General features: G+C 40.4%; 1 protein-coding gene across 1 annotated transcript; it reads right to left on the reverse strand.

Moving 5' to 3' along the window:
• Positions 1-4,294: 4,294 nt before the first annotated feature.
• On the reverse strand, positions 4,295-39,288 carry VSIG1 (V-set and immunoglobulin domain containing 1). Its single transcript, XM_051968351.1, has 7 exons — positions 39,168-39,288; positions 35,587-35,750; positions 21,158-21,356; positions 11,889-12,044; positions 9,386-9,505; positions 8,071-8,203; positions 4,295-4,903 (listed from the first exon to the last, which is right to left on the reverse strand). Exons 1-7 carry the CDS (start codon positions 39,214-39,216, stop codon positions 4,762-4,764), a joined length of 963 nt encoding a protein of 320 aa, XP_051824311.1. The 5' UTR covers positions 39,217-39,288; the 3' UTR covers positions 4,295-4,761.
• Positions 39,289-62,929: the final 23,641 nt, after the last annotated feature.

Below are 62,929 nucleotides of genomic sequence, written 5' to 3' on the forward strand. Positions count from 1 at the left end.
AAGTATAATATGGGGTTAAGAAGATGGCAGGAAATACAGAATTAGTAGTTTTAACTATAAATGTGAATGGGGTGAACTCTCCCATAAAACATAAGCAGATAGCAGACTGGATTAAAAGCCAGAATCTTACAATATGTTGTTTACAAGAAACATATTTAAAGCAGAGTGATACATACAGAGTAAAGGTAAAAGGCTGGAGCAGAATCTATTATGCTTCAGGTGAAGTAAAAAAAAAAAGCAGGGGTAGCCATCCTGATCTCAGATCAAGCAAAAGTAAAAATTGATCTAATCAAAAGACATAAGGAAGGAAATCATATCTTACTAAAGGGTAGCATAGATAATGAAGCAATATCAAAAGTAAATGTATTTGCACCAAGTGGTGTAGCATCTAAATTCCTAAAGGAGAAGTTAAGAGAGTTGCAAGAAGAAATAGACAGTAAAACTATAATAGTGGGAGCTCTCAACCTTGCTCTCTCAGAACTTGATAAATCAAACCACAAAACAAATAAGAAAAAAGTTAAAGAGGTAAATAGATTACTAGAAAAACTAGATATGACAGGTCTTTGGAGAAAATTGAATGGAGACAGAAAGGAGTACACTTTCTTCTCAGCAGTTCATGGAATCCATACAAAAACTGACCACATATTAGGAAATAAAGACCTCAAAATCAAATGCAGAAAGGCAAAAATAGTAAATGCATTTTTTCAGATCATGATGCAATAAAAGTTACATCCAATAAAGGGCCAGGGGAAAATAGATCAAAAAGAAATTGGAAACTAAATAATCTCATCCTAAAGAATGAATGGGTAAAACAGAAATCATAGATACAATTAATAATTTCACCTAAAAGAATGACAATAATGAAACGATATACCAAAATGTGTGGGATGCAGCCAAAATGGTAATAAGGGGAAATTTTATATCTCTAGATGCTTACTTGCATAAAATAGAGAAAAAGAAGATTGATAAATTGGGCTTGCAACTAAAAAAGCTAGAAAAAGAACAAATTTTAAAAAACCAATCAAATACCAAACTTGAAATTCTAAAAATAAAAGCGATTAATAAAATTGAAACTAATTGAACTGATAAATGAAACTAAGAGTTGGTTTATGAAAAAACCAACAAAATAGATAAACCTTTAGTTAATTTGATTATAAAAATGAAAGAGGAAAATCAAATTGTTAGTCTCAAAAATGAAAAGGGAGAACTATCCACCAATGAAGAGAAAACTAGAGCAATTCATACATCACAAACAAAATCCAACAGCAAGAGATACAATGAGAAATTCCATTTAAAATAACTGTTGATAATATAAAATATTTGGGAATTTATCTTCCAAGGGAAAGTCAGGAACTATATAAGCAAAACTACAAAACACTTTGTGTTAGAATTCTTACAAGCTGTTAAGTCATTAGAATTGATAGAGACAATAATTATCTAATTTAGTATGATTGATCTGATCTTACAAGGAGATGTTGTGGGCCAGAACTTGAAACAAGGTACTAAGTGGAATTGATAGAAACAATGCTTGTGTTCACACCTTTAGAGAGCTCATATAAGCAAGAAGCTCTTAGGACCAAAGAGCACTCTGGAAGATACAGAAGCCCACAAGCCCACTCTCGGAGGCGAAGTCAAATTCATTCCATCTTCGACCTTTGTGCTGGCTGGAGGCTGAAGAAAACAGAGGCAAAGGACAAGCTGCAAGAGCCCTTGGAACCAAGCAGAGAGATAGGCCTCTAAGAAAGCTAACCAGGCCCAAGGAAAGAGATAAGAAATAAACGTTTGGATTTTATCAGCTGGCTGTATTTGGAGTGATTATTACTCTGAACTGAAACTAATGCTGCCTCCAGGAAACCTCCCCAAGAAACTTGCTCCCAGAGAGAACCATTGTATTTTAAAGAAAAGAATACCACAACTTTCCACCCAAATAAAGTCAGATCTAAGCAACTGGAAAAATATCAAGTGCTTGTGGATAAGTCGAGAGAATATAATAAAGATGACAATACTCCCTAAACTAATCTATATATTTAGTGCTATACCAATCAAACTCCCAAGAAACTATTTTACTGAACCAGAAAAAATAACAAAATTCATCTGGAAGAACAAAAGGTTAAGAATTTCCAAGAAATTAATGAAGAGAAAAGCTGTACCAGATCTAAAACTATATTATAAAGCAGCGGTCACCAAAACCATTTGGCACTGGCTAAGAAATAGAGAAGCTGATCAGTAGACTAGGTTAGGTTCACAGAACAAAATAACCAATGACTATAACAATTTAGTATTTGACAAACCAAAGGCTCCAGCTTTGGGGATAAGAATTCACTATTTGACAAAAACTGCTGGGAAAATTGGAAACTATTATGGCAGAAACAAGGCATTGACCCACACTTAACACCATACACAAAGATAAGATTGAAATGGGTTCATGATCTGGACATAAAGAATGATGTAATGAACAAATTAGAAGAACACAGGATAGTTTACCTTTCAGATTTGTGGAGGAGGAAGGAATTTGTGACCAAAGACGAACTAGAGGTCATTATTGATTATAAAATAATTTTGATTATATTAAGTTAAAAAGATTTTGTACAAATAAAATCAATGCAGACAAGATTAGAAGGGAAGCAATAAATTGGGGGAAAAATTACATCCAAGGGATCTGATAAAGGCCTCATTTCTAAAATATATAGAGAATTGAGTGAAACTTATTATAGTTCAAGCCATTCTCCAATTGACAAATGGTCAAAGGATATGAACAGACAATTTTCAGATGAAGAAATTGAAACTATTTCTAGCCACATGAAAAGGTGCTCCAAATGCAAATTAAGACAACTCTGAGATACCACTACACACCTCTCAGATTGGCTAGGATGACAGGGAAAGATAATGATGAATGTTGGAGGGGATGTGGGAAAACTAGGACATTGATACGTTGTTAGTGGAACTGTGAATGGATCCCACCTTTCTGGAGAGCAATTTGGAACTATGCTCAAAAAGTTATCAAACTGTGCATACCCTTGATCCAACAGTGTTACTACTGGGCTTATATCCCAAAGAGATCTTAAAGGAGGAAAGGGACCCACATGTGCAAAAATGTTTGTGGAAGCCCATTTTGTAGTGGTAAGAAACTGGAAAGTGAGTGGATGCCCATCAATTGGAGAATGGCTGAATAAATAATGGTATATGAATGCTATGGAATATTATTGTTCTATAAGAAATGACCAGCAGGATGAAGAGAGAGAGGCTTGGAGAGACCTATGTGAACTGATGCTAAGTGAAATGAATAGAACCAGGAGATCATTATACCCGGTGACAACAAGACTATATGATGATCAATTCTGATGAACGTGGCTCTCTGCAAAAATGAGATGACTCAAACTAGTTCCACTTGTGCAGTGATGAAGAGAGCCATCTACACCCAGAGAGAGAACCATGGGAACAGAGAGTGGAACACAACATAGCATTTTCACTCTTTCTGCTGTTATTTGCTTGCAGTTTTTCTCAGTTTTTCTTTTTCTAATCCTTCTTGATTTGGTTTTTCTTGTGCAACAAGATAACTGTATAAATATGTATGCATATATTGAATGTAACATGTATTTCAATATTTTTAACATGTATTGGACTACCTGCCAGCTAGGGGAGGGGATAGGTGGAAGAAGGGGAAAATTTGGAACAAAAGGTCATGCAGGGGGTCAATGGTAGAAAAATTACCCATGCATGTGCTTTGTAAATAAAAAGCTTTAATAATTTAAAAAAATGTAATACTTGCCTCACAGGCTATAGTTTGCCAACCCTTGTTCTAGGGAACTCCCAGTGAAGAAACTTCCTCCACCAATGTAGATGTGCTTTTGCTCTGTCACTGACAGTTTTCGAGACTTGCTTGGGATACTCAGAAGTGAGCAAACTGGCTAAAGCCAGTATGTGTTGAGATGTGTCAGTATTTAACCCAAGTTTTTCTGACTTCCTGATGAATCAGAACATTCTGTTCACTTTGAGACACTACCCAGATCTGTTTGGAGAGTTTAGACAGTAGAGGAGCCAGTATGAGCTTTAGAAATCCTTAATGCTTTCCCCCTAGTTCTGTAAGAGATCTGTCCTAAATTAGTTATCTTTAGAAGAAATACTCATTCTGATCGGCTATTGATGATAAAGCTGTAAACTCTTCTTAGTTGTCAATAACATCAAGAGTATGGTGGCAGAATTGAGCCTTACCAATGCTATTTCATCCTAGTTTCACGTAGAATATAAGAGAGAAATGAAATTATTCAGTCCAAGTCACAAATGCCACCAAATATTGTTTTTTAAACTAGAAATCATCAATCATTTATTGTGGACATCATAATGTGACAGAGTTTATCAGAGCCCTTAAAAACCATTTGGTCCACTCCCACCCCTCATGTTACAGATGGGGAAACTGAGGCTTAAAGAAGAGAAGGGATTTTCTCAGTCACACATGGAGATAATGGAAGAAACTTAATCTCCGGACTCCCAGGTCCAAGGATCTCTCCATCCACCAAATTGCTTGTACACATTTTAGAAATATAGTTAAGCAAAATAACACACTGCCAACATATTGTGCAGGAGCCCTTGTATTTCTTGGGTAGCTAAAATGAGCCTCTTGCCTGAGATTCAGAGTAGGAAATATGTGGATGTCTAGGCTATAATCACAGGCAGGCTTTGTTATGGGGGGTTTCCATGGCAACTCAGCTCCAAACACTACCGGTGGGTTGGCTGTAGTGCAGCTGTGTCTTTAGTCACAGCCTATTTCTCCTCTCCTTCAGCCTCTTCATGGTTGGGGGCCAATAATTCAGGCTCTTTGGTTGATGGAGGCACTTCTGGGGAGGTAGTTTCCTGGGCTGGCACTGACTCATACTCCGAACTTTGAATTGTCTTCGTTATAGGCCTATAGAAGAGGACACAGGAAAGAGCATTAATGAGATCAAGATTAAAGGAGTGAGGGATGTGGAAACTGAGGCACATTTTCTATGCTGAGAAATAGTCAAGCCCCACAACTGAATAAGCAAAGTGAGAAAGACATCACATCTAAAGATAGAAGGAAACTAGAATAAGCATTTATTAAGTGTTGGTTATATAGTAGGCACTGTGCTAGGTACAAGGGATATCTGAGAAGAAAAGGCTGGGAGAGGAAGAATTCAAGGGCAATCTTCAATTCAAATTAAGAAGCATCCTTTCTCTATAGCTAGGATCCTAGCTCTATAGCTAAAAGAAGCCATCCAGCCCAACTCTCTCATTTTTGCAGAGTTGGAAACTGAGGATAAGGATCTTTCATTTCAAGTGACTTGCCAAAAATCACACTGTTTGAACCTCGGTCCTTTGACTCCAGAGCCAGGGCTCTTTCCACTGTACTACACAGCACAAGGTGGCCAGGATATCTATCCAGTATAAAGTAGATTCAGTAACTCTAATAACTTCAAGATATGGACAGAGAATGCCATTGATTATTTGACCAGTATGAGCGGTCACCTGGTTCTTGCTTTAAGACTCTACTTTACCACATAGCCAATCCTACTAAATGTTGCTGGTTTAGAATATGACATGATATTTTTAATGTATTTTTTATTTTTCCAGTTACACGGAAAACATTTTTACATTGTTTTTAGAACTTTGAGTTCCAGATTCTCTCCCTTCCTTCCTCCTTACCCTCCCCCCCATTAAGAAGGCACATGTGAAATTATGCAAAACATTTCTATAAAAGTCATGTGAAAGAAAACATAGATCTGCCCCCCCAAAAAAAAAAATCCTTAAGAAAAATAAAGTTGAAAAGACAGTATACTTCAATCTGTATTCAGATACAATCAGTTCTTTCTCTGAGTATGGAGGGCATTTTTCATCCTTCACAATAGTCTTGGATCATTGTATTGCTGAGAAGAGCAAACTATATGCTATGATAGTAACAAAAACTATCCCTTGTATCTTACGCTAAAAATGGCCACATTACAGAACAATGCATTTGATGTGTAGTTAAGAAATATGCATGTGTGCAGCTAGGTGGTGCAATGGATAGAGCACCAAGCCCTGAAGTCAGGAGGACCTGAGTTCAAATCTGCCCTCATACACTTAACACTTTCTAGCTGTGTGACCCCAGGTACCTCATTTAATCCCAATTGCCTCAAAAAAAAATCTATGTCAAAAAGGTCGAGAATATCAAAGTAAATGGCAAAAAGTATTACTTGCTATTTGTGGCCTTTTGCGGGATGATCCTCACATCTGGAATTCCCCCCCTCCCAATCTCTGGACTCCAGAATCTCTGGCTTCCTTGAAGATTCAACACAAATGCCACCTTCCCAGAGAGTCTATCCTGCTCTTATCATCTCCTAATGTCTTCCTCTCCAAAGCTACCTTCCCTCTATGCTGTCTTTATCTTATACGCTCTGGTTTCTATATTATCTCCTTCATTAAAATAAAAATTCCACAAGGACAGGGGCTGTTTTCACTTTTTCTTTGATTCCCCAGCACTTAACACATGCCTGACGCTTATCAAAGCTTTTTGATTGAATTTGTTCATTTCCAATTATATCGTAAAGCAGTAATCATTAAAACTATTTAGGCTGTTTTAAAAATAGGCTAGATAAGCAAAGCCCAGAAGCAATAAAACATAGAACCTAGTGCTAGATAAACTAACTAGCATCAATTACTAGGGGAAGGGTTTTTTCCTTTGAGAAGAACTGCTGGGAAATCTTAGTGCTTAGAACAGTACCTGGCACACAGTAAACATTAATAAATGTTTATTAAATTGAATCCAATTGAACCAGAAAATAGTTTGGCAGAAACTCAGTTTGGACCATCATCTTACACAAAATACCAAAATAAGCTCCAACTAGATAAACAACCTTAACATAAAAGGTCACATAATGAAAAGAAAATTCGAGGGAAATGGAAGGAGGAATATTTTTTAACGATGGCTTATTTTTAATGAAACAGGAGATAGAAATGGGCATAACAGACAAAACAAATATGTAATTACATAAAACTAAAAGGCTTTTGGATAAAGAAAATCAACGCTACCAGAGTCGGAAGAGAAACTATAGATTGTAGAAAAAGCATTGCATCAAATATTTCTGATATATGATATTCAAGATACTTAGAAATTAACACAAAAAATAAGACCAAGAGTTATTCCCCCCTCCAAATAAATGATAAGATATAAGCAGGTTTCAAAAGAAGAAACACAAACTGTCAATATGTGGAAAATTGTCCCAAATTACCAAAAATGAAAAATTAAAATTAAAACAGTTCTAAGGTTTTACCTCACACCTATCGAGTTAGCGAGTTTGGTCAAGGTAGAATAAATAGTCAGTGTTGGAGAGGCTATGGGAAGACTGACACACAGTAGTTGCTTAATAAAATGCTTGTTGATTTAACACACTGTTGAGAGAGCGGTGAGCTGGTTTGATCCTTCTGGAAAACAGTTTGAAATTATGTGAGAAAAGTCACCAAACTGTTTATATCCTTTGGCCAGTTGATGTTACGATTAGAAGCTTACTCTTTAAAAAACCAAAGGTGGAAGAAAATGCTGCATTTCGTGACAAAATATTTCTAGAATTTCTGTGGCAGGATAAAAAATGGGGAGGGGGGAGAGTAAGTTCCCATCGGTCATGGATTTGCTGGCAAATTGCAGTATATGAACCTAATGGGATGTGCTGAATGAAATGTCAAATGGGAAGAATTCAGAGACATATATATGAATCAAAACAGAGGGAAGTTAGCAGAGCCAAGAAAACAGCGTCTACAAGGGCCACAAAACATAAGGCCAAAGCACACAGTATGTTAGAGAACTCAGTGCAATTCAACACAATTTTGACTCTGATGAGGGAGTCCACCTCCCAGCCCAAGGTAAAGCAGTGATGAAATACAGGTGTGAAATCAGGCGTGTGTTATCAAACACTAGCAACATGTCAAAAGACTCGTTTAGCAGTAGGACCCTGTTTTACAAAGACTGGTGGGGCAAGTTATTGGGAAATAACAATGATGTAACAAAAATAAAGATCAAAGTCATTTTCAAGACCAGAAGTAACTATCAGAGTCAGATAACAACAGAAAGATTCTCACTGCATCTCCTTTGTAATCTCTTTTCTTTTCTTGGACTTGGACTTGGTCATGAAAAACCAAACAATCAAGCAGATGATGATTGCTGCCAGGATTGCTCCGATCAGTGCCCCGGTGATGATGCCCGCTTCTGAATCTAGGAGGGAAAAAAGTCTTCTTGTCAATAGTGTGGCTCACATCCTGAGTCTTCAAACGAAGGAGGGATCATCAGCATTGGGAGTCCTGGAGGGACTTGTGAACTCTAAAGATTCCTGAATACCAAACAGAAAAGAGAATCTCCCTCTTCTGCTGCTTTGTCCTGGGTCCCTACATGATGAACCTGGTTCCTCCAGCACTCGTGATGGGTACAGGATCATTTGGTTCTTTAGTATCATCTGGAGCTTCTCAATTTAGGGTATACTCTGAGGTCATCTAAGGTAAGGATCTCGCTCTTGCTTTTCTTACTGTTCCCACAAGGATTCTATATCTGGGGATAATGAGGAAAGAGCCCCGAAGATAGATCATAGAATCCTAACTCTAGAGCTGGAAGGGACCTCAGAGGCTGAGGCCAGCTGATCCAAATCTTTTATTTTTATAGAGAGGGAAACTGAGGCCCAGAGGGGTCACACAGGCATTAGGTGACAGAGACAGGATTTGAATCCAAGTCCTCTGATTCCAAATTCAGGTGTCTTTCCACCATTCCATATTACCTCTCCCCTTTCTAGACTGCCTCAGTTTCCTCCTCTGTATAAAAGGGTTGGGCCAGAGAGATGGCCTTTGAGGGCCCTTCTTTTCCAGCCTGGCATTAGGAAGTATAAAGCTAGAGTTAGCCAAAAAGGGTATTTGGAGAGATCTGGGTGGCTTCACTCAGGTAGTTGCCATCTCCTAAAATGCTGAGAGAAACCAAAAGAGAAACCAAGTCAAAGATGATGCAGGGGATTTTTGCTTTATGTACCTGGGCCTAACGATGAGTGGAGAGGCAGCAAGGCCCAGTGGATTGCAGGGACATCGTAGGGTTGTTGGGAAAATAGCCTCTAATTCATACTGGATACCCAAGCCTGGGCCAGCCACTGAGCTCTCAGGGCCCCAGGTGACTCTCAAGGACTTTAAATTGCATTTGAATTGCAGATTTATGGCAGGGTCTCTACTCAGTCCTCTACCTCTGGAGCTCTCACTGATGAAATCAAAGGTCTGAATCCTGGACACGAAGGAAGGAGGGAAATAAAGCAAGAGAACCCCATTTGGGGTTCTGTAAGAATCCATTTGGTTGAGATAATCCTAGGCCTGTCACACATTAAAGGGCAAAAGCAAGATCTGGCTTATTATACTATCAACTCACGTCCAGTGGTGAGATCAAGCTCGCAGGAGCTGTTCCCGAGATTGTTGCTAGCGACACACCGGTAGTGGCCTTTTTCAAAGTTGGTCAGATTGCTGATAACCAAGAGCCCGGTCGTTGGATCTGTCAAAAACAGGAAAGGTACTTTTGAAATTACAAATCTGGGGCAACTGGGAGGTACAGTGAATAGAGCACTGGCTCAGGTCCTCCTGAACTAAAATTTGGCCTCAGACACTTAACACTGCCGAGCTATGTGACCCTGGGCAAGTCACTTAAAATGCCTCACCAAAAAAACCTACATATATGAGCAAATAGCAATGCATCAATATGATTCAATCCCACAGGCTTTTATTATGTGCCTACTGAATGCCAAGCAAAGACAAGAAATAGTCTCTACTCTTCACAAGTTTATAGTCAATTGGTTGTGGCTGGAGATGCCTTATTTATGGACTTATTTTTATTTAAGATGGACTTTATTTATGAATGTGGGATGAGTTGTGATAAGGCTCTCCCTATCACCCCATGTCCTGTTCATCCCTGAAGCCCTAGCTCCAATGCCACTTCTTCTAGGCCACTGAGACTCAACTCCACAAGCATTTATTAAGTGCCTACTGTGTGCCAGGCACAGTGCCAGGTGTTAGAAATACAAAGACTAAACCAAAACTGTCCCTGACCTCAAGACCTTATCTTCTGGGAGGAAAAAATACATACTCAAGAGAATCCATACAAAATAGATGGTGTCCCCAAAGTCTTAGCGAAACTTAAAACTGGGTCAGTTGCACCAAATGGATTTGTAAGCAACCTCCAAATGGCCGCCCTATTCCTCTTTGGGATCTCTTGCTTTATTTATTTGTTTAAAGGAAATAAAGTTTAAGTCAATTAAAGCTTCAAATTGCACCAAGACTTTTGGGACCCCCTAAATATAAAGTAAATGCAAAGCAATTGGGGTAGGAGGAGAGCATTAACAACTAGGGCTATCTGGAAAGGTCACCTGTAGGAGACGGCACTTGAACTGAGCCTTAAAGGAAACAGGGAGTATCAAAATGTACAGTTGAGGAGGTAGGAAATGGCCTGCTATGTAAAGGAAATAAGAAGTAGACCAGCTTGGCTATAACATTGAGTATGAAAAGAAGAATAAGTGTATAAAGATAGGTTGGAGCCAGATTGGGAAGGGCTATAAAAGCCAATGAGGGTTTTACATTTTAGGGAACTATTGAGACTTCTTGAACAGAGTAGTAAAATGATTAGACCCATCCTTTAGGAATAGCAAAGGTGGGGAGGAGGGGGAGGATGGATTGGTGCTAAGCACTAGTAATAGAAATTCAAAAGCTAAGAAGTCCCTACTTAAAGGGAGGACAACACGTAGGAGAGTGGTGGCCGAGGAAACTTTCCTTTATCATGTTTCAGAGACCGTCAATGGAACCACTAGAAAATAGATTGATATCCAGTCCAGGAACATTGGCAGAGTTGATTTGCTCATGGTTCCAGAATTGTAGAGTGGTGGGGCTGGAGAGGGGGAGGGTATGGGCATTTGTCGGGATTGGTCCTTGGCAAGTCCGGGTGGCTGGATGGTGAGAGACCTGGTGCCCAAACCCCCGTGGCTTTAGAAGGCTGAAGCATCATTAATATGTTCACTATCCCTTGTCACTAAAAATAAAGAGATCTCAAGTCCCAGCTTAAATGCTGAAAGCTTCCCTTGGAACTCTTTGTTAGCGTGTCTTTTATGGCACTTTCCCATTCTGCCTCATAATTGGAGCAATCTCTTTGGCTATCACGTCATGGGTTTCTGGGAGAACTTGTCCAGTTTAAGTATAGCACGGGAGAGGGAAAGTAAGCCCAAGGTTGATCTTCAAATTCATTCTAACAGGGTTTCAGTAGCTATTGCTAGGGGTTAAAATTTATACCAGGGCATTTGCTATAGAGTTAGGCTTTGTGGTTAATTCTTCAGAGTTTAGGGCTTGGGCGAGAGCTAAATTGTGATTAAGTCTATGCATTACAGTGAGCCAGGCTTATGATTTTAATTTATGCTCATATTCAAGTTAGTACTAGAGCTTAAGTGACTATTAGAACTAGTGTTATAGTTAAAGGGTAAAACAGTCCCCACAGTGGGCTAGATATTTGGGATAGCATTGGAGTTATAGCTTTAGCCTTTGTTAGAATTATTTCATTGGAGTTCCAGAGTCTAATAATACTCATTGTCCCGGAGACCATAACTTGGTCTCCCGGATTGGGAATGTCCCAAGTCCAGATGTGCCTTTCAGTGATACTATAACTGGACCGGGACCTAGCCTCAAAGCATCCTACCCCCAAACTGCACTAGAAACAAGTGGACCTCCAGGGATGGGGTAGAGGTGGGGGAAGAGGAGGCAGGCCACATTAGACTAGTTGTCAACATCCTCCAAACAGCAGGAGACTGAGTTCCAATGAGATGTTACTCAAGACTGGAGAGTGATCACATTGAGTTCTATTGAGCACCTATTAAGTTCTAGGTTCAGACAATACTCACTGTAGTGCTCTTTCACAGGTTTGATGGTATCTTCCTCCAGTTTAAACCACTGGTACACAGGCGATGGCATCCCTTCGCTAGAGTAGCAGGAAAGGGAGATGGTATGCTCTGCTTCCGGGGTCCCTCGGATGCTACAATGAGGCGTTGAAGGTTTCACTGGAAGACAATAATAAAGAGAAAGCTTTCCAGGAAGGAGACTTTGGGACAATTGTCCTCTGTTAGCCATTCCCCAAAGTGTACTTCATTGATGCTTCCAAAACATCCCTTCGCTATTTCTGTAAGGGCCCACCCATAGGATGCTTCAGTTAAGAAAGGTCTTTCTTGAGGTTCAGGTGCTATCTCTCTATTCAAGCTCACAGATTTATAACCAAGAACTTCTACATTATACATCATTAATGAAATAGGTAAAATTAAGGAAATAGAACACTTCAGGGAAAATTATTTCAAAGAAAATCAGAATCATGGGATTTGATGGCCAGCACTGAATGAACAAAAAAGCACATATTAAGTGCTTGCTGTGTACTTGACGCCAAGCTAATCATTGAGTCAATCATGCTAGTAAACATTATCTCAACTGGTTTGAGATCCAGGTTGTGTCAGCCTGTCAGAGGGCTCTAAGGTAGATAGAATCAATACCCATACAGCAGGATTTGCGGGGTACCAGAAGATGCCTCCATTTCAAAAGCTCGCTCTCTCCTAGGCCTACCATGATTCCTGACTCGTCCTTACTAGAGATTCATTCTCTGACTCTTAGAATGTCAGAGAACGAGGGAAATATAAAACACCAAAGGTCACAGAAGGGCATCTGGGACCCCGCACATCTGAGATAAATGAGGCCCTGAGATGAGAGGCATTTGAACATAGTTCACTGTTAGATCCTATTGTTATTGTAATTCAGTCATTTCTGACTCTTCGTGACTCTTCATTTGGGGTTTTCTTGGCAAAGATACTCGAACAGCTCACCATTTCCTTCTCCAGCACATTTTACAGATGAGAAAATTGAGACAAATAGGGTGAAATGACTTGCCCAGGTTCACATGGCTAGTCAGATTTGAGCTCAGGAAGATTCCAGGCCTTGTGCTTTATCCACTGAGCCATTTAGCTGCCTACAGATAAGCCCAGAGTCTCTGGGAATCCTCTATTAAAAAACAAAATCCTTACCCCTGCTTCAAGAGGAGGATTTGGGATCTTGAATTTATTCTGTGACTTTGACTGTGAAGTGAACTCCCAGTGAGGAAATACTATCTACCAAAACAAATTAGCACTTCTTATGCAAGGCTTTGGAGCAGAGGTTTTTAACTCATGACCTGAGAATGTCTTGTATTTCAATATCATTGTTTTCCCTGTGCATTTTATCTTTTTATATTATTTATGTATACCTATTTTTATTTATATTTATATATAAAATATATGATTATATATAACCTATTTATTTTATCTTATGCATTTAAAAATCTTTTCTGAGAAGAGGTCCATAGGCACCAGACTGCCAAGGGATGTATGGCATAGAAAGGCTAAAAACTCTTAGAGAGCTACTTTGTGTTGGAATCAGGTTTTGAACCCAGGTCTTTGTGACTGGAAGAGACTTCCTGTCCATCACTAGTGGTGTGAAGCTTAAATCACAGATCCCTGAAGGCTGCAAATTTACTTAGAAAAATACAAATCAACATTATCTATGTTGTATTGTATTTTTATTTATTTTGTTAATCATTTACCAATGAGATTTGAATCTGGATGGGCTCCATTAGAGTTCAAGTTTGAAATCTCTGTGTCACATCATGTTGCCTCATTCTGAGAGGCTCACAGGTCAAAAATTATTCCCATTTCCTTTTATGTATTGGCTTCTCCATTATAATATAAGTTTCTTGAGGGTAGAAATCGCTTTCTTTTTGCTTATATTTGTATTCCCAGAGTTTAGCAGAGTGTCTGTTACATAGTAAGACAGGTGGGTGGTACTGCAATAGATAGAGCACTGGGTTCAAATCTAGCCTCAGACACTTACTAGCCATGAGACCTTGGGCAAGTCATTTCACCTTATTTGCCTCAGTTCCCTCATCTGTCAAATGAGTTGGAGAAGGAAATGGGGTCATGACGTATTATACGTGGCTGAAAAACAACTGAACAACTGGCATATAGTAAGCCCTTAAATGCTTGTTTTCTGACCGACTATAAGGCTTTAACAATTGCAAAACATCTTCCACAATAAAACCTCACATGTCAGATCCTATCAATATTATCACCCCATCTTCCAAATGAAATTCTGAGAGTTGAAGTCACTTGATGTGAGGTGAGATTTGAACTCACGTCCCCTGCTCCAAAGTGACTATATGATCTATTAAACTACATTTGCCTTTCCTATACCCTGATCAGCAGGACCACCAGTAGTGGCTGCCAACTCTCCCTTCCCTTCTCCCCAGGCTCCCTCTTGTGTTCTAGATAGAGGTTGAGCCAAGCCTCAGGATAATTTGTAAGATCTGGTACTAATATGGTGGATGTGTGTGGGTTGGAGTCCAGAGGGAGCGAGAAGAATTGGAAAGACCAGTGGAAAAGACTAAGGGTGGGTTTTCCCAGCCTCCAAATAAAACAGTAGAAGGGGTGACCTGAGCCAGAGAAGGAATGAATAGAAGCAAGTTACCCCAAAGAGGTTAAAAGTGAAATGAGAAAAGACTTTTAGCTGAGAGGGAAAAGTCAGAAAGTCTCGACAACAATGCAGGATGATAGCCTGGACTGAACTAGAAATGATTAACCCAAAGACATGGTAGCCCAGGTCTTTCTATCTTCTTACAAATAATAAACTTGTTACATTTACATATGTTCTTTGTTGTTATTGTTCAGTTATGTCTGATTCTTTGTGACCTCACTTGGGGTTTTCTTTCTAGCAATTAGTAATTAGCAATTACTACTTTCTAGCAATTAATAATTTCCTTTTCCAGTTTATTTGACAGATAAGGAAACTGAGGCAAACAGGGTGAAGTAACTTGCCCAGGGTCAGTTCAGTGTCTGAAGCTAGATTTGAATTCTAAGTCCGGCACTCTATCCACTGTGCCACCAGACTACAAATTTCTAACTTAACTTTTGCAGTAGAGCTAAGGATGCCTTGATGGAAGCTATAAAGTATCAGGTTCTGTTATTCCCAGAATGGGAAGGGAAGGAGATGAGCATTTATTATGTGCTAGACACTGTGCTAAGTGCTTTCAAAGATTCTTGGTGAGGAGAGACACAAACCACAAAATTCAAAAAATATCATTCATTATTAATAAACCTTTTAAGATTAAATCCAGCCAGATCCATGCCATTTTCAAGCTTCAGTTTCTGAGAGATGGATTCCACCAGTACTGTAAATATCTAATTTTGCTCTTGAGGGCAAGAATATCAAATTGTGCCCTCCCCTTACCTGATGGCATGGTGTGAGGCAGAAAAAAATAGTGTCTCATCAGCCTCTCCCTTGAAACAGCTCTAGTTTACCCAGAGCAGGAGGTACCTTGAACCCTAAGGGAAAAGGAAGATAGCTACAAAGGAAAGTCAAGGGACATTAAAAATTCTGCTTGTGTGACCATGATCAAGTCACTTTGCCTTTCTTGTTCTCAGTTTCTTAATCTTCTAATTCTAGAGTCTTTTGATTTTAAAGAGAATATGGACCCAAGTCCATGGATGACTTTGAACTAGAACCCCCATCTCATGAATCTCAGACCAAGGATCTTTCTATCTGGAGGATTTTTCAGTCTTCTCTGGGTGGGCCAATGCAATGGTGAAGGTTTCATCAAGGTTCCTCAGATGCTCTCTTTCTGCCTCTTTCTTGATGATCTCATTAGTTCCCATGGGTTCAATGATCATGTCTGTGCAGATGATTCCATTCCTAATCTCCTTCCAGTTCTCCTGGTATGCAGCACCAACTACTTGCTGTACATCTCCACCCGGGGGTCCCATTGGCATCTCTGCTTTAATATGTCCTGAACAGGACTCACTTTTCCCAAATCTTTATCTTGCTCTTCCTCCACACTTGGCTGTTCATATTGAAGGCACTATCATTCTTCCAGTCACATAGGTGCGTAAGCTCAGGGTCACCCATAACTTTTCTTTCTCTTAGCAGAGTGCTTGGTACGTAGTAAACACAATATATATACATATTCCCATTCTGCTCCCTTCTGTCAGTCCTTACACACAATCACTTGCCAAGCCATCTCTAGCCTCAGTATGGTCATTACCCTGACTTAGAGTCTCATCAACTTGCTTCTGATCTATTGCAGTAGGGCAGATCCTACTTAGATCCTAATTAGACAGCAAGTCAGTCACCAAGTGCTTGTTAAGCCATTAGCTGCTATGCTTGATTCCATCTGCTTTCCCAGGATACGCTGATCACCTGAAATCTCATCATTACAGGTTTCGATATTGTATACTTTCTCAACTCACTCTCAGTTGTGTCTCCCCTTTGATTGGAGGGCCAAAGGATAGAGCATTAATTTCCACTCCCCGCCTTCCTATCTAGAGGGCTCACATACAACCTTTCTGGTTGATGGCCATGTCTAGTCATCCTGATTTATATCTTGCCACTGTACCCAGGTGAATCTAGAGGATAATGTGACTTTGGTGACTTTGCACGGCCCTCCCTCACTTAAACATAATTTATTGGATTTCATAAAATGAAATGATTCATTGGCTCATTCATAAAATGAGGTTGCAACAATTATGGGAAATAAGCGCTATTATTATCCTTATTTTACAGATGAAGAAACTGAGACAGACAGAAGTGAAGTGACTTGCCCACAAAGAGTCAGACATGACTGAATGACTGAACAATAAAAACTATCATCATTATTAACCAGGAGAAATGGGTATAAACTGCAAGAAGGCCACTGGAAAAACTTCCTCACAATAACAGTCATCCAAAAGTGTAGAAATGGAGGTGGTGGGTGCCCCCTAATTGAAGGTCTTCAAGCAAAGGCTAGGGAGCACTTGCTGAAGTAGGTTGTAGAGGATGTGTTTTTGTGTATGAATTGGGCTAGAAAGACTTCAGAGGTCCCTGCCAACTCTGAGATTCTGTGACTCTCAATAGAGTGAGGAGGGAAGTACTTAAGAGAGAGAAAGACTTTGGACTTAACACACTACTTATGATAAAAGACTAGGGCACCATCCTGAGAGGATATGGCAGGGCAGTGGAGAACTTCCTTGCGGGACAGTCAATTTATGGGAGAGCAAGGCCCACAATCTGGTAGCAGCTGAACTGAAGAGATTATGCTTGCCAAGGAGGTGCTAAGCACAGGTTGTTTTTTAATATTCTTTTTTAATTTAAAATTTTAATGATTTAATATTTTGTTTTCCTTTCAGTTCCATGTAGAAATAATTTTAACATTCTTTAAAAAAAAATTTGAGTTCCAATTTTTTTTCCCTCCTTTCCTCTCCGGACTCCTTCATTAAGAAGACAAGCAATTTGATATAGATTATACATGTGCAGTCAGGAAAAACATATTTCAAAGTTAGTCATGTTGTGAAGAAAACACAAACAAAAAAAAATTCCCAAGAAAAATAAAATAAAGAGTATTCTTCAATTTGTATTCAGACTCCATCAGTTCTTTCTTTGGTGATACATAGCATTTTTCATCATAAGTCCTTTGGAATTGTCTAGAATCATTGGTTTGCTGAGAATAGCTAAGTTGTCCACAGTTGATCATTGTACAATCTTGCTGTTACTGTGTACAGTGTTCTCCTGATTCTGTTCATTTCACTTTGCATCAGTTCATGTAAGTCTCTCCAGGTTTTACCGAGAACATACTGCTTGTCTTTTCTTATAGCATAACAGTATTCCATCACAATCATATACAACAATTTGTTCGGCCTTCATTCAATTAATGGACATCCCTCAATTTCCACCATTAAAAGAGCTGCTATAATTATTTTTGTACACATGGGTCCTTTTCCTTTTTCTTTTTTTTTTTAATCTCTTTGGGATACAGACCTAGAAGTAATATTGCTTTGTCAAAGGGTACGAATGGTTGTATAGCTTTTTGTACATAGTTCCAAACTCTTCTCCAGAATGATTGAATCCATATGCAGTTTCACCAACAGCAAGTCTCAGTTTTCAACATTATGTCTCAATTTTCCCACATCCCCTCCAATATTTGTTATTTTCTTTCTCTGTCTTATTAGTCAATTTGATAAGTATGGGATAGTATCTCAGAGTTATTTTAACCTGCATTTCTTTTTAATCAATAATGATTTAGAGAATTTTTTTCATATGATTATAGATAACTTTGATTATTTTGTCTGAAAACTCCCTGTCCTTTGGCCATTTATCAATTGAGAAATAGCTCTTTTTTATAAAGTTGATTCAGTTTTCTATATATTTAAGAAATTAGGTCTTTGTGAGAGAAACTTCCTATAAAGATTTTTCGCAGTTATGATTATTGCGTATTTCCCTCCATTCTATCCCCCCCATTTATCCTACTCTATTTCTTTTTTCACCCTGTCAATCTTCAAAAGTATGTTGCTTCTTTTACTCACCCCAATCCACTTTCTCTTCTGTCAACTCCCTTTCTCTTATCCTTTTCCCCTCCTACTTTCCTGTAGGATAGGATAGATTTCTACACCCAATTGAGTATATATGTTATTATTTCTTTGAATCAATTTCAGTGCAAGTAAGGTTCCCTCATTCCCTCCACCTCACCTGTCTCCCTCTTCACTGTAAAAGTTCTTTCATGTCTTTTTTACATGAGATAATTTATCCCATTCTACCACTCTCTTTCCTCTTCTCCCAGTGCATTCCTCTTTCTCATTCTTTAATTTTTTAGATTACCAACAATCACAACTCACACTTCTGCTTTCTCTCTGTGTATGCTCCTTATAACTGCCCAAGTAATGGGAAAGTTTTTACTAATATCATGTTCCCAAATAGCAATGTAACCAGTTTAACCTTATTGAAATCCTTACGATTTCTCTTTCCCATTTCCCTTTTTATGCTTCTGTTGAATCTTGTATTTGAAAGTCAAAATTTCTATTCAGCTCTGGTTTTTTTCATCAAGAATACTTGGAAGTCTTCTACTTCACTGAATATCCATTTTTTGCCTCTGAAAGATCATACTCAATTTTACTGGGTAGGTGATTCTTGGTTGTAACCGTAGCTTTCTTTGTCCTCTAGAATATCATATTCCAATTCCTTTGATCCTTTAATGTAGAAACTGCTAAATGGTGTGTTATCCTGAGTGTGGTTCCAAAATGTTTGAATTGCTTCTTTTTGACCCCTTGCAATATTTTCTCCCTGACCAGGCAGCTCTGGAATTTGGCTATAATATTCCTGAGAATTTTCAGTATGGGATTTTTTTAGGAGGTGATTGGTAGATTCTTTCAATTTATTTTTTACTCTCTGGTCCTACATTATTAGGGCAGTTTTCCATGATAATTTCTTGAAAGATGAGGTCTGGGATATTTTTTTATTATGGCTTTCAGATAGTCCAATAATTTTAAAATTATCTCTCCTGGATCTATTTTCCAAGTCAGTTGTTTTTCCAATGAGATATTTCACATTTACTTCTATTTTTTCATTCTTTTGATTTTGTTTATTGTTTCTTGATATCTCATTAAGTCATTAACTTCCACTAGCTCAATTCTAATTTTTAAGGAGTTATTTTCTTCATTGGCATTTTGTTCCTCTTTTTCCATTTGGTTAATTCTGTTTTTCAAAGCATTCTTCTCCTCATTGGATTTTTGTACCTCTTTTTAACATTTGGCCTATTCTGTTTTTTAAGATGCTATTTTCTTCAGGTGTGTGTGTGTGTGTGTGTGTGTGTGTGTGTGTGTGTGTGTGTGCCTCCTTTACCAAGCTGTTGACTCGGTTTTCATGATTTTCTTGTATATTCTTATTTCTCTTCCCAACTTTTCCTCTATTTAAAAATCCTTTTTGAGTTCTTCCATGGCCTAAGACCAATTCATATTTTATTTTGAAGCTTTGGATATAATGGTTTTGATTTTGTTGTCTTCTAAGTGTGTGTTTTGATCTTCCTTGTCACCACAGTAACTTTTTATTGTCAGAATTTTTTCTGTTGTTTGCTCATTTTCTTTTTCTTTCTTTCTTTCTTTTTTTTATGTTTGCTCATTTTTATCCTATTTCTTGACTTTTAACTCCATGCTAATGTGGGACTCTGCTTCCAATGTGGAGACATACATGCCCAAGCTTCAGGATTTTTGTGTAGCTTTTTTCAGAGCTAGTTCTGGGAGCCTGTAAGCTTTTAGTTCTTCCAAGGTGTTATGATCTAGAGACAGATATATTTACTACTCTCCTGGTCTGTGTTCTGGTCTGTGTATGACCACAAGAACTTTTTTTTCTGCCTTGGAACTGTGACCAGTATCCCTGTTTCCCTGTGGCCACAGGCTCTGGTGTATTAGTGCTCTTCTTTGCCTTGGAATTGCCACCCAGAGCTGTGCCCTGGATCCAAGTAGGCACAATGCAATGGAGTCCTGCCTCCAGTGTCAGCAAAGGGACCCCTGTAATCTCCTTCTGACCAGTTGGCCAATCCCCTTACTATCTATGGGATAAGAGCTCTAGGAGCAACTGTTGCTGCTACTGATTTACTCACCCCAAAGCTTGCTTCTGTTTTGGTGGGTCCTGCTCTGAGCTGGAGCAGCCTAAGCTGGATTGTGTTTCACTCTTATCTCGGCATGACAGACCTTTCCCGCTAACTTTCTAAATTGTCTTGTGCTGGAAAATTATTTTATCCCATTCTTTGGTGGGTTTTACTGCTGCAGAATTTGTTTTGAGGTATTATTTAAAGATATTTTGAGGGAAATTTAGGAGAGCTCATGAGAGTCTCTGCCTTTTATCTGCCATCTTGGCTCACTAGGTTCACTTTTGACTCTATCAAAGATCACATGGTATATTCGAGGTCTCTTGTCTTCTAGGACAGGGTACTTCCCCAAAGCCAACTTATATTATGAACTCCTTGAAACCATTTCCTTTTTATCTTTATATATCTTGATTGTGACATCATTGTCTCCCTCAATTAAATCCAAACTTTGTGAGGGCAGGGATTGATATTGCCCTACTTTGTATCCTTAGTACTTAATACAGAGCCTGGTACACAGTAGGTGCCTAACATGCTTGTTGAGTTGACTCCCTGGGGGCTATGTTGGTAGTGTTTCCTTATGTCACAGAGGAGAAAATAGGTAGAAGGAAACATTTGTTAGTATTCAAGTTTATAGCCCTTAGCTACATACTCCTCCCTCACAATGTCCCTCCAACCCAAAATTGCACCAAAAATAAAGAGAAAATCTTGTGATACCTAACACGTTGACCACAATAAATCCTTGGTTAGTTCCATAAAAGTCAGATGGGTTGATGACATCGCAGATATAAACGCCACTGTCTGAAGGTTGCATGTTGGAGATAGTGATGGAGGCATTTCCTGGGGTTGAGGCCCCTGTAATCCGGTCCTTATATTTTCCAATGTCAGATGGTTGTCCATTCACAGAATAATATATCTGAGACAACAGAGAAATAACAGACATGTGCATAAAAAGAAACTTTGGGTATTCTAAATCACAATATATCAACTGGGGGATCCACACGTATTAGAACATACATTTCTGCATTACTGTTAGCGTAATAAGACTGGACTGGGCCAGAGCATGCACAGATATTCTCTGTGTGGTTCCAGTTCAAATTGCCATGGATTGAACCTACTTTCAGCCATTATGATTCAAGGGTTTGTAATGGGAGATGACTGAGAGTTCCTACATTAGCTTCTGATGACTCAGGGGCTGGTGAACCAGATCAGAGTGTATATAAAAAAGGGAAATGTGTCCCTTGGTCACATTAATCCCTAGCACACCTACATAGTAAGTGCTTAATAAATATTCATTTGACTAACTGATAGCTCCTTCTTTTCTTTCCCCTTGAGGTGACAGGACTAATTTGAACTGCTTTTGAGAGCTGAGAGAAGGGCAGTTACCCTGTCTCCTACCTGACCCATGTGGCTTTACATATGTGGTTCTCTCTGTCTCTTTGTATTTGTTCCTTCCTGATCCTAGGAAAATAAGTATTCAGAGATGGAAGTGTCCAGGCAACCTTATGAATCTGGGAAATCCAGAGGTTCCATTGGAAAGTCCATTGATAGTTGGAGCCAAATGGTAGTGGTAGCTGCAGTGCCTACAGGGCCGCTGCCCTTCTCCTCTCCTGCCCTTTTTCTCTGGGGCAGCTCAAAGTAATCGAGAAAGAGAAAATTACTAAAATGCAAATATTCCTTTTACAAATCTATTGAGTTCTGGTCCAGAATTCCCTGAGTCATCAGATTTTCCAACTTCAGTAGTCATTTAGAGCACTCTGGGTCATCTACCATTGCAAACTCTAAAGTCAACAAGGTCAAAAGTAGGCTCACCTCCAAGCTCTATGTGGTCACATGGACTACAGCCAAGCAGGGAATACATGTGTATGTTCCAAACACTGACCCCAGAGGCTAGTCCACTCTCACTACAGCTTCTGTTTAAAGCTTTCTAATGAGAGTAGGCATCTTTCCTCCTGGGCATCCCATTCTACTTTTGGACAGATCAAATTATTAGGAACTTTTCCTTCCCTTGTTTGTCATTTTCTCCCATTGCTCCTAATTCTAACCCCTGGAATCAAGGAGAACAAAGCAAATCCCTCTTTCACAAGAGGTCCCTTTACATACTTGAGCACAGCCATTGTAGTCCTCAAATTTTCTCTTTTCCAGATAACACATAGCAGGCACTGTATAAATTTGAGTCATTGTTAACTCATATTGAGTTTGTGGATCATTTCTTTAAGACAGCCTGCTCTCTAGCTATCCCTCTCACACCTTATACACGTGAAACTTATTTTTAAGCCTAAGGGCAAAACAATTTACCTTAATAATAACAACAATGCATATTTGTGCTTTTTAAGGTTTACAAAGTGCCCTATATTTTATTTCTTTGACCCTCACAACAACATTATTATTATTATTATTATTATTATTATTCCCATTTTACCAGAGGAAGCTGAGGCAGCCAAAGGTTAAGTGATTTGACTAGGGTCAAACGACTATGTAAGCATCTGAGGCTAAATTTGAAATCAGGTCTTCTTGACTCCAGATCAAATATCCTATCCATGTATCATCTAGTTGCTTCTTGAGATCCAATCCCAAAGTTTAGCACAAGATCTCTTTTGGTCCTGACTTTATCATTTACTATTTTGACATTAAGTACCCATTCTTCTCCCTCCCCACATACTCTTTTGTTTAAGCTTCCTTGAAAACACATGGAAATTCTGATAAAGTTGTAAATCTTGATAGAGCAAAAATCCCATTCACTTTGTAATGAGCATCTTAAATGTGAAAGGCAACCTCGAAATCTTTGTCTTCCAAAACACCCCAGCAGAGGGCACCAGTCTAAGAATGCTAGGAACTTTGCATACTGCACAGACAGCATCTATAGAAAAAAGCTCATTTTCCACTTAGATACAGATGGGTGCTCTTTCTAGTCCCCAAGCCATGAGAAAAAGCACTGATGTGCTCCCCCTTGACCGACACCTAGCACATGGTAGTCTCTCAACAAAGATAGACATATTGAAAGCTTCCTATGGCCCAAATCTGGGAGGTTTGTGCAATTGACAGATTGTACTATAAAATGGTAATTAACAAAATATCTTGTATTAGAATTAAAAAAAAACAGGAAAATATATCAGTGGAACAGGATGAGAATGAAAGGGAAACAATATTGTTTGTTAAATCCAAAATTACAAAACAGTGGGAAAGGCATTATACAATAAAGCCTGCTACAGAGAACAATAAATTCCAAGTGGTTCAATGATATAAATATATTTTTAAACACTCCATAAGAACATAAAGTTCAATTGTGGAGAGAAAGAAAATTCTTCTTTATTAAACAAATGGAAAAGATTTCAAGGAGACAAACTAAATGGATTTGAATATAAAAATGAAAGGATTTTGACAACAACAAATTAATGTCCCCAACATAAAAAGGAAAGAAATAGACTAGAAGCAAATCTCCAAAGTCATTGTTTCTGATAGAAATCCAGCATCCAAACCGTGTAAAGAATGTACAGAAATATTTCAGTAATGACCCTTCCTCATTTCTAAACAAAAGACATGAACAAGAAGTTTGTGAAGAAAAACAATTTGTCAACGACCCCCAAAACTCAATAATAATCAGAGAAATGAAAAATAAAAACAGGTTTGAGATAAGGTTAGTAAAATCAGGAAAAAAAATCAATAAGCTGTGATGGTGGCCGGACTGTGGGGAAACAAACACACTGTTACATTTTTGGTGGACCTGTTTAGTTGGGTAATCTTTTTGGAAAGCATTCTGGCATGAAACAAGAGCTGTTCGATTGTTTGCACACTTTGACCCCGCTATTAGGACAATATATTCTACCGTAGTGTCACAGCTACCATATTAGGTTTCCTAGAATCCTTTTATTCAGAACCACTGTTCACCAGCTCTTGTTTGCTTCTAAATCTCCAGCTGTGCAGACTTTAGCAGATGGTATTGTAATAAGGGAAAAGGACATTTACTTAGAATAAAAGGCAAGGGTAATGAAGCAGGGGGCATTCCTGGCAGTCACTCTCCTCCCCAAATGGTTGCCTCCCACAAATCTCCAGAGAAAGATAATCAACTCCTAGTTAAAAGCTCAATCTCCTCAGCCCAGGGGGAGGGGGCACATCCGTTTCAACTCCCTCTCTCTGGTCCCTTAAAAAGGTTATTGTCTTGTTAATGGCTCCTTCCTTTTGGTCTGGGCCCTGCTGGATAGTGGGTGCTATTCACACAACTCCTATCCATCCCTCCATCTCCCCAGGGACTTCTCCTGCAGTTTTTCCCCCAACTCTCATTTCTTGTCAGCAGTGTTAGATGGCCATTCACAAAACTGGTTTGGGGAGTCCCTGCCCTCTCACTCTTGGCACTGCAGGATCAGAAATGTTGAAGCCTCAGCTGCTTGGATCGTGCTGCTGAGAAAGTACAGCCAAGACCTTGTTACTTCCACTCTCGAGAGAGAGGAGGAGTTGGAGGAGGAAACGCCTCCGGGAAGTAGAGGCAAGCTTGAGAGCCAGGCCAAGGAAAGCCTCCTGCTTCCATTTTCCTCTCCTTCCCTCGAATTTCTTGCCAACTCTCATCTCTGGCCCCAGCTCCCAGGCTTCCCAGCTGCAGTTTCCTCTCAAGATTTCCAGCCTGCTTCCATTCAGAACCTCTGGGCACTGGAGAGCCCATTCCCCAACCACCTGCCAGGGATCTGGAGAGGCCCCTTACACTGCGGATGTTATTGGCAAGAAAAAAAGGCCCATCTGTGCGCAAATATTCCCAGTGGCTTTGTCCTTAAAGCAAAAAACAAAATGGAAACAGTCCTTCGGTCCAAAGACTGAATAAGTCAAGAGTATGTGAACATACTGGAATATTGTTGCATTACAAGAAACGCCCCGCAAGATGCTTACAAAGCAATGGGGCAAATTCAGTTGAAACGCTTCGCAGAGAAGAAAGTAGATCATTCCTTCCCCCAAACCAATCTGCGTACTGCCCGGACGCCTATGAAGTAACAGATCAGCAAAATCCGATGGAGTCCAGAGGAAGACAAAGACACCAAAAAATGCAACGTAGGTGATGGTTATTATTTTGTAAAAGTGAACATAAATGCTCCTTTTGGAATAAGTTCAAATCCTTTGGCGCACACTTTGATGGCTTCCCTTTTGCTTGTTCAAATGTTTGATGTGTTGATGGTTACCAAATTTATATTATACAGTTACATGGTTTCCTTTAATATTTTCTTGATAATTTTGGTCTTTATTTTAAAAGGCACTCAAATGTATTCATTTTGTATATGAATCCTGGACATATTTAACTGTGTGCATAGAATCCAGTCTTGGATACTAACTGTGTGACATATCACTTACCTAACTCTTTCTGCTTCAGTTTCCTCATCTGTGAAATGGACATAATAATGGCACTTACTTCCCAGAGTTGTTGTAAGGATAAAATGAGGCAATATTTGTCAAATACTTCATAGGCCATAAATATTAGCCATTATTTATCATTGCCATCATCATGATGTTGTCTCTCCCATTAGGATGCAAGCTTCTTGTGGGAAGAAATAGCTTTTTTGTATTTGTTCCACTACTAGTACCTAACAAATGCTTGTCAGTTGACTGATTGAAATAGATTCCTCCCCACTCCCTTTTCCCGAGAGGTATATCATGTGAAAAAGAATAAAAAAGGAGGGGGAAGCATTTCAGTAAAACTAGTAAATATATGGACCTAATCTGATACCATATGTACTATTCCCCACTCATAGGTCCACTTGGGGCAGCAGGGTAGTGTTGCAGTGGACGGATCACTGGGCCTGAAATTAGGAAGACATAAGTTCCAATCTGGCCTTAGACACTTACTAGCTGGGTGACCCTAGGCAGGTCATTTCACTCTGTTTGTCTCAGTTTCCTCACATGTCAAATGAGCTGGAGAAAGAAATGGCAGATCACTCCAGTATCTCTGCCAAAGAAACCCCAAATGGGATCACAAAGACTCAGACATGACTGAAATGACTGAACAAAATGTCCCCTTTCTTGGAAAAAGTGGCAGCAATAGGATGTGTAATGGAGAAAACCACTGTGATTCTCTGCAGCTTCCAAGAATGAGGGACTGCTGGTCCTTTAGTATTCTGGAGCACTGTGGTCCATTGTGGGTACCATATCTCAAGAAGGACATTGGTAAGCTAGAGTAAGTCTAGAAGAAGGTAACTAGGATGGGAAAGGGCCTTGAATCTGTGCTATGTGACAATGAGTTGTAGGAACTGGTCGTGTTTAGCCTAGGAAAGAAAAGGCCAATGATGGTGGCACTCAAGGGCTGCCAGGAGGAGAGATTAGCCTTGTTCTTTTGGGCCTTGCGGGGGAAAAGGCAAGGAGTAAAAGTTGCAAAGAGGTCAATTTAAGCTTGAAGTCACAAAAAACCTTCCCCCCCTTGGGGGTTAGGGGCACTTGCGATCTGGAAAATCACCGAAACATTTTTTTGACCTTCCCTTTGTACTAGAGAAGAAATTTGAATTATTATGGTATTAAAAATAAAATATGTTGATATTATACAATTCTATCCATATATTTTATGTATTTCTGAGTTTCTAATTTTTTTGTGTTGCCTGCGGCTTCCTCGAAACTCCCCCAAATTCCCCTTTAATTTCTTATGCTAACGTGAGATCTATCAAAAACTGTATGGGGAAAGTTGCAATGTAGAAAGGATGACTGTAATTAGATCTGTTTCAGAGCATAATGGGCAGCTTGGAAGACCGCAAGCAGAGGCTGGATGACCCCATATTGAGTTATAATGAGGATTCCCAGGGAATGCTTAAATTCTGGTTTCAAAGAGATGGGAAGTCTAGATGCCCCCAATTAGATCTAGGCCCAAATGAAGAAAGGGAGATTTCCTGGGGAAGAACAGAACGGATTTGTTGTTTGCTTTTCTCTCTCCCCATATCCTTCTGTTCGGTCACGCCTAATCATCTGACAGGTATATTGGGCACAGATGGATAAGAACATTACAATCCATTTACTGGCGGGGTCAGATTGCCAACAATATCAGCTGGGACGGAGGACTGCGAACCTGGAGATAGTTGAAGAAAAGCTCTGAACCAAAGCAGCTGTCAGAACCCAGTCATATTCCTTTACAGAGAAGCCCTCAGGGCCTATTGACCTTATTTTGCACACTGTTATAACAGAGCTGGTTATCCATTTTCCAAACACATGATCGAACAATTCAATTTAATATAGATCGGATGCATAATGTGTGCTAGGTCCTGGCAATACAAAAAGCACAAATTCTCCAAGCTCTCTCAAAGAGCTTCTATTCTCCCATTACAACAGATCAGAATGAGGGAAAACAAAGAGACTACTAGAGGCAAATATATTAACAGTGATGAGACATGATAGCTGGTAGCAAAGGAGGAGCTGACAGAACTATTAAGCTGCCACAAGAAAAATCGAAGTACGATAGTCTGGGTCCATTATGGTAGAAGCAAACAATCCTCCGTGCCTCACAGAATCATGAAGTCTCAAGAATTAAAAAGAGCTTCAGAGGTCATTTATTACAACCCCTTTTCCCATTCCTCGTTTCCCTCTACGATGCTCTCGAAATAAGTGGTCATCTAACCTTTGAATATATACAATCTGGGGCAGCTAGGTAGTGTAGGCCCTGAGTTTAAACAAACAAACAAACAAACAAATAAATAAATAAATAAATGAAAGGCCTCAGACATTTACTAGCTAGCTCTGTGACCCTGGACAAGTCACTTAACCCCAACGACCTCAAAAAAGAGGAATATTTACAATTAGAGGGAATATTTACAATATTTACAATAATTACAATTATGACAATGCCTTCTCTCACAGGGCAGATACAACAATCAACATTAGAAAATTCTACTTTATCAATATAAGGTCTGATATCCCTGACCTTGTAACATATACTTACTACCCCTGATTGGATACATTTTAAGCCTCCACCACTGGGGCCAAGCAGAATAAATGAAATTCTCCCTCTATGGAACAATCTTTCATACGTGTGAAGGCCTTTGTCCCATTCTTCTTTGTTCTCCCTCCCTCTCTTCCCCTTCTCTTCTATAGCCTAAACACCCCTGGTTTCTTCACAGAACTTGGGGAGAGGAAGACCTGAGTTTCACTCTCGACCCAGGCACTTATTAGCGGTGTGACCCAGAACACATTTCTTAACTTCTTCTAGCCTCAGTTCCTTCATCTATAAAATGGGGATAATAATATCTATCTCAACAAAAATGAGATGAGATTGTAAAGCATTTTAAAATTTTAAATCTCTCTATATAAATGCTAACTATCATCATCATCATCATCATCATCATCATCATCATCATCATCATCTCCCCCTCCTACTTTGTAGAGGGGAAATAGTTGGTTGAATGGCAGGTGTTGTCTCCTGGAACAGGCTGCTTAAATCTGCCCTTCAAGGCTCAGAAGAGGAGATATTATACAGGATTGTGGAAACACAGAGATCAGGACCCTGAGCAGGGACAGGTCACAAGGGAAGTAAGTCTAGCTAGGAAACTACAGGAGTGGTCCCTGGGTCACTAGGGGTTGACACGAAGTCCCGGGGCACTCTGTAGACTGGGGAGCTGGAAAAAAGGAAGGAAAATGCAGGAGGGCAAAAGGTGGGGACTAATGAGAGATACTTTAGTCCAGCCAGAGACCGACCCTGCCTGGGGACAGGTATACAGGATTCATCTCCTCCCTTCCCAAATGATGAAGTGAGGGATTTTGGGGTGCAGGCGATTATTTCGTCTTACCTGAGAAGTCCAGCTACATCTTCCCCGAACATCTCTCGTATGCACCACTTTTAGACACTGACTGATTGCCTTTTCCTCCATACTCTGAATACTGAGGCATGGGTAGTGCTGCATTTGGGCAGAAATGGGCCAGTCGGAGAGTTGAATGCTCAACAGATATTGCCACAAAACCCAGAAGCCCCTTCATGCAGCCGCTTCAAAATGGCACCTTCCATGGCACTCCCACTGTTTATAGGGATGCCATTTTCACTTTCTACTCCCAAACCCACACCTATATACACTGCTCTGGGAATTGCCATTTGAAAAGGGTTAACTCCATTTCTTATGATCAATTTTTTTTAGCATGAGCTAATCTTTAAACGTCTTAAGAGTTTCGCTTCCAGTATTCTTTCCACTCTGCCCTACGCTCCTGCGTCCCAGAGAAGTTATAATCCAATGGGACCCGAGCCACAAATCTCCTCTGTAACAACTGGAACAAGAAGATCTCCAATAAGGTGGCGTTGGTCAGATCCCAAGTAGCCCATTCTCCTTTTGGACACAAATCTAAATGACTCCCAGGAACTTCTGCCCACTGCTTCTGGGATCAAACAGAAGAAGCCCAATCCCTCTACTTGACAACAGCCTTTCAAATACCTGTACAGAGATCTCTTGTCCTCTCTGAATTTTCTCTTCTCCAGACTAACCATTTCCAATTCATTCAATAGATTCTTTTTTTGCTGAAACAATTGCGGTTAAGTGACTTGCCCAGGCTCGCACAGCTAGTAAGCGTTAAGAGTCTGAGACCAGATTTGAACTCAGCTCCTCCTGACTTCAGGGTTGGTGCTCTATCCACTGCACCACCTAGCTGTCCTATTCAATAGATCTTTCTATGTTTTGTTCCTACAATACAGCTTTATTCTCCCTTTTACCTTCAGCACAGATTGTTCCAAGCAAGAAATAAATTTGTTATCTGTTAAATCCCCTTTTGACTAATGCCGATTACCTAATAACAACAACACGGATATTTCTTGCACTGGTAGTCCTTCCGCGTGGTGAGCTCATGAGTTCACTCATCACCTACTTGGCCATTATCTCTCATGACCCACAGGGTTTTGGGAGTTGGCTGAACAAGGAAGAAAGAAGAGTACTAGACTTGGATATAAGAAGATCTGAGTTCAAATACACTCCAGACATTTACAAGCTGTGTGATTCTGAGCAAAACACTCAACCTCTCTCAATCTCAGTTTCTTCATCTGTAACGTGAAGGGGTCAAACTCAATAGCCTTTAAGTGTCCTTCTAGCTGTAAATCTAAGATTCCATAACCCTAGCAGTTGAGTTCACAGTGGAGCTAGAAGGGAAAGGATCCCTAGTCTGAAAACCTCCTGAGCCTAGAGAAAAATACAGTGGAGTCTTGAATTGGTAATAAAATCACCCCGAAAGCATTCTGCTTCAGGGCTGAATTGTTTTGCTTATTGAATGAAATCAAAGACAGCAAAGCGCTTTGAAAACCTTAGCATAAATGCCAGGTCATTTTGCTTGATTCATCTTCAATGAGATAGCTCATTGAGCTTAAACAAACCCGACTCTCGCTAACCAAGGTGTCACAGCCATGCTTTTTCATCTTAGAAGAGATGGCCACCAGTTCCTTCCCAATCAAACCATGGACTAGTCATCTCAAATTCAGACCACAGGTTGGTTTTTCATTTCGAGTACCGATGTTACAGTTGAAGATCGATTTCTCTTCCTAAAGACTGGCAAGCCCCATTCCATCTTGCTCTGAACCAAGGGATAAAGGTCTGCGCACTCTACATTTAGGGGCTGGTGGAAGGGGGAAGAGAAGATCCTTGCCCTAAGGGATGGCAGCTGGGAGGGGGATTCTTTTCCCTAGGGAAAAGACCTCTTCCTCTCCCCAAAATGCCCAAGGTGTGCCGTTAGTGGGGTGGGATTGCCCAGTATTCAGCTCTCTTCTCTCATGAAGGGGTCACGGTGACATATTCTGTGAATGTTTTGTATCTCTGACCTTCTAAGAAGGGAAGACTGCATCAAGGCAGTCAATGACTGATTTTTAAATATTCAAACGGCACTCCCAGGGAAAGTTCATAGAAATGCCCAACTTTCTTCCCAGCTTTCAACAGTATTTTCAACACCCCGACTGCCTTCCCCTTTTCTCATTTACTGTTCTATTCTAGTTCCCTTGCTGTACCAATTACATATAATATTTTCTCCTTGCATCATGGGATCATAATTTCAGAGCTGGAGGCCTTCTAGTCCAGAACCCTAATTCTACAGATGAGGCAACTGAGGCTCAGAGAAGCAAGTGACTCTCCAAGGCCAAGCTAGTAACAGCACAACTGGGATCTGACTTCAAATCCAGTATGCTTTCCCCTCTGCCCTATTCTCTCTCTGTGTGAACTAAAGGACCTTCCCTATCTTTGTCGGGTTCAGTGGTGGGTAGCATGGCAGCCTTGAGGAGAACCAGGGTCAAAGTTCAGAAGGTCAGCAGCCATGCAGGGCTCAAGGCAACATGCCGCAGGGAGGGGGTTCGAAGGCAGCCACATCCAAATACAGCTTTTTCTAAATGCCCACATTGTCAATCCAGAATAGACCACACTGAGCTCACTTAGGAAATAACATTATGTTTTAGAGATAAAATTGGACATTTTGAGGAGAGGGAGGGAAGAAGGGGTAGGATTTCAGAAACATCTCATCCCTCTCGTATTCTGGGAAATTCTATTGTCTTCTTATTATCGTAAGATTGTAAAATCACTAATCTCTGTAGGGAATATGGGGCAACACTAGGTTAGCAGGGAGCCTGATTAACTGGCTAGAGATAGTTACTGGACAGGGGATTTCACGGATAGAAGATAGAGGAAACTCCCTTTACCAATGCAAGTTGCCACCTGCTCTGTAGCTGACAGTCTTAGAAAGTTGCCTGGGGCACTGAGAGGTTAAGTGACCTACCCAGGGTCACATATGTAACTAGTACATCGGACTCCCTCTCCTCCATGAACTGGATAGTTGCAAAATAGAAAAACTGGATAAAACCACATTTCTACATCAGAGAAATGATTCATGAGCCCTTCAACCCTGGCTTTAGCAGCAAGGGGGTTCTATTTATAAGAGAACTTGCTTTTTCCACTCCAGGAAATGCTGTTTAGAGTCAAACACTTCCTGGAAGAATAGCCATCTTTGTTCTAATGGGTGGTTCTTTGGGAGGGGAGGGAGGAAAGACACATGTGGGAAGTGCTGGCTGTACAAAAACAAAAGGTAACAATAAAAACGTGGCCAAAAATCTTTCTCACAGTAGAGGGTTCTTTTTTTTGGAAATGAATAAACTGCCAACTCAGAAAGTTTTTCAAAATTAAAAAAAAGACAAAAGTGTGAGATGGGAAGTTCCCACGTTCACTTTCACACTTAGCTGAGCAGTCCTTCGGTCACAATGAACATCTGGAACCCAATGTAAACAAAGACTAAGTCTGTAAAATGTTACATAAGGTGTCCCAAAAGTTTTTGTACAAAACTGCACTGACTTTGGTGCCATCCTGTATGTATGGAAAATCCAGCAGACCATTTATAGAAATGTCTCAGCCCCTGGGGACTGTATCATGGCATTTACAATGTTTAACACACTGATCAATTATCAAATCCTAGTGCGAGATCGTTCGCTCTTCTCAGGGATGTGGGAAAGGAGAAAGAACTACAACGACCTCCGGTCTCAGGAGGCTGGGGAAGCTGGGGAAATAAGAAAATGAACAGTCATAAAAATACAAGTGGTGTAAAGCAGGGCGGGCAGGCAGGCAGGCAGGCCAAGGAGCAGGCTAGGTTGGCGAGGACACAGACAGGATGGACAAAGCCCGGCCTTAGGTGACAGAAGGGCCTGGCTACTCAGTGAAAGCTTCCCAGGGCTCTGAGGAGGAGCATTCCAGAGGCTGACGCAAGGGAGAGTTGGTCAGTTAAGCAATCTGGGCACACGGGGACAGCAGTAGGGGGTACTGCAGGATGGGCAAGATGGCCAGAGAGTTCTTGGGCCAGAATTCTGAGGTAAAGGGTGAACGAGAAGTGTTTAGGGATAGAACTGGGTGGCTTGAGAGCAGGGTTGGTCGGGTTGCTTGCATCAGATTGCACAGGGCCCTGAATACTGGAGGAAAAAGTCAGACTTTATCTTGTCCGTGATTTTTGATGAGAGGGCTAGAGGATGGGGGTAGGATTTGAGTCTGTGCTTCCATTGATATAGGGAACTTCTCATCTGAAGTACCTCCCTAAGGGCAGCTAGGTGGCGCTGCAGTGGATAGAGCATTGGCCCTGGAGTCAGGAAGACTTGAGTTCAAAAACTGCCTCAAATATTTAATACTTCCTGCCTGTGTTTCTCTGGGCAAGTCATTTAACCCCACTTGCCTTCTTAAAAAGAGAGAGAGAGAGAGAGAGAGAGAGAGAGAGAGAGAGAGAGAGAGAGAGAGAAAGGAGAATCTCCTTCTATCACTAAGCTCAGCATCTTATTTTTGTAACTTAAAGATTGGACTGGAGGATCCTGAGAAGACACTTGCTCAGGTCATGTGACCAACATGTGTTGAAGATGGGCCTTTATGGTTTTGAGATCATCCTGCTATCCATTACACCATCTTGCCTCTTTATGCTTCGAAATTATCGGGGTTGGGGAGGGGGGCTGTTTGTTAGCAACTATGTGGTGTGGATCTATCAGGTAATGATGCCTCAAGAAGTACAGACAGATCCCAATCAACAATATGGGGAATCTTGCAAGGGGCAATAGGGAGCCACAGAAGACATTTGAGCAAGGTAGTGACATGGTTAGACCTGAGGCAAAAGAATCTTATTGTGGTATCCATGTGGAGGATGGATTGGAAAGAGGCCAGGAAGATCAGTTAAGAGGCTAGTGACTGAGAGAGACAATGAGGGCAATCGAGGGTGGTTGTAGTGGAAGTGAAAAAAAGGTAAGTGTAAGATAATGAAGTATCATCAACTAGCTTCTTTTCCTCTTTATTGAATTGCTCTCTAATCATTTCCTGCATATAAAACTTTTTTTCCAGCCTCTTACACCAATGCTGGTTGCAATTTATAGTCTTATATGTCTGGGGTCTGAGAGGTTACATGACTTGCCCAGGGTCATACAACCAAGATACATCAGAAACTGGACTTGAACCTAGTTAACCCTGACTTTGAAGGCAGCTCCCCACCCACTATTACATGCAAGTTTTGTCTTTCTCAGTTCTAAACTCCCAGTGACCAGGACCTATGTTGTTTCTTTAACTCCCTGATCCTGAGCGCAGCGCTAGGCCCAGAGAAAGTACTCAACAAATACTTGTTGATAGATGGCATGCAAATCTTAAAGGGGAAATTGCTAGCTGATCTGGTTTCTCAGCCTTCAGTGTGGCTAGGAGGGGCCTTTCCTCAGATCTCCATCTTGGCAGTAGCCATGACTTTGGACACCCTTACCCCCAGACTGTGGGGAGGGAATGGGCTCTGATGCTCCTATTTGGGACATTGCCTCTACTGTCCTGAGAATCCCTGAGGCCGGGGTCTGCCTCTTGCCTCAACTTTGTATCTCCCTAGAGACAGGGTCCAGTAAAGAAATGTTTGTCAAAAAGAAATGTTTGTCAAATGACTGTGGGACTCTTTGCCATAGGAGGAAGACCAAAAATTAAAGGAGATTTTAGTAAGCCAAAGATGTATTTCCTAAACCAGGAGTCTCCAAAGTTGGGGAAGACATGCCATGATGGCAGGGGGACTATGGGATGATCTCAAGAAGTGTGGGATCAGTTAGTGGGAGGGTGGGAAAATGGATCCTATCCCACATTCTCTACAGTTCTTAACCAAGGGGCTAGTCTTCAACACAACCACATCTATCCCTCACCCATGGGGATCCAGCTTTCCTCTCCCTCTACCATCAGTCCCTCCAGATTGTTATAGATTAATCATCTGGCACCAAGAACAGCAACTGCGCTGGTACTGTTAGGAAAATCCCACCCCCAGCCCAGCATCCCCAACCCCTGCCCCTTTCACTTCAAGGCCAGGGCAGTGACTGCTGAATAAGAGCAGTCATTTGTCCTCCTTTTTTGTTTTAGCCGACATATACTGGATCGCACAATAATACCTGAATTTACTTGATCAATGTATATTTCTTGCCAGTGCGCACTCCAAAAACGTTTTACCGATGGGCTACACAACCAAGCAACTGCCTCATCTACTTGTGGGTATGATAAGCCCGCCTAGTTACCCAGATCCTAATAAAGGTGAAACCATTTGCAAGTGAAGATATGTGCTGACACAATGCTCTTAAACTAAACAGTCCACACAGTTGTTTCTCTAATTCAGCCTTTGGCTCCTGCTCTCAGAGAAACCAAGCCCACTAAGCACAAACTCTAAGCCAAACCTACTGAACTGTACCAGTCTTGGAATATAGTCCTTACCGAGATTATATTGAATTTCTTGATGTGGTAGAAGGACCACTGGATGGTAAACTGGCTCGTAGAGGGGGCGGTACTGGTGTATGTGCAGAGCAGAGTGGCGTCCATCCCAGCCGTCACGTTCACCATCTTCACTGGGATGGTCACCTCCACAGAGGTGACAGAGCCTGAAAGGGTAATGACACCAGTTATGACACCTTGCTTCCAGTCTATGGAGTACAATCACTTACATTCTCTTATTTAATGAAGCCAAGGAGATAAGGGGAAGTTAGAGTTCAACTCATTGCTGGTAAGTCATTTTTCAGTCATGTCAGTCTCTTCATGATCCCGTTTGGGGTTTTCTTGGCAAAGATATTGGAGTGGTTGGCCATTTCCTTTTTTTGCTTATTTTACAGATGAGGAAACTGAGCCAAACAGGGTGAAGTGACTTTCCCTGGGTCACACAGCTAGTAAGTATCTAGGGCCACATTTGAACTCGGGACAATGAGTCTTTCTGACTCAAGGTCTAGCACTCTATCCACTGCATCGCCCTCTAGCTACCCCCCAGAGTTCAATTCAGTCAAGGTTTATATTGGATTCTAGATGAAAAGCTAGAAAAGACATCACAGTCCATCTAATCCAGTGGTATTAAACTTAAATAAAAATGGGGACCCCTAAACTGTATATAAGAATCTCGGTGGAACCCATATTGACTTAGTTTTGTATTTTTGTTTATATTGTTAAATATTTCCCAATAACATTTTAACGTAGCTACACCTGGAAGTGTTGGGGGCCACTTGAAGGTTTCAACATATTTGGTCAAATCCAGCCTTCTCATTGTTGAGAGGAATAAGATGGAGCTAATAGAGGGGAAGTGGCAGAACTGGGATCCAAAAGTAGACCCTCTGACGAGATTCATCACTCTTTACATGATGCCAGTGATTTTCAAGTGAGAAAGACTAAAGGATTTTCTTGGTTTTAGAGGGCATGAGGATCCATGGTGCACAATCATTAGTTTACTTGGAAATACCATCTGGCTGTGACTACTTGTCTCTTAGAATTCCCCTTTATAACTTATTATGTGTTGGATACTGAAATAGTGACTTAGGGAATAATCAGAGAGCTCAAGTCCAGTAGCTTACTTTTTGTGGGATAAGGATAAAGGAAAAGACTATTCTTACACTTGGACTCTTAGCTGCCAAATCCAAAGGCCTTTTCTCAATCCTCATTTTCCTGGATGTCTCGGTGGTCCTTGACATATTATCATCCCTTTCTCTTTAATGCTCTCTTCCTTCTACACTTCTGCAATATTTCTCTGTCTCTATATCTGTCTCTGTTTCTATATCTGTCCCTCTCTTTTTCTCCTAGTTTTCCTCTTATTTATCTGATACTCCTTCTCGTCTAACCTTCTCTGTGTCCTCTTCTCTTTTCCCTCTATACCACTTCACTTGGTGATCACATCAGCTCCCATGGATTTAATTCCCATCTCTGTTGATGATTCTGAAATTTATCAACCATATCCCAAACTCTCTGCTGACCTCTAATCTTACATCTCCAACAGCCTTTCAGATACCTCGAATTCACTCTCCAATCTTAAACTCAATGTGTCCAAAACAGAACTCACCATCTTTCCTCCTGAGCCCTAAACCCCATTTCCTGTTATTGTAGAGGGAACCGCCATCCTCCCAGTTTTTCAGGCTCACAACCCAAGAGTCATTCTAGTCTCTCCCCTCTCCAGTCCATTCTCCATTCAAATCATTGAAAGTGATTTTCTCCTGGTCATCTTCAGCAATGAGATGAACCAAATCAGTTCCAATGGAGCAGTAATGAACTGAACCAGCTACGCCCAGTGAAAGAACTCTGGGAGACGACTAAGAACCATTACATTGAATTCCCAATCCCTATATTTTTGCCGCCTGCATTTTGGATTTCTTTCACAGGCTAATTATAGAATATTTCAGAGTCCGATTCTTTTTGTACGGCAAAATAACGGTTTGGTCATATATACTTATTATGTATCTAATTTATATTTTAATATATTTAACATCTACTGGTCATCCTGCCATGTAGGGGAGGGGGTGGGGGAAGGAGGGGAAAAATTGGAACAAAATGTTTTGCAATTGTCAATGCTGTAAAATTACCCATATATATAACTTGTAAATAAAAAGCTATTAAAAAAAAAAAAAAGAAAGTGATTTTCCTAAAGTGTAAGTCTAATCATGTCACCCCTACTACTCAATAAACTCCATCGGCTCCCTATTGTCTTCAGAAGCAAATACAAAATGCTCTGTTTGGCATTCAAGGTCTTTTATTGCCCACTCCCTCCTGTTTTTCCAGTCTTATTACACCTTCCTCCCCCACACATACTTTTCAATCCAGTACCAGCCACTTCTTAGCTATTCCACAAATGAGACCCCTCCGTTTCTCTCGCTCTGGCCATTCTCTCTAACTGTCCCCCATTCCTGGAGCTCTCTCCCTTTTCTGCTCCAACCATTGACTTTCCTGCTTGCCTTTGAGTCCCAACTGAAAACCCACCTTGTAGGAAGCCTTCTCTCTTATATTTATATATAATATAATATTTATATATATATATATACATATATATATATATATATGGTGATATGGGATATGGTGGATAAATTTCAGAATCATCAACAGAGATGGGAATTAAATCCATGGGAGCTGATGTGATCACTAAGTGAAGTGGTATAGAGGGAAAAGAGAAGAGGACACAGAGAAGGTTAGATGAGAAGGAGTGTCAGATAGATAAGAGGAAAACTAGGAGAAAAAGAGAGGGACAGATACAGAAACAGAGACAGATATAGAGACAGAGAAATATTGCAGAAGTGTAGAAGGAAGAGAGCATTACAGAGAAAGGGATGATAATATGTCAATTATATATATATATATTATAATATAATAATTTCATATTATATATATATAATGAACTATATTACATATAAATATATTAAATACATGTCAATTAATGTACACATCTATGGATATAAGTGAAATCCCATTATTTTATGAATTTCAAAACTCCCTTCTGAGAAGGGGTCACTAGCTTTGGAACATCACCAAATGGGTCCATATAGCACAATTGTTAAGAATTCTGTCCTACAAAAGCAGCTACACCCAAAGAAAGAACACTGGGAAACGAATGTGAACTATCTGCATTTTTGTTTTTCTTCCCGGGTTATTTATACCTTCTGAATCCAATTCTCCCTATGCAACAAGAGAACTGTTCGGTTCTGCAAACATATATTGTATCTAGGATATACTGCAACTTATCCAACATATAAAGGACTGCTTGCCATCTAGGGGAGGGGGTGGAGGGAGGGAGGGAAAAAAAATTGGAACAGAAACGAGTGTCAATATAAAGTAATTATTAAATAAAAATTAAAAAAAAAAAAAAAAGAATTCTGTCCTAGAGGATTGCCTGGGGACCACTGAAAGGGACCTGAGACAGGATTGGAGTCCTGTGTCTTCTTGCCTCCTAGGCCTGTTGGGAAGTCTTTAGGGCCATGCTGCCTTTTAGCCCAATCCCTTTTCTAATCAGCTTCAGAGTATTGTGGCTTGGGAGTAGAGCAGTTTCTTGGACTCACCTAGAAGGCCCACCATGAAGAGAATCATCCTTGAAACCACGAAAATCATCTTGGTAGAGGGGAGTCTGGCAATCGGGGCTGCCTGCTGCCTGCCGCCTACTCTGGACTGAACCTCAACTTGACTTTTCTTTTTCCTCACTGAGTCTTTGTTGTTCTTATCTCATGACCATCACCAAGTCAATACGCCTCTAAGCACTCATTTTTCTTCTTTATCGGTTCAGACCTTTCCCAGAGTAGGTCTAGGTTCTCCGAAACCTTTGTCATGGGGTATGTGTATACTTGGTACGTTTGTTAGTGTGTTAATGATAAACCCTTGTGGGACCGGAAAACCTTAAAGTGTTGTTAAGAGTTTCTCAGGAGTTTCTGCATATATGTTGTTGTAGCTTTAATCCCAAAAGCTCTTCTTGGAAAGAGGCTAAAAGCTGGGGGAAAGTTGGCAGGCCAAATGTGGCAGCTTTGAATATTTAGATCAAAGTCTGAAGTTTATTCTCTGGGGTGGTTGAATGGGAATCCAAATTTCTGCATGGAACAGAGGAAAGAGAACTCAGAACCGGCTTCAAAACCCACCTCCCACTAATTGTGTGACTTTGGGCAAGTCAGTCACCTGATCTCTATGAACTTTAGTTCCCTCCTTTGTAAAATAATGATGTAGGGAACCATATGAAGCTATCCATAACCAAAATGACATGAAAAATAAGTTCAATCCTTCTGTAGTCTTCTTTTAATCCTTCAAGGGATCAGCCCAGTATTAAACACAGCATCTGGGCATAGCAGATGCTCAATAAATGCTGATTGATTAGGCACCTCAGCACCTGGCAGGAGATCCAGGAAAGCCCAGACCTTCAGTTCAGGTGCTACTGGTCAAGTTGAGCTTAGGGAGTGGGCCAGTTTAACTGCTATAGAAAATGAACAAAGAGGAATGGTGTGAAGCTTATCTGGATAGGTGGCAACGTGTGGAGGCCCTCAGATCCCAGGCTAAAAGCCAAAGGGCCCACGGGAGCCACTGAAGTGATATGGGCAGTGTCGGGCTTTAGGAAAAACCTCCCAGATAGCTCTGTGGAGGATGGATTGGAAAGACGAAAGATTGGAGTCAGGAAGAACAACTAGGAAGTTATTGTAAGAGTCCAGGTGAGACATAATGAGACCTTGAACTAGAGTAGGGGCTCCATGAGTGGGAAGAAGGGGAGAGGTGAGAGTGATATTGCAAAGGTAGAAATGACACCTTGTAACGACTGAATGTGTCTCTCACTGGGGTGAAAAAGTGAAGAGTCAGGGACAACACTGAGGTTTTAAAAACCATTTCAATGGAACCAGTTGTTTTCCGAGTCAGGAAGTACACAGGAGATTCACTGACATGTGTGTATTTTCTTTAAAATTGATATGGAAGATGGCAGCAAAGGAGTGTAACAGAGGATGACCAGTGAGTGTGGACAAACCCAGAAGCAGACTCAGGGGAACAAAAGCTCTGAATGGGCTGAGCTGGAGAGAACTAAAGACAGCAAGGAGGGTGGGGAGTGGGGGCAAGAGGAAGATCAAAGCAGATCTAGGACTCCCACTTTGGGTATATGAGATAATGATATTAGCTTTAGCTTTGAAAACAACATGTACAAGATGTTAGAAAGGACAGCACACAGTAGGTAAACCCCAAAGTATGGTCACTTGTAAGAGTTGTGGAAGGAATACTGAGGCTCCCAATGAGCTGAGCTACAGATGAAGGCTAAGGACACAAAGAGGATTTAAAAAAAAACATTCTTTGGGGGAGCTTGAATCCAAAGAAGAGATACAGTTGGAGACTCCACTCTTCTTTGCAAAGATAAGGGACCATAGATACGGAAAACTGTCGATTGTGTCCAATTTTTTGATATATTGGCTTCAGAACTTGGCACTGGGCTTTGATTATAGTAAGCATGTAATAAATACTTGTTGATGGATTAATTTTCCTGAACTATTTAAAAAAACAATTCTTTGTTCTAAGGGAGGGAAAAGGGAATAACATTTACTCTTTTTTGTTTATTTGGTTTAGTTTTATTTTAAAATCTATTTATTTTTAACATTCTTCTCTTAAAATTTTGAGTTCCAAATTCTCTCCCTCCTTCCCTTCCTTTCCCCTACCCATTGAGAAGGCAAGCAATATGATATCAATTATACATCTGAAATCATGCAAAATATATTTCCATATTAGCCATGGTTCAAAAAAAGGAAGAAAAAGAAAGGAAGTGAGAAAATTGTATTTCCGTTTGTACTCAGGGCTCAAAAGATCTCTCTCTGGAGAATTGTGGGAATTGAATGTAGATCACAACACAGCATTTTCACTCTTTTTGTTGTTGTTTGCCCGCATTTTGTTTTCTTTCTCATTTTTTCCCTTTTTGATCTGATTTTTCTTGTTTAGCAAGATAATTGTATAAATATGTATACATATATTGGATTTAACATAGACATTTTAACACGTTTAACATATATTGGATTACTTGCCATCTAGGGGAGGAGATGAGGGAAAGGGGGACAAATTTTGGAACACAAGGTTTTGCAAGGGTCAACATTGAAAAATTATCCATGCATATGTTTTTTGTTTGTTTGTTTTTGCTGTGGCAATTGGTTAAGTGACTTGCCCACGGTCACACAGCTAGGCAGTGTTAAGTGTCTGAGCCCACATTTGAACTCAGGTCCTCCTGATTTCAGGGTTGGTGCTCCATCCACTGCACCACCTAGCTATCCCCATCCATGCATATGTTTTGAAAATAAAAAGCTTTAATTTAAAAAAAGGGGAAAAAAAAAGATCTCTCTCTGGAGGTGGAGAGCACTTTTTCAATATGAGTCCTTTGAATTGTCTCAGATCACTGTCTTGATCAGAGAAGCCAAATCTTTCACAATTGATTGTCATTATAACATTGCTGTTATTGTACATAATGTTCTTTGGTTCTTCTCACCTCATTCTACCATGCTTTTCTGAAGTGATCCCTCTTGTCATTCCTTATAATACAATAGTACTCCATCACAATCATATGTTGTAACTTGTTCAACCATTCCACAATTGATGAACATCCCCTTAATTTCCAGTTCTTTGCCACCACAAAAAGAACTGCCATGAATATTTTTGTACATAAAGGTTCTTTTCCTTTTTCCTTGGTAGTAATGCTAGGTCAAGGAGTGCAGCGTTAGAGCTCTTTGGACCCAGTTCCAAATGGTTCTCCAGAATGGTTGACCCAGTTCACTACTCTACCAACTATTCATTAATATACCTCTTCCTCTCACCTTCTCTAGCATTTGTCATTTTTGATAGGTGTGAGATGATACCTCAGAGTTGTTTTAATTTGCCTTGCTCTAATAAATAGTGATTTACAACATTTTTAATATGACTCTAGATGGCTTTGATTTTTTGATTTCTTTGATTTTCTGAAAACTGCCTGTTTATGTCCTTTGACCATTTATCAACTGAGGAATGACTCTTCTTTTTATAAATTTGACTCAGTTCTATACTTAGTATATATTTGATAAATGAAACTTTATTAGAGAAACATGCTATAAAATTGTTTTGATGTTACTTCATTGCCTGTGGTACCTTTTAGCAAAATATAGTTTCCCTGACTATCTCTGTTAATTAGCTCTATAGTTGCTTTTGCTTTGTGTGAGATCATAATTGCTACCTCTACCTTTTTTACTTCAGCTGAAGCATATTGGATCCTGCTCCAGCCCTTTATTTTAACTCTGTGTGTATCTTTCTGTTTCAAATGTGTCTCTTGAAGATAGTAATCCATTCTGCTATCTGCTTCCATTTTAGGTGTAAGATCATCCCATTCACATTCAAAGTTATGATTCCAAATCATGTTTTTCTCTTCATCTCACTTTCTTGTGTTTTTTTCTTGTCCCTCTCTTTTTATTTGAACCAATTCCAATGAATGAGGTTCAAGCATTGCCCTCTGCCCATTTTCTCCTTCACTGTAAAAGCTTTTCCTTTCATGCTTCTTTTATGGGAGAAAATTTTCCCCATTCTGCCTCTCCCTTCATCCTTCTCAGGAACATCCTTCCTTCTCATTTCTTCAGGTTTTTTTTGGAGATCGTTCTAACATAATCAACTCACAAATGCGGTCTCTATATACATAGGAGAGGAATGAATGAGGAATCAGACCACTTGAGGTGAATGAGAAGATTCTGGCAGACAACATTAGGAAGGCTGAACTGAGCAAATCAGTTAAGCCCTGGGGTCTTTCATCAAGAGCTGGAAGGGGTCTTAAACACCATCTTGTCCTTCATCTGTCCACAGATGAAGAAAGTGAGGCCCAGAGAGGTGAGGTATCCAAGGGCATACAAATAGTAATCAAATGGAGTGAAATTTGAACCAGGGATTTGGGGGCCTTTCTATGGGTCTCTGTGACCTTGGCAAGTAAAACAAGGGAGTCTATTGCTAAGGTCCCTCTAAGTTGCAAATCTAGGGTCTTACAGATGGAATGGTCCTAAAGAAGTTTCCATTCTATAACCTTTCCAAGGTACGATCAATTTGAAATCTGATACCTGTTTCTGGTTCTTGCATTGCCAAGCCATTGTCATCTTTGAGATACCTCTGGGTCCACCCCTTTTCCAAGAATCCCCGGACCTGGTCATTATAGCTGAGAATGATGGGAAATATTCACTTTTATGAAAAGAATAAATTCACAAATAATATAGAGGTACCCAAAGTTAAGGTAACAGAATGTTAAAAGGGGAACTTTCTGGCCTGAAGAATTTGTGCAGTATTTGATTTTTAATCGATGCCACAAATATTGAGTTTAATAGAGACAGGATTGTACAATAGCTGTATCATTGGCTCTACAGTTAGATGTTATGGGTATACGTTGTTCCTCCAATGGTTGCTACTTGCATCACTTATCTTTAGCCAAATCACTTCTCTCTCAGCTCAGTTTCCTCTTCTGTAAAATGAGGGATTTGACCAGGTGGCCTCCAGCTCCAGATGCTTGTGTGTGATCTTGGCAAGTCACTGTCCCTCCCAGGGCCTCAGTTTCCTCTATGGCACTCTTATCATGAAGCTTTTCCAAGTATTTCCCAGTATCCCAAGTATCACCCCAACTTGCCTAAACTAGCCATCAGACAACTTTTGAGGGTTGGGGTTGGGGGCTGGAAGGGGGAAGATAAGGGAGTCTGGGAAGGAGACAATGATGGTATTTAGCATCATGGAAGGGAATATATGGGGAAAGAGAAAGTTAACTCTTATTCCTTCACATTGGGGAATTCCTACTTTCTGACTTGGAGAACAGAATCCAGTGGGAAATTCCTTTTCAGGCAGAATGTCTTTAAGCAAGAAGCATGAGTCAGTTTGTGCTAAGGGGCCTGGGATTGCTTACCTAATGATAGCGGAGAAGATGGAAAGGGTTAGTACCAGGAACTATATGTTAACTGATAGTATGACTCAACACCACTGTGTGCCTTGAAGTGTTTGGGTACGCCCACTCCTTCATGTTTGTGTCATATACAAATGTTTGTCATGGAAGACCCTGCGTTGGAAACACACACACACACACACACACACACACACACACACACACAGGCACACATACACAGACACAGACACACACACACACCTCTAACCCAAAGAGGCCTAGGACCTAACAATCAATTCTTTCCACTCCCCAGAGGCAAGGTTTGATTTTTTTTTTAAATAAGAAAATTAAGCCAAACACCTATTGGCATAACGCCAAGATGAGGTCGGTTCCTTAGTTTCATTATGTAGGACTTGTTAAAGGCTTTATGAATAATAATCTTGAAACCACAAAATCTCTGAGCAGGAAAGTACTTTAAGTACCATCTAGCTAAGCCTGTACCAGAACAGAAAGTTGTTTTACAAGTATACTAAAAGCTGGTCATCCATTTGCTTTTGAAAACAACTAGTGATGGGAAATCCAGTACCCTAGAGGCAGTCCATTTGTGTAGGCAAAAAAAAAGGTACTTCTTCCCAGTACTCAATACCCTGTCACTGAGCTTAATTCCCAGAAAACTGAGGAGTAGAGTGCTGTGAGCAGACTGAGATCTCAGATGGCACTTCCATTGTAGCTTGCTTCATGGAAATAGTAATGGAGATATTTCCTGGGATAGAGACCCCCCATGATTCATTCTTTACATTTGCCCATGTCAGGTGACTTGAAATAATAAATCTAAGATGCAAATCGATGACAGATGGTAGCATTGAAAGGGAAGTTGCGAGATAAATCCTAGAATCTCAGAATTGGAAGAGACTTCAAAGGCTACACAGCCCAACCAGTACTAGAATAAGATTCCATTCTTTTTTTTTTATCTGCTCTTTTTTATGATTTGTTTTTTTATTATAGCTTTTTTATTGACAGAACATGTGCATGAGTAATTTTTCAACATTGTGCCTTGCACTCACTTCTATTCTGACTTTTCCTTTCCCTCCCTCCACCCCCTCCCCTAGATGGCTGGCAGTCTCATACATTTAAACAAGTCAAAGTATAATAAGATTCCATTCTACAGAATTACCACGAATGGTCATCTAACTTTTGCTTGAAGACTTCTAATGAGGGGCAAACCGCCATCTCCCAAGAAGAACAAATCCAACCCTTCTTTTTACGAGAAACCCTTCAAATGCTTGCAAACTATTCTCACATCACCCTTGAGTCTTCTCTGGGCTAGACTTCCCCAGTTCCTTCAGCCAGTCTTTATATGGCTTCAACTCAAATTCCCTCACCATCCTGGTCATGCTCCTTAGTTCTGGATATTCTACATTTTTCCATGTAGCTTGAGAGCAACCATAGAACATTGGTAATAATGCTAATGATGCTAAATGCTATTTCTATAGCCCCTCAAGGTTTCTAAAGCACTTTATGTACATTACTTCACTGGGTCTTCATAGCAACCCTTTGAATTATGTATCACACGTATCGTTACTTACATTTTATAGTTGGGAAAACTGAGGCTCTTGGAGGTTAATAGACACAAAGCTGGGAAATGTCCATGATAGTATTCAAACCCATATATTTCCAGACTCCAAGGTCAATCCTCTTTCAAAATACCACAACTGTCTCTAGATGTTGACTCACACTGAACCTGCAGTTCACTAAGACTCACAGATCTTTTTCATTGAAACCACTGGCTACTTGTAGCTCTCACATATTGTATTTTTGAAGTTGATCTTTTGGTGCCCCACGTATAAGAGATCAATGGTGCAGTGGAAAGAATGTTGGATTTGGCATCAGAATACCTGACTTTGAATCTCAACTCTGTTATTTACCACCTGAATGATCTTGGTGAAGTCCCTTCCCCTTCTTGGACCTCAGTTTCTTCTGTGGAATGAGTGAGATGAATCAGATGAATTATAGGATTCCTTTCAACTCTCCTTCTTGGATCCTGTGTGTGATCTTGGTCGAGACACTACCTCACCTCTATGTTTCCTGCTCCGTAAAATAAGAGGGGCTAGACGCGATAGCCTCTGAGGTTTCTTCCAGCTCTGATGTGGGAATTTATTCTCTCTATTCTGTCATGTTAAATCTGGGCCATAGAAACTTTTACCTGAGTCATACATATAAATGATGACTAATAAAGGGTCCAAAGATATACCTCTTGGAGTATTCCACTAGAGATCTCCCTCAAAGATGAACTTGAGGCATTAGCAATTTGAGCTGGTCATTTGTCTCTTCTGAATTCATATAACTGTACTATTGTCCAGATCCCATCTGTGCATCTTGTCCACAGAGATAAGATGGGAAACTTTGTCAAATGGGTTGCTGAAATCTAAGTATACTACATTTAACAGCATCTTTCAAATCTAAGAAAAGAAGTTAGTCTGGTATGACCTATTCTCTCTCAGCTAGAATTTTCTCTGTCTGTCTCTCTCATACCATTTTATTCTCCTTTTATATCATTCTAAGTTGCATAATATTTATCTCTGAGTTTTTCCTATATTAGACTATAAGCACTTTTAGGGCTGAATCGCTGCTATTTTTCATCCTTGTAGCTCTCCCAGGTCCTGGAAGAGACAGCATGGTGCACTTGAGAGAACAGTACACTGTCAGGTAGGACAGCTATATCTGTGACCTGGTTCCACCATTTACTAGCCGGGAAACCTTAGAAAAGTCAATTTGCCAATTTGAGCTTTAGTTTCTTCATGCATAAAATGGAAGTATTTATAGCACCTAGCTCGTAGAATTGTTGTGAGGTTTGCTCCCATAAAACACCTCATCCATCCTCAATCCAACATTTACTAAATGCTCACAATCTATTTTTAATAGTATGTCCTAGAATTTTGCCAGGAATCAGACTGAAGGCCCACAGACCTCCGGTTTGTATATTCTATCCTTTTCCTAAAAAATGGGGACATTTCTCTATCTCCAGTCCTTTTTCAATTATCACCAAGAGTCATTCATTAGTTGGACCTAGCAGTTGTTATTTCAGTGCTGAAAGATGGATAGTTCATGTGGGTCTAATGGCTTGAATTCATTAAGAACAGCTAGGTTTTCTCTGCCTAGTAGTTTGCATATTGTAGGTTTCAATTCCCTGCTAACCATTTTTTGTTCCATCCTTCCCATTCCAAAGATATATCTCCTTGGCAGTGAAAAGAGATGCAAAATGGGAGTTGAGTAGTTTTGTCTTTTCGCCATCATCCATTATCATTAGCCCTTCTTTGATGTCCCTTCTTCTCCAAACATAGCTTTTGAAAAAGTCCATTTTGTAATTCATAGTCAGTGGCAGCCTGTTCTGAGCTTTAACACTTATGACATTGTTCTTAGAAGACCATTCTACGAGTTGAGGGACATTGAAGCTCTGTGTCTGTTGGCAGACATAAATTCCCCAGTGTCTGTCTACTCGGTCCCCTGGGGGCTGGGACTGTTTGTGAAAGGTCAGTCTCCCTGCCTCTCATCAGAAAGGACTAGCAGAGCTGAAACCTGGCAAGGGGCAAGAAGTGAGCAAACATGTAGGGGAAGGGCAGGAAAAGTTAGCCCTGAGGAGCATGGGTCTGTGTGACTCAGGCTGAGTAAAAGACAAGAGTGACTGCAGTGGCCATGGAAACAGAACCTGGTGAATTATGCAGCCTCATCCTCTGTTTCTTCCCCCACTCGGATATTCTCTGAGGAGAGATGAATCTACTGTATCAATCCTTGTTCATTAAGAACCTCTTTGCTTTCTGCTTTGCCATTTACTTTAAAAGAAATTGGTTTCTCTCAGACTGTGGTCATTATTACTGTATTAATTTTTGTGTGCCCTTGTCAGGTAAGGTACCCCAGGAGAGAGATGGATAGATTTTCATAACTGTTGGGAACATTCACAGTATGAAGTCTCAGGGCTAGATTGGAAAAAAAGAGATTTTATTGATTCATATTTTATAACTTCTCATACAGAGAGGAAGATTAAGTAAATTCCGACCAAAAGAAACCCAGGCCCAACTGAGCAGTCCCTCTGTGGGAAGAACTGGAGTTGGCTTTGCTGAGTCCAATTGTTTCAGCCATCTTTCATCCCTTTATCCTTCTAGTATAGGCTAAAGAACCTGGTTTCCCCTCTCTCCAGGGGCAGAGGTGAGAGCTCTGACTAGAGAGAAAGTCGCCCGAGGAAGGAGTTGGGAACTTAGAGTCCTGCTCATAAGAAGAGAGGGGAGAATAAAAAGAGAGGAACTAATTTTCCCATTCACCAACACTTTCACTTTTCCCCCTCTGCTCCCATACTGCTGAAAGAATATAATTTACCATTAGGTACTCCTTTGTTATCATCTTTTGGCTTTTGTCCTTGATTCTGTAACAGCCCCATGGCTTAGTAGGGGGTGAGTTCACCCTCTCCCACTGAGGGATCCTAGTTTTAGCTTCATGCAGATAAGATTCATTTCTTAGTGAATCCTGAAAATAGAGGATCAGGTTTCCCCCCCCACACACACACATTGTCTTGGGCTGACTGCCACGGAGTGGAACTCTGGAGATAATTTCTTAAACAAAGCTTAGGTTCTGGCTTGTGTTGAGCATCTCCCCAAAAAAGCTTTCTAGGGTCCTTTCCAGAAGGGTACTTAATGGATATAGATGTAAATATGTTAAAAGTAGATCAGTGCACTTGTCTACACTGTTGTCTACATTTGAATCCCTTGCCCCTTTATTTTCTCATGATTGTACTTTGCCAAGCTCTGACTTTAGATTCCTCCTATCATCTAATGACTCAGCTCCTACTCACATGCTGCCGAACCAATGTAGAGAAAGTTACAAAACCATGACCCCCATTGACTTATAAATTTGGGGTACACTCTCAATTAAGCTCACATTGAAGCAAGACTATTTTTCATATCATCCTAATTAGTTAACTCTCCCAATCACTACAATGGGCATTCCAAATCTTTTTATCCCTCCTCAAAAGTTCCATGGTATTCCCTCCCCACCATCCTCTCAGCTGAAAAACTCGGGTCATAGATTACCAAAAAGAAATGCAGGCCATTTTCTTTCTCCCTTCCTCTTCATCTCTTATCACCCAGATGTCTTCCCTCCCTTTCTCCTCTTTTGCCCCTGTATCACAAGAAGAGGGAACCCTTCTTTCTCCTTGCCAAGACAAACCGCTCTATGTGAAAACCTGATTCCATCTCCTCCCATCTTCTCCAGCAGATCTCCCCTTCTTTTGTCCCTACTCTCTCACTAAACTTCAACCTCCCTCTATCAATAAGGAAGTTTCCTTGTTGTTTCCCACAAACATGGCCTTACCTCCCCTGATCCTCAAAAAACCCTTATGGGGGCATACCATCCCTGTTAGCTCTTATCCTGGATCTCTCCTCCTTTTCAAAGTCAAACTGCTGGAGAATGTTCTTTCTATACAGCTCCCCTTCCACATCACAGGGATTAGGGGCATGGCATCCCCCCCCCATCTGAAAAATCCACATAAAAATTTCTCCTTGTACCAGAGATGAAGTCGCAATTATTATATTATTAATATAGCGATAGCATACAATACTAAACTATATTTGATACATTTCTGACTTTCTAAACTTTTTCTGTATTGTCTGTTGACCTTCTCATGTCATCTGTAGCTTCCATTAAACTACTCCAAAATTCCTATATAATTTCTTAGGCCAACCCATGACACATAGAAACTGTAATAGAGAAAGCTGCAATGTAGAAGGAATAACCATAATATCTGCTTCCTTTCATATCACTGCAATCTGGGATCTGACCCCATCATTCTCCCCAAATCACCAAATCCGATGGCCTTTCCTCGACCTTCATCCTTCTTCCTTCTGAATTCTCTCCCTCCTTACCTCTACCTCCTGGCTTCCCTCAAGGCTAAGTTCAATTTGCATCTACCGTGGGAGGTGTTTACTGGCTCCCCACCTGCACCTCCTATGGAAGGAGTTGGGAAAGGTTCCTTCCAGGAACTTGGGGCAGTTAGGTATCAGCGGATAGAGTGCTGGGCCCGGAGTCAGGAAAACTCCTCTCTAGCTGACTTCAAATCTGACCTCCTCTACTTACTTGACTGGGTGATCCCAGGCAAGTCACTTCACCCTGTTTGTTTCAATCCCTCATCTGTCAAATGAGCGGGAAAAGGCAAATCACTCCAGTATTTTTGCTGAGGAAATCCCAAATGGGGTCACATGAGTAAAACAAGCATAGTTTATTTGCATGTTATCTCCCTCTTTAAAATGTCAGCTCCTTGAGGGCAGAGACCATGTTTTTGGACTTTCCTTGCATCCCCAGTACTTAGCATGGTGCCTGGAACATAGTAAGCACTGAATAAATTCTTGTTGACTAGATCACATTTAGGACAACGATTTAATTTCCTGTCACAAAAATGCTTAAAACCCCAAAGACTTGTAAACACACTTTGACAAATACTTCAAACATTATAGACCGATCCGTCATCATTCGACTTTCCCAGGAGGAGGACGCTTACAACATTAAAATGTGAACCACCTTGTTGAACAAGCATATCAATTTCATCTTGACTCTTCCTGTTCCAAACAACTTCCTCAAGGCCTATATATATTCCAGGGAGCCAAGACTTGTTGGCTAATCTTCATGTCGGTGGTCATTCTCTCCTCCAAAATTCAGTGCCATAGCTACAGGAGGCACTCCCGCTGCGCAACTAGCACTCAGACTGATGAGCAAATCGCAATATTGCCAGCAATGCTAGAGATATCCGTCTCAGGATCCCTGTTTGATCACCTGAGTTCGGGAAGCCAAATAAAATGCAGAAGAGGCAAGTAGAGACTTGAGGTCCAATTCCCAGCTCTTCGAAGCTAGCAAGTGTGCTTTCTGTCACATTAGGCAGTCCCCTCCCTCCCTCCCAAAAGAATTCCAAGGGAGAACTTTTAGACTCTTAAACCATGCATTCGATAAAGGACAGTGAGTGGAAATCATCTTTTTCTTTAAGGACTGTTGCTATTCATTGGTTAATGTTTCTTGCTGCAACAGCATGGGGTGGGTGTGAAGGAGCACACGTGGGTACAAGCTAGAAGCCTCTGATTGTGCACGACTTTTTATGCTAAAGCATATGTCTACCGGGAAACATATGATGGGCCAGGCCCCTAGTAGAACTAGGGAGCTCCACACTCCCACAGTACCATCCCACACTAGCGTAACTCAAACCTGTACAGCAACCCTATGGCGGTCTGAGTTAACTTTGCTTCCGGGGGGGATTTACGTGGGACCCAGATGTGGGTCATTTGGGCAAGGGAGGTATCAAAACAGTTGCAGGATTATCTTGGAGTAATCCTAAAATCCCAGGGAACTCCCTGTGAGTGCTTTTCTTCTCTTCCTTGGTGACTTTGATCTGATTTTACTTTCTGGGACTGCTTTTTTTCTTAACCACTTTGGGGACTGCTTTCATCAAGAGAATGTTAGATGTGCTTTTATTAAAGGGATTCTTTATCCGAACCCTCAGGCTCTGTGTGATTCCAGGTGTGGAATCACAATGAAGACCCAAGTGGACAAGTTATGGGCACATCCATGGGATGCTGCCCCTACCAGGACACGTTCTGGAAATGGCCAAGGTATAGGACCCTCCCCAAGCACGTGCCATGGGAGAGCCGCCTTTACAATTCCATCTTCTGAGCATTCATTTTAAAAGTCAATGAATCCATCATGTATCCAACAATACCAAAAACTTCCATTGCTACATCTCCATCTCCATGTTACTTCAATAACTCCTTCTTGTCAGCTTCTGAAAATCATGGGATTTTGTCCAGATGAAATGTTTTAACAAAGGCTCTAAAGTTTGCTCTAAGTAATTGCCTGGAGGCAATTGGGATATTTGCTGAAGTGACCACTATGTTCTTTTTCTCCGGCTCAATACTCTTGTCCTTTTCTTGGCTACCCGAGAGACACAACCATCGAAAATGAGCAGGCAGACTTTTCCTGGTTCCATCCAAATTTCCTGAAGTGATCTATTTTTAGGAAACCTTAATTTTACTATCTATCTCATCTATATTTCAGGATATATCTCTTCTCCTTGCCTCCCCAGCAAACAATTCCTTGTAATAATGAAGAGAACAAAAATTCATTTCAACAAAGCACATCAACCATATCTGCCAATAAGTACAATAGTCCACAACTAGAGCCCCCTGCCTTTGCCAAGAAGGACCAGAGTTCCATTTTCTAAACTCTTTTTCTGGAGCCACGCTTGGTCGTAATAATTACACAGCATTTAATTTCAGTTTGGTTTTTTTTCCAGTTACATCATCATATTGTATATATTCTTTTATGCTTATTTCACTTCTCACTGGTTTATGATCTTCCCATATGTCTTGGATTTTTTTATATTTGCTATTTCTTACTGTGCAATTATATTTTGTGACATTCACATGCCACAATTTATTCAGTTATTCCCCAACGCATGGGCATCTATTTGTTTCTAGTCCTCTGCTAACACAAAAACCGTACTAAGAATGTTTTGGCAAATGTGGAACCATTCTTTCTGGTTCTGACTGTCTTGGTACCCCCAAGGGATTTGTGTGTCAGAGAGTATGAACCTCTTAGTCATTTTAAAGGCATAATTCCATATTGTTTTCTAAATGAGCTAAACTGAATTGGTCTATTTTTATCAGGACAATTCTTAGAAATCCAATCAGCAGTGATGAGCTCAGAAACATGACTGATTTCTTTTTCTTTAACATAGATTAGTCAAACCTACCCTGAAAAAGTGTTCTCACTACTCATTCCATCATGAACTTTGGAACAGCTGCCTATTTGCCCAATTCTCGTGTGTCCCCTAGAACACCATAGTCTAAGAGGAATTTAGGCCCTTTCCATTGGGACCAAATATATTTTCCATCAGAGTCAACAAAATATTTCTGTTGAGGTGTTTATTAGAAGCACACTTTTTTTTTAAAGGAGCCATTTTGCTTCTAGAAAATGCATGTTGATATTCATAAGCATTCCCTGTGATTCAACTGATAGCAGGACCTAAGAACCTACAATCTCAGAACTAGAAAAGAATCAGATTATTGGGGTTCAACAGGTTGGAATTATCCAAAGAGGAAATTATTTATTTTCTTCTTGAAAATGTCCACAGCATCTATCCATTGCTCATTCAAATGTTTGACCCGCATATGATCACGGAAAATTCCTCTTCCACCTGAAATTTCCCTGCCTCAGAGTGTTGACAACTCAGTGGTTGCTGTCCCGGTTGGATACTATTGGAGAGAAAGTTGGGAAGGATACTTTAGGAGATTGTAAGATCCTTGACGGTAGAACTGTCAGTTTTCGTGTTAGTTCCTTGAATGTAGTAAGCACTTAAAAAACATTTGTTTTTTATTGTGAAATTGATGAAAAGGGGAAATAATCCACCAAATCCATAGGATTTTGAGCTAGAAGGAATGTTACAGGCCATATGGTCATGGGATCATAGTTCTAAAGCTGAGAAAAATAAACAAACTGGAAGGTTTTCTCGTCGTGGAAGCATACATCTAGAGCAGGAAGGAAACACATAGGCCATCTAGTCCAAACTCATTTTACAGAGAATCAAACTGAGGTCCAGGGTGATGAAGTGACTTTCTTAGGAATATACATCTAGAGCTGGAAGAGACACTCTGGGATATCTAGAGCAACCTGCTCTAATTATAGAAGAGGAAACTGAGACCCAGAGAGATGATGTGAGTTGTCCAAGGTCATTGAGGTAAATAGGCTGAGATTTAAACTTTGGATAGAGTGCTGGGCCTGGAGTTAGGAAGACCCGAGTTCAAATCTTGCCTCAGACACCCAATAGCTGTGTGACCCTAGACAAGTTATTTAACCCTATGTGCCTCAGTTTCTTCATCTGTAAAATGAACTGGAGAAGAAAAGATCTCTGCCAAGAAAACCCCAAATACGGTCAAGAAGAGTCATATCTGACTGGAAATGGCTGAAAAACAACAATGATCCCATGACTTAAAATCGAGTTCCCTTCCCTCTATACCATATTGCTTCTCTTTAATAAATATTTGTTGAATTGATCAATTTGTGAAGTGCTGTGAGATAGGTGGGGCAAGGATGATTATTATATCCATGTACTGAGGGCTACTTTCTTGTTACATGCTTAGAGCTGGGATCTGAACAACTATATGGATGTCATGGGTGTGGTAGAAGGGCTACTTCTAGCCACGTGTGACTCAGAGACTTGCACTGTGAGATGAGGAAGGTTCTCACTACTGGCCATGGAGCCAGAAGAGTCGATGACTTGGAATATATGGAGGGAAGCCTGTCCCCTCAGTTCTCTCTTCCTTTCCAACCATAAGTCTGCAGGACTGCTTCGAGCCATTTCTCAAGAGCTGGGCAAGGGAGAAGTTGCTGACTTCATTCCCTGACCCCCGTCACCATGCGTGTCAGCTAACATATATTTCCAGACTAGGTGAGCAATTGAGCTGTTCCTTCCATGTTTGCTCTTTTTGATTTCTGGTGTCTATTTCAACACGGACATGTCTGAGAGTAGAGGCAACCTTGAATGTTCAGGAGGTGGCGTTCTGGATTAGAGCTTAATAGAGACAGGGAAGGAGCTGGAAATTGTTCCAGGCTCTTAGAGAAGATGGCCACGGGCCAGAAGATTGGCTCAAGCTTAGCTATTTCCCCAGCAGATAGGTAAGGGGAATTGTTCGAACAACCTATTGTTGATCTGAGATGAAATGTAAACTGACAAACTAGTAGTCCTATAAACCCTTTAATGTTCTACTAGATGGGGATATTTTGCCTTTCTTTTCACCTTTCTTTGTATCCCCAATACTTAATACAGTACTTGGCACTTAGAATGTGCTTAATTACTGATAGCTTAATTACTTAATTAATTACTGATAGATTTACTCTATCAGTCTCCAAGATTCTAACAGGAGTTATAAGTTAAGATGCTGAATCCTGTTTTATTGGGGTCAAATGGGTTCTTGTAAGTGTTATGTTTAGTGTTTCTTTTGTAACCTCGACTGTCATCTTGGAGGTAAACGTATAATAGGGCCCAATTTTTATCATACTTTTGTTCTTCCAATGGTTGTTATAAAACGGCTTGATATTATGTCCCCAGTTAGAGAGCAAAACTCTACCAGTGGGATGGGGGAATGAACTCCCAACCCTGTTCTTGGAAAGATGCCCCTCTCCTGTTGGTTTCCATTGTGTCCTCATACCACAAACAGACACACCTGGCAATAGATGGACGGCCCCAACCACAAGTATTTCTAAAAAATAATGTTAAATTTGGCGAACCTGCTCTTTAACACGATACATTTAAAAAACACAGAAGGGATATAAAGTTGGGGCAGGGTAGATCCTACCCGGCCTGGCTTGTTTCTCTCAGGACAACACTCAAGATAAAAGAGACACGCAGTTTACACGCCTTCGTCCATTTAAACATCTCTCATGAAATTATATATATATATATATATATATATATAATATATATGTATATGTATATATATACATATACATACATATATATATATACATATACATATATATATATATATATATATATCTCGCAAACACTGACCGCTGCCCCAGCTGTGTTACTGCCATGGGACAACCATCCCTTCCACATCTTCCAGGCTAGTCTCATGTTAATTTCCTCTCTTCCCAAACCGGGCAGAACTACCCATCTCGGCAAGGTTTGTGGCCATTAAGTTTTTGGGTGCAGCTGTAATAGGGCCCCTGAGCCCAGCCCTTACGAATGAGCACAAGTTGCTGCTAATACAACACTGCAAATGGAATAAGCTGGGGAGCATGCTTCCAAGGGAGTTGTGATGAAGTGGAATGGAAGTGCTTGGGAGAGACTTTGCAGCAGTAGGAGCCATTCTTTCAGTGGTGATAGAGCTAACCCCATGGCAAATATTTGACTGATTGGGGCTACATAATGGGAACTGGGGGTGCCTTCAAAAGGCACCAGCTGACCACAACCTTGACTCTTTCTCTTTATGTGGCGTCTTCTTGCCTGACAGCATTCGTATGAGAGAAGCAAGCCAACGAACGCTTCCTTTAACTGAGGCAATAAAAATCCAGAAAGAGTTGGGCTTTGACCAAATCAAGGAAGGCTTGAGTAAAGGCAGAATTGAATTTTGGAAAAACCACAAATATAAAGCTATTTGAAAGTACTATCTACATCCTGGATAGACTTCTGACTCACTGTTTATCTGGAAAAAGACAAAAGATAGTAGACTTTGACTAATGCCAGCATTCAATCCAGTTCCAGAATTCCATCGTTCAGTCATTTTTTAGTCATGACTGACTCTTCATGACTCCTTCTTAGGGTTTTCTTGGCAAAGATCCTGGAGGGGTTTACTATTTCCTTCTTTAGCTCATTTGACAGATGAGGAAACCGAGGCAAATTGGATAAAGTGAATTGCTCAGAGTAACACAGCTAGTAAATATCGGAGACCAGATTTGAACTTGTGGAAATGAATCAAACAGGATTAAGTGACTGGCCTAGGATAACATGGTTGGTAAGTGTCTGAAGCCATATTTGAATTTAGGTCTTTCTAATTCCAGGCCTGGCACTCCATCCACTGAGCAATCTAGCCACTCCAAGGATCCCATACTCGGATTTATACACTGGCAGTGATACTACCCACCCACCTTGCTGGATAGCAGTGTGACAGAGGTGACAAGTATTCAGTTGAAATATCAAGAGTTCTCTAGTCTTGCTGGAGATAGGAAATTCTAATAAAGTGTAAGTAAAGTGAAAACATTCTTTCTACAAGGAAAGAATGATGAACTGGTATATATTTATTAATTTATTATTAATTATATTATTATTATATAATATATAATATATGGTATTATATTATCTATAAATTAGTATATAATTAATTAATTTGAAATAAATTAAAATATTTATTAATACTAACACTGGCTTCTTCACTCAAGTGAAAGCAAGGATGTTTAACAAATGTTTAACAACCAGGTCTTGGGGGAGAATATACCCATGATATACTTTTAATCTACATTTCTTACATCTTATTCATCACTTTCTTGTCTAGATAGTCAACAAATCACTAATATATCAAACGCCCCTTTTGGAACATTTGCCAATTTCTGAAATGCAAATGACCACAATGAAAAAATTTAACAATCATCTCTCTAGAGCCAGTCTGAGCTGACTCCAACAAGAGTCTGAGCTAATATTTGCTACTATTTGCTAAAGCAACGGATCTAAGGAGGGAAGACAACGAGCAGCTGTGTAAGCATATTCAAGCCACAGAAAAGACTAAAAAATACTTATTTTGGAAATCTCAGCCTAGAAAGCTGTCTTTCCTGGGTGAACATAAGCATTTCAGGGTCAAGATGGATCACCTGGTATGCTTCTTACCTGGTACCCCAGCTCTCAGAGCTCACAGCAGGTTAATGATATGCTGATGATATGCAACTGCTTAAACTCTCAGAGAAACTTATGGCCAAATGGATCATCAGACAAGAGAGCTGATCTGAACTAGAGACAATGCACTTCACCAAACACCTAATAGCAGTTAGGTAGATAGAGGGATGGGCCTGGAGTCAAGAAGACCTAAGTTTAAATCCAGCCTCAAATAGTTGTGTGAGCTTAGGCAAGTCCCTTAATTTCTATTTGCCTCAATTTCCTTAACTGTAAAACGGGGATAATTGTAGCACCTACCTTGTTGTTGTAGGGATCAAATGAAATACTTGTAAAGCAGCTGGAACACAGTAGGTGTTATATAAATGCTTATTCTCTCCCCCCTACTCTTCATCTCACCCCTCCCCCAAAAGACCATAAGGATGTAAAGGTCAAATTTTCAGATAGACATAATTGGCTGATACCAGGATGGTAGCGAAGTGATTTTATTTCTGTTTACTGGTGAAGACATATTTAAGACTGATACCAAGATTAAACTGGTCACAGCCACGGAGACAGGGAATACGGCCAATCAGGTGCTAAAGCTAGAGTGGGCAATCACAGAAGATATATGCAGAAGAAGTTACCAAGAATGGTGATCTACAAGAGTTATGGAAACATGACTCGGGAAAAGCAAGTTTTCCCAATGACAAGATTTTGAGCGAAATCCCCAGACTATGGGAAGACTGGAAGTATTAGCTAAACAAGATGATGAGTTCATAGATTGATCAGTAATGACGACCTGATGTTGCATTAAGAATCGCACGACTAACTTTTTGATCACCAAAAGGAAATGATGACCTTTCATGGCATCCTCGATAAAGAAGGAAAACATGGTCTGTTGGCAGATGAGATGGGGTTGAGGAAGACTGTTCAGATCACTGCTTTTCTTTCTGCTGTGCTCATTGATGAATTTGTGAAGTATGTTCTGCAGATCATTTCAACCAGCCTCATTAGAACACAGACAATAAAGAATTCAAGAATGAGCTAAACTAGAAATCGAAATAGGATTCAGAGGAAGAATAGAATAGCTGTTGCAACATAGCAAATTTTAAGCAAAAATTGGTAGTGACTTTTCCAATCTGAGCATACTCTTGAGGATCAGGTTCAATGCAGTGTCCCACTGAAATAGAAATCAATTGCCTGCCTCATACCTGAGTCACTGAGTATCTTGTTTTCTTATCCTCCTCCCTTTGTATAAGTAATAAATGTGAACTAATAAGTAAAACGGTGTATAGGGAGCCAGTGAGTGTGAGACATAAAGAGCAAATGAACATGAAAACAAAGAGCCTAATCCTCTCATTGAAGAAAGGTTCCTCTCTAGACTGGACCTGGTCTAAACTTGATAGCCTGGGTTCCCTTAATGGAGAAGTGAGTGGTGTCTCCTCTATGCAAAGCTTCTTAAATTGTGGGTTGTGACCTCATATGGGATACTATAACTGAATGTGGGGGTCATGAAATTATGATTTATTATCAGTAAATGTTTTCTTTGTATATCTATTTTATATCCCTATATATTTAGGGTTGTGTAAACATTTCTCAGGTGGAAAGGGATCACAAATGGAAAAAAAGTTTAAGAAACCCTGATCTATGGGATCAACAGAGGTATCTCCAGATTAGATATACCCATTTTAGAGGTCATAAGATAGAAGCACAAAGGGTAAAGAGACACAACCACATTCACCAAGCGTCAGCCGAGAATATAGCTCTGGTTTTCTCATTCAAGCTAGCATTTTAGCCTGACACCATGTTTCCTCTCCTATATAGCTCTTCTTTAGAACATCGCTTAATTTTCCTTACATTTCCTCGTTATTTTTCTTCTTCTCCAGAGCAGAAAATTGAAACAGGTTGAGACAGATTCTTGGGAACCATTGTTGCTGACCAAAAACAGTGAACTCCACCCCTGCTACGGGCACAAGCCCAAAAACTTGAGAGAAGCATAGTCGAGGACGATGGCATGATTAGGGGCTCTGGGAGTCGATGGAAATTGTTCATAGAATATATATGGTACACACCCATGAGTTTACGCACCACCCCTTAAACAAGGCTTCTCAAATGATTTCCACTCAAGATCCCTTTTTGCCCAAGAAATTTTTACATGATCCCGGGCATAGAGGTGTATAAAATAGGTAGACAAAGGAAACATTTACTGATAAGAAATCATAATTTTGTGACCCCCACATTCAGTCATGTGATCCCATAACCCATAGTTTAAAAAGCTTTCCCTTAAACCACCTTGATGTTAGTGTCCCCTCTGTTATGACTTCCGACTGAGCATATATGTATATGTGTATACATGTGTATGTGTACGTGTGTACACCCCCCTATCTTGTCTATAATTGTTTGTGTGTCCCCCGGGAGATTGTAAGATCCTTCAGGTCAAATCTGTTTTTGCCCTTTTTTTGTATCATCAATGCTTATGTTGCCTGGTACCATTTTGTTGATGGACAAAATCACCTATTTATCAATGCGGACATCTTCACTTATACTTGCTCTTACCCAAATAAGTACACCTCCTTAGAGAAGTGACCATAGAGGCTTGAGAGGGGTGGGAATTGCCTGTCAAAGGTAAGTATATATTTTGTTCAAATTTCTTTAAGTTGGATAATGAAGAGAACCAGCTACACCCAGCGAAAGAACTCTGGGAAATGAGTGTGAACCACTACACAGCATTTCCACTCCCTCTGTTTTTGTCCACCTGCATTTTTGATTTTACCTTATTTCAAAGTCCGATTCTTCTTGTGCAGCAAAATAACCGTATAAATATGTATCCATATATTGGATTTAACATATACTTTAACATATTTAACATGTATTGTTCTACCTGCCATCTAGGGGAGGGGGTGAGGGAAGGAGGGGAAAAATTGGAACAGAAGGTTTTGCAATTGTCAATGCTGAAAAATTACTCATGCATATGTTTTGTAAAAAAAAAAAGCTATTAAAATTTTTTTCTTTAAGTTGGGAGTGCGGACTTTTGACATTGGAAAGAATGCCTCAAAAGTACACAGCAGGGATGATATAGCGAGGCCTCATGGAGACACAGAGGAGAGGAAAGTGGGCCTGCCTTTAGCTCTGGGCTACACTGGTCCCTGCTTCTAGCCCCCTCCCACACTTCTCCTGCCAAACCAGGAGGAAGCGAAGGATTGGCTACTGAAAGGAACAACACAGAGTAGGGAGAACAAATGGGGCTGGAACTTCATGGTAAACCATAGGAAGCTGGAGAGAGATGACTAGACTGGGCCAGCAGCTACTGCAATCTGGTCCGTAGTGCCTTTTTCCTTCTTGTTCTCTGGGGTGGGGGGCAGCCCTCCACCTGCCTGTCTAATTATTTAGTTCCTGTTTCTCCTTTGGTTATGGCTAATCACACAGCTAGTCTCAACTGTTTTATTGAGGCCATCGTGTCCTACAAGCAGGATCCTGCTCCCTAAGGTGCTTATTTACGTTTTCTTTGCTCCTTTTTTAAATTAAAGCTTTTTATTTTCAAAACATTGTCTTTGTTTCTTGGAGCAACTATTAAAGTGCACGATTATCTGCAACGATTTGTGTTCGGCACTATAAGAATGTGGTTGGGGACCAAGAAAGGTTTTCCTCAGCTCAGGCGGAGTGGGGACTGAGTCAATTAGAGAGAGAATTTCTTCAGTCTTGGTAATCTCTGGGATTTCTATACACCAGCCTGCTTGTGACTACAGAAGAGATTCTTATTTGATCAATAAATTAATCAATTTCATTTATTAAAGCACCTACTAAGCGCCAGGTGCTGTGATCCTCCTTGGATATGTAAACACAAAAGCAAAATCACATCAACTAGCTTATGTATTACTAGACAGAAATAACATCAACCAATTTACCAAAAAAATGTATTAAGCATCCACTATGTGCCTGGCATTGTGCTAATCAAAAGTGAAATAGACCCTGACAGAAACCCAGAGGGTCTTCTCTCAGATTGATTTTTTTTGACTAGATAAAAGAGGGCATTTCCTGCCTTATTTCTTACCTAGCACTGAATGGGTGTTGCCTCAGACAAACTGAGATTTGTTAAAGATGCCAATTTAAAAAGGCCAAGGTCTCTCACTGCATCCAAAATCATCTCCAGTCATCCTGATCAATATCTGGTCACTGAACCCAGAAGGCTATAGAGGGGAAACTGAGGCAGATGACCTTGCCCAGCCCTCCCTTACTTAGCTGCAATTCCCTTGAATGTCATGGCATCCCCTCCCTGATGCCCTCCTTGAGAATGAAGGACAAAGAACAACAACTAACACCTCAACAATTGCTTACATAAATAATATTTAGGTAGTTAAATAGTGATAAATAGATAGATAGGTAGGTAGATAGACAGACAGACAGATAGATAGATGTTGTTCAGTCACTTTCAGTCATGTCCAACTGTTCATGACTCCATTTGGCGTTTTCTTGGCAAAGATTCTGAAGTGGCTTGCCATTTCCTTCTCCAGCTCATTTTACAGATGAGGAAACTGAGGCAAACAGGGTGAAGTGACTTGCCTAGGATCACACAGCTAGTATCTGAGGACAGATTAAAACTTAGATCTTTCTGACTCAGGTGTAGCACTCCATCCATTCTACCATATAGCTCTCCTAGATGGATGAATGAATAGATAGATCTATAGATAGATAAGTAGATAGATAGATGGATAGATGGATAGATGGATGGATGGGTGGATGGATAGATGGCATTGATGAATGCTTATCACCAAAGATGGAGGCACGTATATAGTAGATCCTTGAACCTGTTCATGGGAGATAGGAAGACTAATCTGAGTATGGGCATTTTTCATTTACCTACTATATGGGAAAAACCAATAGGTCTACAGATTAACTCAGGTCATATATAGCATTGGACACACCAAGTTCAAGTCCAAAATTCCTGTGGGCTTGCTTCTAGGACCTTGGCTTCTCAGGGCTGTGTTTGCTGAGCTGGTGACAACATCTGGCTTGGAATCCTAGGCTTCAAGATCCCCATGGCTCGAACTTCCAGG

This window comes from Antechinus flavipes, chromosome X, assembly GCF_016432865.1.
Source record: "Antechinus flavipes isolate AdamAnt ecotype Samford, QLD, Australia chromosome X, AdamAnt_v2, whole genome shotgun sequence".
Lineage (NCBI taxonomy): Eukaryota > Metazoa > Chordata > Mammalia > Dasyuromorphia > Dasyuridae > Antechinus > Antechinus flavipes.

Excerpts from the sequence above, each read along its gene's own strand:
- VSIG1 (XM_051968351.1), bottom strand. The coding sequence starts at position 39,216 with ATGATTTTCGTGGTTTCAAGGATGATTCTCTTCATGGTGGGCCTTCTA. Across the intron at positions 21,357-35,586 it reads AGAAATTCAATATAATCTCG|ATATATTATTCTGTGAATGG; the intron begins GTAAGGACTATA and ends CTGTTGTCTCAG. Across the intron at positions 9,506-11,888 it reads ACCTGTGAAAGAGCACTACA|ATCCAACGACCGGGCTCTTG; the intron begins GTGAGTATTGTC and ends TGTTTTTGACAG.